The sequence below is a fragment of the Mustelus asterias genome, chromosome 19 (assembly GCF_964213995.1).
Source record: "Mustelus asterias chromosome 19, sMusAst1.hap1.1, whole genome shotgun sequence".
Lineage (NCBI taxonomy): Eukaryota > Metazoa > Chordata > Chondrichthyes > Carcharhiniformes > Triakidae > Mustelus > Mustelus asterias.
In genome coordinates, this window is record NC_135819.1 from 17,659,958 (window position 1) to 17,732,046 (window position 72,089).

The 72,089-nt window shown below is 47.0% G+C and overlaps 1 protein-coding gene across 3 annotated transcripts; it reads left to right on the forward strand.

The window, feature by feature from the left end:
- Positions 1-2,841: 2,841 nt before the first annotated feature.
- LOC144507538 (CD209 antigen-like protein C) lies at positions 2,842-33,113 on the forward strand. 3 transcript variants are annotated; one of them, XM_078234674.1, is made up of 9 exons: positions 2,842-3,001; positions 3,590-3,709; positions 5,716-5,790; positions 13,665-13,736; positions 19,926-19,994; positions 22,490-22,641; positions 25,695-25,804; positions 32,337-32,877; positions 33,028-33,113. In XM_078234674.1, the coding sequence occupies exons 1-8, from the start codon at positions 2,905-2,907 to the stop codon at positions 32,467-32,469; spliced, it is 828 nt and encodes a 275-aa protein (XP_078090800.1). In that variant the 5' UTR covers positions 2,842-2,904; the 3' UTR covers positions 32,470-32,877; positions 33,028-33,113. The 3 variants fall into 3 exon arrangements, with proteins under 3 accessions (XP_078090800.1, XP_078090801.1, XP_078090802.1); XM_078234675.1 differs by lacking the exon at positions 3,590-3,709; XM_078234676.1 differs by lacking the exons at positions 2,842-3,001; positions 3,590-3,709 and adding an exon at positions 4,618-4,702.
- The last annotated feature ends 38,976 nt before the right edge of the window (positions 33,114-72,089 follow it).

Sequence of the window (72,089 nt, forward strand, 5' to 3'; positions counted from 1 at the left end):
CCATTGTCAATCATCAGAAAAACCCATCTGGTTCACTAAATTCCTTCAGGGAAGGAAATCTGTCATCCTTACCCTGTCTGGCCTACATGTGACTCCAGAGCCACAGCAATGTGGTTGACTCTCAACTGCCCTCTGAAATGGTTTAGAAAGCCAATCAATTGTATCACCATCATCTTCCCAGGGGCAACTAGGGATGGGCAATATATGTTGGTCAGCCAGCGATGCCCATGTCCCCAAATGAATAAAGAAAACTTCACCTTGGCACTGCCTGGCCACTGTCCCCTGGCACTGATTGTGCACTGCCCGTTGGCACTGCCCCGAGAGGAGCCATTCAGTGTTATGGCAGTTCTAGTGACAGTGGGTTTAACAGGATCGGATTCAAATCCATGCTCATAGAATCCCTACAGTATAAATGGAGGCCATTCGGCCCATTGAGTCTGTACCGACCACAATCCCACCCAGGCCCTATTCCTGTAACCCCACACATTTACCTTGCCAATCTCCCTGACACTAGGGTCAAGTTAGCATGGCCAATCAGCAACATAACCCGCACATCTTTGGACTGTGGGAGGAAACCGAAGCACCCAGAGGAAACCCACGCAGACACGGGGAGAACATGCAGACTCCACACAGACAGTGACCAGAGGCCGGAATTGAACCCGGGTCCCTGACGCTGTGAGGCAGCAGTGCTAACCACTGTGCCACCGTGCCGCTCCATTAACCTCATAAATAAGGAGCCTGGGATTCCACTGAAGTTGTTGGTGTTTGTAATAGGGTGGCACGGTGGTTAGCACTGCTGCCTCACAGCGTCAGGGACCCGGGTTCAATTCCCAGCTTGGGTCACTATCTGCATGGAGGCTGTATGTTCTCCCCATGTCTATGTGGGTTTCTTCCCACAGTCCAAAGACATGCTGGTTAAGTGCATTGGCCATGCTAAATTCTCCCTCAGTGTACCCAAACAGTCACCGGACTGTGGCGGCTAGGGGATTTTCACAGCAACTTCATTGCAGTGTTAATGTAAGCCTACTTGTGACCAATAAATAAACTTTAAACTTTAACTGGAAACTGAATAGCACCTCAAATAATTCTCTTTGTTGGCACACGTATTGCACCCAACAGAAGCGAGACAATCGAAGAGCACTATTACTAATGAGCTCCGAAAGAGAGTGAAAATCTACAAATGCAAAGAGATCAGTCTTAAAGCTTCCAGTCTGAGAGCTCACCAGTTCATTGTGTGACGTGACTCAACCTTTAAGAAAGGTATTTTAAGCATATTCTCTGCAGGCTGTAAGCAAGCTGTTATTCTGTTTTTGTTTTTGTTATTGTGACACTGGCTGTTTGATTAGATGTCCTTTCCTGCTGCTTAAATGGTTTAAATGGGGTTTTGTTTGCTTTTAATCTGGGCCTAATGCACTTCCTGGGAGTTGACAACCCTTTTCAAGTTATTTGCTTTATTATTGTCACATGTATACAGTGAAAAAATGTTGTTTCTTGGGCGCTATACAGACAAAGCAAACCGTTCATAGAGAAGGAAAGGAGAGTGCAGAATGTAGTGTTACAGTCATAGCTAGGGTGTAGAGAAAAATCAACTTAATGAGAGGTAGGTCCATTCAAAAGTCTGATGGTAGCAGGGAAGAAGCTGTTCTTGAGTCGGTTGGTAACGTGACCTCAGACTTTTGTATCTTTTTCCCGATGGAAGAAGGTGGTAGAGAGAATGTCCGGGGTGCGTGGGGTCCTTAACTATGATGGCTGTTTTTCCGAGGCAGTGGGAAGTGTAGACAGAGTCAGTGGATGGGAGGCTGGTTTCTGGGAAGATTGAAATGTCAGATGGGACAATCTTTTTCCCCTCTCCCAAGAGTTCTGTACTTTCAGTTTTGGTAGCTGGCTGTTTTTTTTAGTTAGAAGCTGTGTGGAATCCAGGTTGACAACAGTGTGACTCTCTCTGGTATTGGAAATTCAGCTCTTGGTGGCTAATAACTAGCATGTCTCTGTCTCTTGAAGTGATTTGCTGGGAAAAGTTGGAGGCCAACAGTAGTTCTATCTCTACCTCGGGGTCTGCTCGAAGCTGCAGGGTTAGAGAGTCAGAGTTTTAATTCTCTGTCCAAAGGACTAGTTCACAGCTGGTATTGCTGAGCTGGAAAAGCACATGAGCATTCTTATTTTCTGTTATATAAACCTGGAACAAGTGTATGTTTGTAAGGAGGCTTGCTTGTTTGGAATAGTGCATTTAGTTACTAAGGTTTATACAGCATCAGAGTTGTTTTTTTCCCTTGTTTGTGATTGGTAAAAGTTATTGCTAATTTTCTTTCAATCTGTTAACTGTATTCTTAAATAAACTTTGGATAAAAGCAAATTATTGCGGATGCTGGAATCTGAAACCAGAAGAGAAATTGCTGGAAAATCTCAGCAGGTCTGGCAGCGTCTGTAAGGAGAGAAAAGAGCTGACGCTTCAAGCCCAGACGACCCTTTGTCAAAGGGTCATCTGGACTGGAAACGTTAGCTTTTTTCTCTCCTTACAGATGCTGCCAGACCTGCTGAGATTTTCCAGCATTTTCTCTTTTGGTCTTAAATAAACTTTGTTTGATGAAAGCTCCCGAATGGATTGCTTGAATAATACCTGGAGTGAAACATCTTCTGCTCACCCGCATCAATTTCAAATTCAAAACTTATGGTCTAGGCTGACTTCATAAAATATGTTGGAGTTTCTGACCTGCATTGTAACAACTGTCAATTAAGCACATTGACAAGAAAAAAAAACAGAAGTGTGAAAGTATCTCAATGCCGATCTGACGCAATTTATAGCTGTGATTTTTGTTTTTGGAAGCACAGAGCAAGAGGAACTGGGTGAGGGAGAAAGTCCCATCTCTTGCATTGCTTCACTTGACACAGTTTGCAACTGATAACATGGATCCAAGTGATGAATGTGTACATTTCAGTGACTTTCACCATGACCATGACCAACCGAGACGAGGCAGAGGAAAACATGAAAAGCTGAAGCCAGGTACTTAGCGGCGATCATTACTGAACAGTTTATTTAGGTTGAATTAAGGAACTAGAATTCATCATCGCCTCCAGATCAATTAACACCAGTGAAGAAGTCATTTCTATCTGGCTGAGTGAAGGCATTGTCAGAAAATTCCACTCTTTCTTGTGAAAGAAGTTTGGAAGTGAATGATGAAGCAAAGCAGTGGGGTCATAAATCCCGTTACCTTCCCTTTAACTGAAGGTCCTCCTCACTCAGAGCGAGATCTCTGAGGAAGAGTTTGAAGCGTAGATGCTGGGCGAGGATTGGTGAAATGATGAAGGAATGGGCTCACAGGTTGCGAGATGGATGATTGGCCTTTATTCCTGGTGGCATGTAGCTATCACCCGAGTAATGTTTCTGTTGTTAGTAACTGTGGATAACTCTCCTCACTCTCTCATTCTCTCACTCTCTCCTCACTTCGATTTCATGCTGAATTTCAATCTGATGATTATTCTTCAATTGAAGAAATGTGTCTTCAAAGTTTTTATTTTTAGATCCAGTGTTGACTGCAATTCTCAATTGTGAAAAGGTTTCGAGTCTTTGACTTTCTCATACACTTTGCAGAATATGATTTCCGATTAGTGAATCTCAGCCAAGGAAGATGGTCACCTCCCATCATCTACATTCTGCTGGGTCTCTCCCTCCTGCTGTCTGCAGTGATCCTCATCATTGCAAGTACACGGTGTAAGTTTTGTGGATCTTTTAAACTGGAACATGTTGCTGTGAATTCTGCAATAGCCAATGAAGCTAAATAGTAATCATCAATGAGACTGATTTGATTTGATTGGATTTACTATTGTCACATGTATTGGGATACAGTGAAAAGTATTGTTTCTTGTGTGCTTTAAACAGACAAAACATACCTTCCATAGATTACATATGAGAGAAGGGAAGGAGAGGGTGCAAAATGTAATGTTTCAGTCAGAGCAAGAGTATAGAGGAAAGTCAACTTAATATAAGGTAGGTCCATTCAAACGTCTGATGGCAGCAGGAAGAAGTTGTTCTTGAGTCGGTTGGTATGTGTCCTCAGACTTTGTATCTTTTTCCCGATGGAAGAAGGTGGAAGAGAGTACTGCCGGAATTTTACTGGCATGCCCGTCCCAGAATCAGGGTGGGCGTGGCTCGCAGAACAGCATTCTCCGTTGGCCTCGGGCGGGATCTTACAAGCCTCGGCTGGGCGAGGCAGTAAACCTCTGGCATATCTCTGGGGTACGTGGGGTCCTTGATTATGCTGGCTGCTTTCCCAAGGCAGCAGGAAGTGTAGACAGAGTCAATGGATGGGAGGCTGGTAACTGAGCTACGTTCACAACCCTTTGTAGTTTCTTGTGGTCTTGGTCAGAGCAAGAGCGGTGCATAAATTAGCATGTATTAACATTGGTAATATGAATTTCGTAATGGACTGAGGAGTGATAATGCATGAGGTGAACCTATCAGACATTACTGGATAGTTAGTAACCCTATTAACTCACTGATATTACAGGGCATTTGGAGAGGGTGGTACCTGTGCCGGTAATGTCGGTGACAGCAACGGGACTAGGGGAGTGCAATGTTGTTTCCCGTGCAGTATTTCCCAGTGTTGTGCCCAGGGCTGCTCCCGGGAACCAATAGCTACATCCTCCATGCTGCTGAGCAGGATACAATACCTCATCCATTGGAAGAGCAGACATGTTCTGCCAGGTGAACACTTCAATTTCCCTTCACTGCTTACTCCAATCCAGGGCTGTGGAGAGTCAGAGTCTATCCTGACAGAGGCTGGACACTAGGTGGGATACACCCAGAAAGGGACACCAGTCCATCACAGGCACAAACTTAAGGACAATTTATCATGGCCAATCCACCTAACCTGCACATCTTTGGACACTAAGGTGCAATTTAGCATGGCCAATGCACCTAACCCGCACATCTTTGGACTTTGGGATGAAACCAGAGCACCCAGAGGAAACCCACGCAGACACGGATAGAACGTGCAAACTCCGCACAGTGACCCAAGCCGGGAATCGAACCCGGGTCCCTGGCGCTGTAAGGCAGCAGTGCTAACCACTGTGCCACCGCGCCGCCCTTCCTCAAAACAGTTTTGTTGCACATGACCCACCCTTTGCAAAGTGATCCTGGCTCACTGAATCAGCTTCATGCCCTTCACATTACAGATTCCAAAAAGCTCCCATCTTAGATGAACAGGTCCATTTAATGTCCTGGCTTTGCTCATTCACCTTTCATCTCCACATAACTTGTATGTGCCACCTGTCTGCCCATTTCACTGACCCTATCCGTGTCTTCCTGAGGACTTTCACCTTTTTCTTCACTTTTTCCAAAATCCCAACATTTGAATCTTCAGTCGTTGTGAAATGGTGCTTCCTGACAATTACCAGTCATCAAAGCAGGAATAAAGGTTGATCCAGTTCTGGTCCCTGTCTCACTACTTCCATAACCTCTCCAATCTGAATAAAACCCATGAAATCAAACCCTTTGTACCCAACTCAGGAACAGATTAACTGTCTGTTCTGATACGGTGGAGGTTTAGGAAATGGGAGAGTTTAGGTTGGTGGTTTGTAGCTAGTGAAGAGAAGGAAAATTGATTATGAGTTTGGAATGTAAATGTTTCCTTCAACATGTGATCTTCCTCCATGAGAAACAGTGGAGGCGAATCTTGTACATGCTGGTATTTGAGATTAATCATGTTTCCATCTCAGTTTCACAGCTGTTCAGTGAAACGAAGAAATCGAATGTGGATTTTGGGATGAAACTTTCCCAGTTGAACAATAGTGGTGAGTGTGACAGCTCTCTGTGTCTCCAATTCAGGGAGTCCTCCAGTTTTTCAGAGAATTTGAACTTTTTCTTATCATTTTGAGACTGATTTTTGAGGCTGGAGGCTTTGAGCTCTTCCTGAAGATGATGCGGTAAAGGAGGGTGATCCTGTTGGATGAAAGATGCTGAAATAAGACTCCTGCTTTTGTTGTGGGTTTGTTTTATGTTTAGAGGTAAAATGACGTCACTCCTCCCACTGTGCGCCATCATCCATCCTAATTGCCCACTGCAGAAACCTAAAAAAACAGGTTTATTGCCCATCCCTAATTCATATCTCATAGAATCATAGAATCCCCACAGTGCAGAAGGAGGCCATTCGGCCCATCGAGTCTGCACCGACACAATCCCACCCAGGCCCTAGTCCCATAACCCCAAATATTTACCCTGCTTATCTCCATGACACTAGGGTCAATTTAGCATGGCCAATTAACCTAACCAGCACATCTTTGGACTGTGGGAGGAAACCGGAACACCCAGAGGAAACCCACGCAGACACGGGGAGAACGTGCAGACTCCACACAGACAGTGACCCAAACCGGGAATTGAACCCAGGTCCCTGGCGCTGTGAGGCAGCAGTGTTAACCACTGCGCCACCATGCCGCCCAATGACGGTGAGTTATTCTTCTTGAACTGTTCAAAGGAATGCGGGGTTCAATCAGGAATTCCACTTCTTACAAAATGTTGATAGCACAGAAACAGGCTATTCAGCCCAACAATTCTGTGCATGTTTATTTTCCATACAAAACTCCTCTTCATCTCAACATATCCTTCTATCCCTGTCTCCTCAAATATTTGTCCAGCTTGCCTTTGAATGTATCAATGCTATTTGTCTCAACTGTTCCCCATGGCAATGATTTCCACATTCTAATCACCCTCTTGAGTATCTAACTTGAGTATTGCTGATAAAAGAGACATGCTGTCGAAGCTTTTTGTCTTGTACTCATCAGGACAAATGCAAGAATGCCAAATTTCAAAGGGAACAATTTAAGTTGCACGAAAAAAAGGGTGCTGAATGGTGGACAACTCAAGTTGAGTTGTTGGTGTTGCCATAGAGGAAATCAAGGAAATCCCAACAACCCAAACTGTTGTCTAAATTCAGCAAAAGCAAGTTAACTCTGATTGGGAACCGTTGTCTCCCAAGCTTTTGTTAACTTAAAAAAGTGCAATGTATCTTTTGTTCAAAGAGGCTGGTCTCCTGCCTATTGATATCTGTAAGTTCTAGTGAGCCACATTATGAGCCCAACTGATCATTTTGAATCCATTATTAGTCGAAGTCCGAGCACACTTGGGAATGATCAGTAAGTGCTGTCCAATTGCAGAAGCATATTTAATGTTGGATTCTATGTTCTATGCATGGGCTGGTTGAGTGCAGTCAGTACTCTGCCTGTTGTGAACAGCTGAAGGGACATTCTATGGCCTACAACCCACCAGTTGTTGGGAGTTGTGACCGATATAGCTGGCGTCACACCAGCATTGAAATTCATATATCACATTACTCGCCTGAGTAACGAACACAGGGGGCGATTCTCCCATTCCGATCCGCTAATTTTTTGGCGGGTCAGGTCAGGAGATACACATATGTGCCGATTCACGAGAATCTCACATGCGTTCCCGACGCATGCGTGTCTCCCACTGCCGGAAGTCCGGCACGGTCGGGACCATGCAGGAAACTGGCACAAAGACCAGTTAAGTGATTTTAATCTATTTTTAATGTTATTATCGGACCCAGGACTGAATTCTCCGGGTCTGATTGCATCTCTCTCCCCACCAGTACAAATCCAATCCTGCGGGGTTTAGAGTAGCTCCCCATTTCGGGGAACTAGCAGGAGACCCCGCTGGAGTGAAGGGGGGCAATTGGGGCCTCCAGAGGTTGGGGAGAAGGGGGGTGATGCCCCCTGGGCATGGGAACCCTGGCAGTGCCAGCCTGTTCCCCCTGGCATTGCCCAAGGGGCAAAGTGCCAATGCCCAGATGGCACCTTGACACTGCCCACTGGGCATCGGGCAATGCCAATGGGGTGTGGTCTATTGGGGTGGAGCTTAAGGGTGGGACCTGATGGGAGAGGAGTCTGGGGGGTGATCGGTGGGTGTGGTGGGTCCCGCTGCCACTCCGCGTTGGGATCTGGTCGGGGCTGGAGGGAGGCCAGTGATCGGGGCGGGCTGAGGGGGTCTGCTGGGGGTCTGCTGGGGGGTTGTCTGCCAGGGTGGGGGGGGTCTGCCAGGGTGGGGGGTCTACCTTCCAGGAGGGTCTACCTCCCATGGTGGGGGATCTGCCGGGGGAGGGGGGATTATCACTGCTGAAGGGGTAGGGGGGCTGGAGATTGGGGAGCTCCGGGATGGGGGGGGGGGGGGGGGAGGGGTTGGGAATACCTGTGGGGGCCGCGATCGGGTTGTGATCAGGCCATGGGGGGGGGGATGGAGGGACAGCACTGTGGGGGTCCCGGGCTGGCCAGCGATCGATCTCCAAAATGAGGCTATCCAAAGAGGATTGTTTACTGAAGATACTTGGATTTTAAAGACAGAAGTTGACATCGCAGTGTCGGTGGGACTAGCTGTTAAAGAAGCTTCACAGTTTAGTGCAGGAATGAAGATCCACAAGTTGGGAACTACCCACAAGAGGTCAAAACAGCAACAAGTGCGTCTCAGATGTGCCCAAATAGGCCATTCAGCGAGTGAATGCTGGAGCAAGGATAGTTAATGCAAGAATTATGGCAAAATGGGCCTCACTGCTTGTTGGGTTCGACCAGCTTCCTTTGGGAAGAATATTCAGAAAAAGAATCTGGGCATCTCGAAGAAAACAAAGTTGCATTCTACAAAAAGAATTTACAACTTGGAAGAAAAGGCTATGACTGTGAAGAGAATGTCCAGAGGTTTGATGAAAGATCCAACTGAACGTCTTATCCATACAGAGTGAATCACATCGATTCTGGGTGACTCCAAAGTTAAGTGGACAACCTATTAGGATGGAGGTTGATATTGCTGCTGCTCGAACTTTAATTCCTGAGACTTTTTAAAAAATTCATTCATGGGGCATGGGCGTCGTTGGCTGGGCCAGCATTTATTGCCCATCCCTAGTTGCCCTTGAGAAGGAGGTGGTGAGCTGCCTTCTTGAATCGCTGCAGTCCATGTTCTGTGGGTTGACCCACAATGCCATTAGGGAGGGAATTGCAGGATTTTGACCCAGCAACTGTGAAGGAACAGCGATATATTTCCAAGTCAGGATGGTGAGTGGCTTGGAGGGGAACTTGCAGGTTGTGGTGTTCCCATGTATCTGCTGGCCTTGTCCTTTGTGATGGAAGTGGTCTTGGGTTTGGAAGGTGCTGTCTAAGGATCTTTGGTGAATTGCTGCAGTGCATCTTGTAGATGGTACACACTGCTGCTACTGAGCGTCGGTGGTGGAGGGAGTGGATGTTTGTGGATGGGGTGCCAATCAAGCGGGGCTGCTTTGTCCTGGATGGTGTCGAGCTTCTTGAGTGTTGTTGGAGCTGCACCCATCCAGGCAAGTGGGGAGTATTCCATCACACTCCTGACTTGTGCCTTGTAGATGATGGATAGGCTTTGGGAAGGCAGGAGGTGAGTTACTCGCCGCAGTATTCCTAGCCTCTGATCTGCTCTTGTAGCCACTGTGTTTATGTGGTGAGTCCAGTTGAGTTTCTGGTCAATGGTAATCCCAAGGATGTTGACAGTGGGGGATTCAGTGATGGTTACACCATTGAATGTTAAGGGGTGGTGGTTAGAGTGCCTCCTATTGGTGATGGTCATTGCCTGGCATTTGTGTGGCGTGAATGTTATTTGCCACTTGTCGGCCCAAACCTGCATATTGTCCAAATCTTGTTGCATTTGAATATGGACTGCTTCAGTATCTGAGGAGTTGCGAATGGTGCTGAACATTGTGCAATCATCGGCAAACATCCCCACTTCTGACCTTATGATGGAGGGAAGGTCATTGATGAAGCAGCTGAAGATGGTTGGGCCTAGGACACTACCCTGAGGGACCCCTGCAGAGATGTCCTGGAGCTGAGATGACTGACCCTCCACAACCACAACCACCTTCCTATGTACCAGGTATGTCTCCAACTAATGGAGAGTTTGCCCCCTGATACCCATTGATTCCAGTTTCACCAGGGCTCCTTGATTCTACACTCGGTCGAATGCGGCCTTGATGTCAAGGGCTGTCACTCTCACCTCACCTCTGGAATTCAGCTCTTTTGTCCATGTTTGACCCAAGGCTGTAATGAGGTCAGGAGCTGAGTGACCCTGGCAAAACCCAAACTGGGTGTCACTGAGCAGGTTATATTGCTGAGCAGGTGCTGCTTGATAGCGCTGTCAATGACCCCTTCCATCACTTTACTGATGATCGAGAGCAGACTGTTTGGGCAGTAATTGGCTGGGTTGGATTTGTCCTGCTTTTTGTGTACAGAACATACCGGGCAATTTTCCACATTGTTGGGTAGATGCCAGTGTTGTAACTGTCCTGGAAGAGCTTGGCTCGGGGAGCGGCAAGTTCTGGAGCACAAGTCTTCAGTACTATTGCCGGAATATTATCAGGGCCCATTGCCTTTGCAGTATCCAGTGCCTCCAACCGTTTCTTGATATCACGTGGAGTGAACCGAATTGGCCGGAGACTGGCATCTGAGATGCTGGGGACCACTGGAGGAGGTCGAGATGGATCATCCACTCGGCACTTCTGGCTGAAGATTGCTGCGAATACTTCAGCCTTATCTTTTGCGCTGATGTGCTGGGCTCCTCCATCATTGAGGATGGGGATATTTGTGGAGCCTCCTCCCCCAGTGAGTTGTTTAATTCTCCATCACCATTCACTGGATGTGGAAGGACTGCAGAGCTTAGATCTGATCTGTTGGGTATGGGATCACTTAGCTCTGTCTATCACTTGCTGTTTTTGCCATTTGGCATGCAAGTAGTCCTGTTTGGTAGCTTCACCAGGTTGACACCTCATTGTTAGGTAAGCCTGGTGCTGCTCCCAGCATGCCCTCCTGCACTCTCCATTGAACCAGGGTTGATCCCCTGGTTTGATGGTAATGGTTGAGTGGGGGATACACCGGGCCATGGGGTTGCAGATTGTGCCGGAGTACAATTCCACTGCTGTTGATGGCCCACAGCATCTCATGGATGCCCAGTCTTGAGTTGCTAGATCAGTTCGAAGTCTGTCCCATTTAGCACAGTGATAGTGCCTCACAACACGATGGAGGTTATTCTCAACGTGAAGGCAGGACTTAGTCTCCACAAGGACTGTGCGGTGGTCACTCTTAGCGATACTGTCATGGACAGATGCATCGGCAGCCGGCAGATTGGTAAGGATGAGGTCAAGTATGTTATTTCCTCTTGTTGGTTCCTTCACCGCCTGCTGCAGACCCAGTCTAGCAGTTATATCCTTTAGGACCCGACCAGCTCGGTCAGTAGTGCTGCTGCCCAGCCACTCTTGGTGGTGGACATTGAAATTCCCCCAACCAGAGTACATTTTGAGCCACCGTCAGTGCTTCCTCCAACCTGTTCAACATGGAGGGATACTGATTCATCAGCTGAAGGAGGACGGTACGTGATAACCAGTAAGAGGTTTCCTTGCCCATGTTTAACCTGAAACCATGAGACTTCATGGGGTCTGGAGTCGATGTTAAGGACTCCCAGGGCAACTCCCTCCCGACTGTATACCACTGTGCCGCCACCTCTGCCCTGCCGGTGGGACAGGATATATCCAGGGATGGTAATGATGGTGTCTGGGGTGTTATCTGTCAGGTATGATTCTGTGAAAATGATTATGTTAGGTTGTTGCTGACACTTCTGACACCAGCCCCCAGATGTTAGTAAGGAGGACTTTGTAGGGTTGACAGGACTTTTTGTTTTGCCGTTGACTCAGCAGATTTCCTTCCCTAAAGGGCACTAGTGAACCAGATGGGTTTTTCCGGCAATCGACAATGATTTCATGGTCAGTAGACTCTTAATTCCAGGTAGTTTTTATTGAATTTAAATTCCACCAGCTTCCATGGCGGGATTCGAACCCAGGTCCCCAGAACATTATCTGGGTATTTGGATTAATAGTCGAGCGATAACACTATGAGGCCATCACCTCCCCAATACCAACAAATGCTAAAACATCTTCCTTTAAAACCAGCTGATGTGATTTTCAGGTCAAACACGGAAGAGATTGTGCAGTTAAAAGATTACATCATGGTCAGTGTAGAGTTGATGGACAAACAGCGGAGTTGCCTCTCCGTGTGGTCCATGGTAATTTTCCAGCTCTATTTGGGAGATCATGGCTGGAGAAGATAAAGCTTATCTGGAGTGCTGTCATCAGGTTGGTCGATGCCAAAACAGACCGACAGCACCTTCTGGATAAATACAAGAGTGTATTTGAAGAGACACTTGGCTCAAGGGAGTTCAAGTTAAACTCAAGATAAAGCTTAATAATCAACCAAAATGCCTCAAAGCAAGAGTGGTGCCATATCAAATTGTCCCAAGGTTGAAGAAGAATTAATACTTGTTAACACTGGTGTGTCAGGGCTAGGTACAATGAGTGACTGGGCAACAACCATTGTATCTGTCATGAAACCAGATGGTTTTAGTTCGTATTTGTGGTGATTTTAAAGCAACCATAAATCCAGTGTTGTGTGCTGATAGAATCCACTTCCTTTAATTGAAGATTTGTTTGCTGGGTTATCAGGTTGGCAGGAATTCAGTAAGACTGATCTTCCACAAGCATATTTACAGATGAATGTAGCCACTGAATCATAACCATTGCTTACTATTGTTACTCACAACAGCCTGACATAGTCATTCTCACAGAATCATACCTGACAGATAACACCCCAGACACCATCATTACCATCCCTGGATATGTCCTGTCCCACCTGCAGGACAGACCCAGCAGAGGTGGCAGCACAGTGGTATACAGTCGGGAGGGAGTTGCCCTGGGAGTCCTTAACATCGACTCCGGACCCCATGAAGTCTCATGGTTTCAGGTTAAACATGGGCAAGGAAACCTCTTACTGGTTATCACGTACCGTCCTCCTTCGGCTGATAAATCAGTATCCCTCCATGTTGAACAGGTTGGAGGAAGCACTGAGGGTGTTACTCTTTTTCTTTATAAAAGATTGCCTCTTAGAAACACATCTGCATCAGCCCTTTTCCAAAGATCAATGGATCAGATTTGAAGTGGTCTCTCTGGTGCACAATGCACCCGGATGATATTCTAATTACAATTATTCTATTTTTTAAGTTATATTCCAGAACATCTTGTAAAATCAAAGAAGAATATACATCCTCATGACCAAGTTTCTTACTGACTGTTTATAATGAATAATGATATCTAAAGTATGATTGATCCTATGTATAACATTATAGTACTTTGTTCTTATGGGCACAGAAGTAAAGGGGGAGGGATGTTATATATTTAAAAGCATTGCATTGTTGCTTTAAGAGCTGATCACATGGTTTGATGGTGATATCATTACGATGTTTGCAGAAACTACCAGCTTACTTTCAGTTTGTACTCTGTGCAGAGAGCATCTCCTCGAATAAATCCGTCATTGTTATTTTGGATCTAGGTGTGCAAACCATGTTATTTTGTTTTTGTTAAAGCCCACAGCCCCTAACGCAGTTCGGGCGTTACACATCTTAGCTGCTGCCTTTCACATATTACAACTTCAGAAGTACTTCATTGGCTCGGAATTGTTTACGGAGATGATTTTGAAAAACATTAAATCTTTCATTTGTGTGTTAAGCAGTATTATTTAATTTTCCAAATAAATCTGGAGAGAAGGTGATAATGGTCTCTTGGTGAAACAGTGCCACACCATCTAAAGGGTTGTTCCTCTTACAGTTACAGGAATATCTGAGAAGGCCAGCAGCGCACACACTAGCCTCCAGACTGAAGTTGCACAGCTGAAAGAATGTAAGTGTCATAACCAGAGGTTAACTTTGAATTTTCAGACTGGAAGCTACCAGAATGATGACACTCTGAGTGGATTGATAATAGTGCTCAGCTGCTCATCACCAGCTCTCAGTGCTGAATATATTTGTATCCAGTGTTGACATTTCAGCAAACAATGTTCATCCTCTCTCTCCCCTCAGTCCCTCAAATGGCCCTGACTGGCTACCCGCCACTGGATGGACAGCCAGAGTAACTCTGCACCTGCCTCAGCCATGACTTCTCCCAGGTGTGAATGCATCAAGGAGATGCCCCAATGAGCGACACTCAGAATTGGTCCCTCCTTCAAATCTGCCACTGTGGGACCAGTAAGATTCTGACCATTATATATCCCCTGTCACAAAATTGTTACGGCACAAAAGGAGGCCATAAGACCATAAGACATAAAAGCAGAATTAGGCCACTCGGCCCATCGAGTCTGCTCCGCCATTCAATCATGGCTGATTTTTTTTTCATCCTCACTCTCCTGCCTTTTCCCCATAACCCCTGATCCCCTTATCAATCAAGAACCTATCTATCTCTGTCTTAAAAACAGTCAATGACCCGACCTCCACAGCCTTCTGTGGCAAAGAGTTCCACAGATTCACCCTAAAGAAATTCCTCCTCATCTCTAGTTTGAGGTTGTGCCCTCTGTTTCTAGTTTTTCCTACTAGTGGAAACATCCTCTCCACGTCCACTCTATCCAGTCCTTGCGGTATCCTGTCAGTTTCAATAAGATTGTCCCTCATCCTTCTAAACTCCAACGAATTTAGGGTCACTAGGGTGGCCATCTCTGGGCTGCTCCCAATGCCTCGTGCCAGTGAGGCTAAGAATAGGGAGTTGGTTCAAATGAATGCCTGGCTAAAGGACTGGTCCAGGAGGGAGGGCTTTATTTTCATAGACCAATGGGAGGTTTTCAGGAGAGGATGGCACCTGTACAAGAGGGAGGGGTCACAACTAAGTTGGAAGGGCACAAATATCCTGGCTGGGAGCTTTGCTAGTGCAGTTCGGGGGGGTTTAAACTAGTATGGCAGGGGGGTGGGGATCAAACTATTAGGTCTATAAGTGTGGTGGCTGGGGACGAGCTTGGGGCTGGGACAAGGCTGGCAAAGAAGAAGAGCACTCTGGGGGAGGACAACCTCACTGAGCCTGGGGGTCTGGAGTGCTTATACTTCAATGCAAGGAGCGTAGCAGGTAAAACAGACGAACTTGGGGCCTTAATGCGCACGAGGAATTTGGATGTGGTTGCGGTGACGGAGACTTGGTTGAAAGAGGGACAAGACTGGCAGCTGAATATTCCAGGGTACAAGTGTTTTAGGCGAGACAGAGGAGGGGCCAAAAGAGGTGGGGGAGTAGTGGTATTGGTTGGAGAGCATATTACAGCGGTGCAGAGGGAGGACAATTCAGAGGAGTCGTGTAGCGAGTCACTCTGGGTGGAGCTTAGAAACAGGAAAGGCGCAGTCACTATGTTGGGGGTGTACTACAGGCCCCCCAACAGCCCAAGGGAAGTGGAAGAATGGATATGTCAGGAGATACTGGATAGGTGCAGGAAATATAGGGTTGTTGTAGTGGGAGACTTCAATTTCCCTGGTATAGACTGGAAATCGCTGAGGGCAGGGACTCTGGATGGGGAGGAATTTGTAAAATATGTACAGGAGGGTTCGTTGGAACAATATGTGGACAGCCCAACTAGAGAGGGGGCTATATTGGACCTGGTACTGGGGAATGAGCCCGGTCAGGTCCTCAAAGTTTTGGTTGGGGAACATGTGGCAAATAGTGACCACAATTCTGTTAGCTTTGGGATAGTGATGGAAAAGGATGAGTGGTGTCCCAAGGGTAAGGTGTTGGATTGGGGGAAGGCTAACTTTATTGGGATCAGGCAGAAATTGGCAGCTCTTGATTGGGAGAGGCTGTTTGAGGGTAAATCCACATCTGGTATGTGGCAGTCTTTTAAGGAACGGTTGTTAGGGCTACAGGACAAGCATGTGCCTGTAAAAAAGAAGGATAGGAAGGGTAGGATTAGAGAACCGTGGATAACCAGGGAAATTGAGGGACTGGTCAAAAGGAAAAGAGAGGCGTATGTTAGGTCCAAGCAGCTAAAAACGGAGGGAGCTCTGGAGGAGTACAATGAAAGTAGGAAAATACTCAAACGGGGAATTAGAAGAGCAAAAAGGGGTCACGAAATGTTCTTGGCAGACAGGATTAAGGAGAATCCCAAGGCATTTTATTCATACGTTAGGAACAAAAGGGTTGTTAGAGAAAAAATCGGACCTCTCAGGGACAAAAGTGGGGACTTATGCTTGGAGCCCAAAGAGGTAGGGGAGATCCTAAATGAATACTTTGCGTCGGTATTCACAAAGGAGAGGGATGTGTTGACTGGGAGTGTCTCGGAGGGGAGTGTTGAACCGTTGGAGAAAATCTCCATTACAAAGGAGGAAGTGTTAGGTTTGTTAGAGAATATAAAGACTGACAAATCCCCAGGGCCTGATGGAATCTATCCAAGGCTGCTCAGGGAGACGAGAGGTGAAATCGTTGGGCCTCTGACGCAAATCTTTGTCTCGTCACTGGACACAGGTGAGGTCCCAGAGGATTGGAGGATAGCCAATGTGGTCCCGTTATTTAAGAAGGGTAGGAAGGATAACCCGGGTAATTATAGGCCGGTGAGCTTGACGTCCGTGGTGGGGAAGTTGTTGGAGAAGATTCTTAAAGATAGGATGTATGCGCATTTAGAAAGGAATAAACTCATTAACGATAGTCAACATGGTTTTGTGAGAGGGAGGTCATGCCTCACTAACCTGGTGGTGTTTTTTGAAGAAGTGACCAAAATGGTTGACGAAGGAAGGGCCGTGGATGTTGTCTATATGGACTTTAGTAAAGCGTTTGACAAAGTCCCTCATGGTAGGCTAGTGAAAAAGGTTGGATCCCATGGGATAAAGGGGGAGGTGGCTAGATGGGTGGAGAACTGGCTTGGTCATAGAAGACAGAGGGTGGTAGTGGAAGGGTCTTTTTCCGGCTGGAGGCCTGTGACTAGTGGTGTACCGCAGGGCTCTGTATTGGGACCTCTGCTGTTTGTGATTTATATAAATGATCTGGAAGAAGGAGTAACTGGGGTGATCAGTAAGTTTGCAGACGACACAAAACTGGCAGGACTTGCAGACAGTGAGGAACATAGTCAGAGGCTACAGAAGGATATAGATAGGCTGGAAATTTGGGCAAGGAAATGGCAGATGGAGTTCAATCCTCATAAATGCGAAGTGATGCATTTTGGTGGGAATAATGTAGGGAGGAGCTACACGATAAATGGAAGAACCATAAAGGGTGTAGAGACGCAGAGGGACCTGGGTGTGCAAGTCCACAGATCTTTGAAGGTGACGTCACAGGTGGAGAAGGTGGTGAAGAAGGCATATGGCATGCTTGCCTTTATAGGACGGGGCATAGAGTATAAAAGTTGGGGTCTGATGTTGCAGATGTATAGAACGTTGGTTCGGCCGCATTTGGAATACTGCGTCCAGTTCTGGTCGCCACACTACCAGAAGGACGTGGAGGCTTTGGAGAGAGTACAGAGGAGGTTTACCAGGATGTTGCCTGGTATGGAGGGGCTTGGTTATGAGGAGAGATTGGGGAAACTGGGGTTGTTCTCCTTGGAAAGACGGAGGATGAGGGGAGACTTAATAGAGGTGTATAAAATTATGAAAGGCATGGATAGGGTGAACGGTGGGAAGCTTTTCCCCGGGTCGGTGGTGACGTTCACGAGGGGTCATAGGTTCAAGGTGAAGGGGGGGAGGTTTAACACAGATATCAGAAGGACATATTTCACACAGAGGGTCGTGGGGGCCTGGAATGTGTTGCCGGGCAAGGTGGTGGAGGCGGACACACTGGGAACGTTTAAGACTTATCTAGACAGCTATATGAACGGAGTGGGAATGGAGGGATAGAAAAGAGTGGTCTAGTTTGGACCAGGGAGCGGTGCGGGCTAATTGTTCCTTGTTTCTCGTTTCAAGGCTTCATTCTATGATCATCTTGCTGGTGCCAGTACAGAGCGAGACTGCGGATAGTTGGGAACCTGTCTCGGGGGCAGGGAATTCATATGGTGTTCGTGGAAGTGGAAATGACTAGGGTTGGGAAGCATTTTCCGATCAGGGCCATTGTGATCTCCTGGACTCGTTTCGATCGCCTCAGGGGGTCGGAGAGGAATTTCCCAGATTTTTTTTTCCCCATATTGGCCCTGGGGTTTTTCACTCTGGGTTTTCGCCTCTCCCTGGAGATCACATGGTCTGGAATGGGGGGGTGGGGGTGAGTTAATAGGTTGTAATGAACAAAGCATCGTAGCTGTGAGGGACAGCTCGGTGGATAGGATATTGGTATGTAGATAGGCTGGAAAATTGGGCGGGGATCCTGGATTCAGGATTCAATCCTGGACCGGGGAGCGGCGCGGGCTTGGAGGGCCGAAGGGCCTGTTCCTGTGCTGTATTGTTCTTTGTTCTTTGTTCTTTGAGTACAGACCCAGAGTCCTCAACCGTTCCTCATACGACAAGCTCTTCGTTCCAGGGATCATTCTTGTGAACCTCCTCTGGACCCTTTCCAAGGCCAGCACATCCTTCCTTAGATACGGGGCCCAAAACTGACCACAATACTCCATTTGGCCCATCGTGTCGTCACTAGCTCTCCATGACAAGGGAACACCAGTGTATGGCCAAATCAGGTTGGTTTGATGAGGTGACTGAGGGTGGATAGGCCCAGGATGCCCTAGTGAGGAACTCTGGTGTCACTGTCCTGAGGCTGACATATCATGAACAGTGAGAGACATATTGGGAGCAAGAGCCAATGTTCCCGGGACTCCTATCCAATAGAGTCATAGAATCACGGAATGCTTACAGTATAGAAGGAAGCCCATCAGCCCATTCTGTCTGTATCAGCTCTCTGTAAGAATAATTTAACAGGTCCCACTCCCCTTCCCTGTTCCCCTAACCTGCATTTTCTTCTGCTTCAAGTGGTATGAATCCATCGGGGGAAATTTCAAACAAGGAAATGTTAAATCGATAATAAACACATGTCCTTTTACAGTATAATTAAAATAAATAAAGGCCATTCAGCCCCTCACGTGTTTATGTGCGAGAGAACTGCCCCCCTTTCATTTATCCCTGTGCCTGATTTCTTTTCGGAACAGAGACCCAAAGCTCTTTTTAAAAGCTTATCGAGATTTTGCTGCCAGCAGTAAACTGATTGCAGATTGCATGTCTCAAAACTATTTGCATTAAAGAATTCCTAACCTGTCCCTTCACTTTGTTGGTGAAATCTTCAATTGATATCTCCTGGTTAACAACTCACAAACCAATGGGACATATATTTTACTGATTCCTCCAGTGAAAATCTCTCACAAGCGTTATACAGCTTTAAACTTAAATCTCTTTCCAGGTACTTATTTTAGTATAACAAACCAAAGTTGACTCAAATTCACTTAAACAAAACCTTTACTTTAACACTTTAGGTATCAAGCTCCATAAACTTACAACAGTTGCAACACTTTAACTCTTTCACTTTGAGATTAACTCTAAATCGGATACTACCTGGTTTGAGTGAACTTTCCAGGCCCATTCCAGGTGTAAATCTCCCCTTGTAGTTCTTTTGTCTTCCCTGAAGATGTTCTCCAAGGCACACTTCACGGTGGTGGGTTGCGAGTTATCACTGGAGACAAAGGGTGAAACACCCTTCTCTATCCTCAAACTTTTCCAATCTTCCAGAAAGTTCTCTGGCACCTAGCCAGATATCACCAGAAACCAATCACAATGTTCGATCATGGCTAACTCATAAACAACTCCGTAATGTTTATTTCCAAACTGCACCTAGGCCACTTGGCTTCAAGCACATATGGACTGGTGGGAACTCTTGGTGCCAAGAAGTCTAGCGTGACACAAACAATTACCCTTATTTGGTCAATGCAGGAAGTATCAAGTTACAGCTCACAGACCAGGTCACGACTTGCAGCAGCCTTCTAACCTACATATTTGCTCAACTATAACTCAACCAAAGTTCCCAGCATGCTTGATTCTCATTGTCACAATCACTCTCACTGCTAAAATTACCTTTGTTAATGTTGTCCATTGGTGATACAACTCAAAAGCAAAATTGTTCTTCTACAGTGTCCTTTGATCTAAAATGTTGTATCTCTTTCAGTTCTGGGATTGATTGAGAAGACAAGATCACTCAATGAACTTCATGCTGCAATTTCACAGCTGAAAGAGAGTAAGTTTAAGATCCATTTAATCACTAATTATTGTTACAGAAAACTACTGGATTGGTGACACTGGAGTCAGATGAATTAATAATACTAAAGTTAAAATTAAAGTTTATTTATGAGTCACAAGTAGACTTACATTAACACTGCAATGAAGTTACTGTGAAATTCCCCTCGTCACCACACTCCGGCACCTGTTCGGGTCAATTCACCTAACCAGCACTTCTTTCGGACTGTGGGAGGAAACCGGAGCACCCGGAGGAAACCCACGAAGTCATGGGGAGAACGTGCAAACTCCACACAGACAGTGACCCAAGTTGGGAATCGAACCCGGGTCCCTGGCGCTGTGAAGCAGCAGTGCTAACCACTGTGCCACCGTGCTGCCCTGTACTGTACAGCTAATCAACACTAACTCTGGTTACTAAATGCGTTCACACCTGTTGTGATCAAGGAATGAGTCAGAACAGTAATGAGGATGTGTACATACTAATCGCTCTAAAAATTCAGACTTTTACCGATTTGCATATGGGTACAGTTGCTGTACTTTTTGTTCACAGGGTATAAGAGGGGGTGACACTGGGGCAAGGAGTTTGTTGCAATGGCTGTTATTACCAGTGTTGCGAAGCTACTGTTGGACATTGCAGCACCAGGGTTTTGAACAGAGGGAACAGGCATGGCCTAGCTGTGTAGCAGGCCAGCTGGGAGCTACGGTACCTTGTCCCAGCTTATTTCTGTGATCCTTGTGCCTAATTCACCTGTCGGCCTTGACATTGGTTATCTGGAGTAGTGAGGGCATTAGTTACCACTGCCTATTGGGTAGCATTTAAACAGCAGTGCTTTGAAGTGAGTTGTAGCTTAGGGAGGGGGAGATGGGAACCCATTGAAGTAATTAATGGTGTGTGTGTGGGGGGAGGGGAACAAAGTGAGCTGAGCTGGGGGTGCGCTCTGTGGTCTTTATGATCGAGAGACGTGGGGGTCAGATACCCAACCCAGAGTTGGATTGGACATTTCAGAAAGAGAGAGAGAGTCAATCAGGTGTATTAATATCAGTTTCAGTTCCTGCTCTGAGCAGTTTGTTCACAGTATAGTGGGAGCGACAGGCCTGGCTTGCTAAACATGTCACACCAAGTTACCTCTGTCCATAACCAATCCCTATGGTCACCATACCACAATCAGCTCCGGAATCACTGACTTAGTTTTGTTGTATGTCTTGTTTTGTATTCCATTGAGTTCATGATTGAGAGCTGATCTGAAAGGGTAGCTGCAAAATAACTCTGTTGAGTGGTGGCACAGTGGTTAGCACTGCTGCCTCACAGTGCCAGGGACACGGGTTCAATTCTGACTTTGGGTCACTGTCTGTGTGGAGTTTGTATGTTCTCCCTGTGTCTGCATGGGTTTCCTCCGGGTGCTCCGGTTTCCTCTCACAGTCTAAAGATGGTGCAGGTTAGGTGGATTGGCCATGCTAAGTTGCCCATTAGTGTCCAAAGATGTGCAAGTTACATGCATTGACAATGGCAAATGTTAATGTCAGCCTACATGTGACTAATAAATAGAGTTTACTTTATCTTAAATAGTGCCACTGGTCCTCTAACGGCCTCCTGTCTCATCCTCAAATCAGCATCGATAACTGCCTCAGTTTGGGGCTTAGATTGCAGCCGAGATTTTGTGCACAAGTCTTTGGAGTGGGACTTGAAGCAAAACCGTTCCGACTCAGAGTTGTGAGAACTCCCCTGCGAGCCAGGGCCAACGGTTGAGCAGCGTGATCCCGTTGCAGTGTGTGACACCTTTAACGGGCGAGGTGTTTTGTTTTTGGGAGGTTTTCACCCTTTAATAGGTGTGATCCCTTCAACAGGGAAGCATCCAACAGCTGGAGGATTCTTCCTGCTGTAAGTCAGGCCTGTAAGTATGTCCCAGAATGCAGAGACCCAGGAAGATGTGTGAAATGCTGCAGTCCAAACTGCTTAGAGCATTTCCGATATGAGAAGGGTCACACCCTGACTCGAAACGTTGGTTCCATTCTCTCTCCAAGACCATAAGACATAGGAGCAGAATTAGGCCACTCGGCCCATCGAGTCTGCTCCGCCATTCAATCATGGCTGATATTTTTCTCATCCCCATTCTCCTGCCTTTTCCCCATAACCCCTGATCGCCTTATTAATCAAGAACCTATCTATCTCTGTCTCACTCAATGACCCGGCCTCCACAGCCTTTTGCGGCAAAGAGTTCCACAGATTCACCACCCTCTGGCTGAAGAAATTCCTCCTCATCTCTGTTTTAAAGCTTCATCCCTTTAGCCTGAGGTTGTGCCCTCTGGTTCTAGTTTTTCCTACTAGTGGAAATATCCTCTCCACGTCCACTCTATCCAGGCCTTGCAGTATCCTGTAAGTTTCAATAAGATCCCCCCTCATCTTTCTAAACTCCAAGGATGCTGTCAGACATGCTGAGGTTTTACAGTATTTTCTGCTTTTGTTTGCTCATAACTTTAATTTGAATAACTTCACAGGTATGCCTAATTTGCAATGTCCTGTACAATGGACCCCATTCAAGCAAAATCTTTACTACTTTTCATCACGTAAATCCACTTGGAAAGAAGCCCGGAAATTCTGTCAATTAATGGATGCTGATCTTGCTGTCATTAACAGCACTGAAGAGCAGGTATGAACCGTCTGTTCATTATACTCACAGGGCCTCAGTCACAGCAGATCATGGGTCATATTACAAAGATCAAAGAACAAAGAACAAAGAAAATTACAGCACAGGAACAGGCCCTTCGGCCCTCCAAGCCTACACCGACCATGCTGCCCGACTGAACTAAACCCCCTACCCTTCTGGGGATCATATCCCTCTATTCCCATCATATTCATGTATTTGTTCAGGCGCCCCTTAAAAGTCACTATCGTATTCGCTTCCACTACCTCCCCCGGCAGCAAGTTCCAGGCACCCACCACCCTCTGTGTAAAAAATCTGCCTCGTACATCTCCTTTAAACCTTGCCCCTCGCACCTTAAACCTGTGCCCCCTAATAATTGACTCTTCCACCCTGGGAAAAAGCTTCTGACTATCCACTCTGTCCATGCCTGTTATAATCTTGTGGACTTCTATCAGGTCGCCCCTCAACCTTCATCATCCCAGTGAGGACAAACCAAGTTTCTTCAACCTCTCCTCATAGCTAATGCCCTCCATACTCGGCAAACATCCCGGTAAATCTTTTCTGTACCCTCTCCAAAGCCTCCACATCCTTCTGGTAGTGTGGCGACCAGAATTGAACACTATATTCCAAGTGCGGCCAAACCAAGGTTCTATAAAGCTGCAACATGACTTGCCAATTTTTAAACTCAATGGCCCGGCCGATGAAGGCAGGCATGCCGTATGCCTTCTTGACTACCTTCTCCACCTGCATTGCCACTTTCAGTGACCTGTGTATCTGTACACCCAGATCCCTCTGCCTATCAATACTCTTAACGATTCTGCCATTTGCTGTATATTTTCTATCTGTATTAGACCTTCCAAAATGCATTACCTCACATTTGTCCGAATTAAACTCCATTGGCCATCTCTCCGCCCAAGCCTCCAACCGATCTATGTCCTGCTGCATCCTCTGTTGGTCCTCATCGCTATTCGCAAATCCACCAACCTTTGTGTCGTCTGTGAACTTACGAATCATTCTTTGACTTTGCCCACGGAAGGGGTTTTCCAGTCCTGCTGCAGTGAGCAGAGATTTGGCTGAGTACCAAATTCTGCGTTCTTCCTTGCAGCATTGGCCGGGTGTGAGCGGCTGGAGAATTCGGCCTATGTGTTCAGTTGTTACTCCAAACAAGGGGCAGAAATTGCATCCTAATAACGATGCATTAATGCTGCGCTCACTATTTCAATGTAAAGAATTCAGTGAATGACGGATGAACTGAAATATGCATCCGGCACAAGTCTCCATTATTTGTGTCGCTCCAGTTGTCTGGTTCACCCTAACAAAGGCTGAAAGGATGTGAAGAGGGGAAACATACTAAAAATGCAGAATTAGTACAGCAGGTAAACAATGGCCACGATTTTACACCCACCATCGCTGTGAGCGCAGGTGGTGAGGCGCACACAGAGTATCGTCAGAGTAAGAAAACGGGAATCTCACCGGCCAGCAGGAAGATTGGAAACCTCTCAAGTAACAGATCATTAAATGGCTTCCTTGCTCTATTGGTCCCCAAGGAGAGTGCCAGGGTTCAGTGCCAGGGTTCAGTGCCAGGACACCAGGGGTCAGTGCCAGGGTTCAGTGCCAGGACACCAGGGGTCAGTGCCAGGGTTCAATGCTAGGACACCAGGGGTCAGTGCCAGGGTTCAGTGCTAAGACACCAGGGGTCAGTGCCAGGGTTCAGTGCCAGGACACCAGGGGTCAGTGCCAGGGGTCAGTGCCAGGACACCAGGGGTCAGTGCCAGAACACCAGGGGTCAGTGCCAGGGTTCAGTGCAAGGACACCAGGGGTCAGTGCCAGGGTTCAGTGCCAGGACCCCAGGGGTCAGTGCCAGGGGTCAGTGCTAGGACACCAGAGGTCAGTGCCAGGACACCAGGGGTCAATGCCAGGCCAAGAGGTCAGTGACAGGAGTCAGTGCCAGGACACCATGGGTCAATGCCAGAGGTCAGTGCCAGGACACCAGGAGTCAGTGCCAGGACGCCAGGGGCAGTGCAGGGATCAGCACCAGGACACCTGGAGCAGAGCCAGGGGTCAGCACCAGGACACCAGGAGTCAGTGTCAGGGGACAGTGCCAGGGGTCAGCACCAGGACACCAGGAGTCAGTGTCAGGGGACAGTGCCAGGGGTCAGCACCAGGACACCAGGAGTCAGTGTCAGGGGACAGTGCCAGGGGTCAGCACCAGGACACCAGGAGTCAGTGCCAGGGGTCAGTGCCAGGACACCAGGGGCAGTGCCAGGGGTCAGCACCAGGACACCAGGAGCAGTGCCAGGGGGGTCAAGCCAAAGGGGTCTTCTCTGGTGAGCTCCACTGGAGGAGGGGGGATTCCCTTTATCCGGGCCCAGGTGGGGGGGTCGCGGGTGGTCCCTATGTCTGTGGTGTGGGGGTGCAGTCCACATGTACATGGTGCTGTGGGGGAGAAGGGGCGGGGGAGAGTTCCTTGTTCCTTATCAGAAATCAGGTTGCCCTTTAAAACGAGTGCCTTGACCTGGGGTTACCGGCTACCAGCTTTTTCTGACCCTGTCTCGCCAGCGTGGGCCACACCTTCTGATTTTTTCTGCACCAGATGCCACACAATGTGTTGAGAAGAGCCAGCTGTGCAGCATCGAGCTGCTCGCCGCTATCCTCATCGCAGCCAGCGCTCTGTGCAATGAAGGGTAAGCGCTACCATATGAATTATGTAAGCACAGGTCAAGGTTGTATCACCGCAGGAAAATAGAACCGGGTCTCCTTTAATTTCAGAACATCCTCAAGAGTCAGGCGCAAGTCAGGGGGCCTGGAGAGTGGGAGCCAATCCTTCCAGGATTTGTGCTATTTGGGGGGCCGGGGTTGGAATTCACTCTCAAGGTAGCCAAGGTCTGGACTCAATGTCGCATTATTTCCATTCAATTTCATATAAATGGTAGACCAAAACAGTGACTACTTTGAATTGTAAAAATAACAAGGAGAGTCACTGGACAACAATCCTTTACTGTGATGGTAACCCTTCAGAAACAAATGATCACAGATATACACTGTTATTTACCTGTTAGATGTACATCAGGTGGAATAGTTTCCATGATCACTGGATTGGACTGAATGACATTGATGAAGAACGGAAATGGCAGTGGGTGGATGGCACAGATTATGATTCAAATCTCAAGTGAGTATTATTATTCATATTATTCATCACAATCATGTAATTTTCACTTTCACTGTCCGGGTATCCATTTAACAGAGTGCTTCAGCCGTTATATTAAACCCCAGCCAAAACTTACCCTGTTGTTTTCTGACCTTCAGCACTCTGTCTACTGTTGTGCCACATAGAAGCTAGCAGGGAACATAAAAACTGACTGTAAAAGTTTCTATAAGTATCTAAAGAGAAAAAGATTGACAAAAACGAATGTAGGCCCCTTACAGTCAGAAACGGGGTTATTCATTACAGAGAAGCAGCACGGTGGCACAGTGGTTAGCACTGCTGCCTCACAGCCCCATGGACCCAGGTTCAATTCCTGGCTTGGGTGACTGTCCGTGTGGAGTCTGCACCTTCTCCCCGTGTCTGCGTGGGTTTCCTCCGGGTGCTCCGGTTTCCTCCCACAGTCCAAAGATGTGCGGGTTAGGTGGATTGGCCATGCTCAGTCAATGGTAGGGCGTTGGGGAAAGTTACAGAACAAAGAGATCTGGGGGTACAGGTTCATAGCTCCTTGAAAGTGGAGTCACAGGATAACAGAATGGTGAAGAGGGCATTCAGCATGCTTGGTTTCATTGGTCAGAACATTGAATACAGGAGTTGGGATGTTTTATTGAAGTTGTACAAGACATTGGTGAGGCCACACTTGGAATACTGTGTATAGTTCTGGTCACCCTATTATAGAAAGGATATTATTAAACTAGAAAGAGTGCAGAAAAGATTTACTAGGATGCTACCGGGACTTGATGGTTTGAATTATAAGGAGAGGCTGGATAGACTGGGACTTTTTCCTCTGGAGCATAGAAGGCTGAGGGGTGACCTTATAGAAGTCTATAAAATAATGAGGGGCATAGATCAGCTAGATTGTCAATATCTTTTCCCAAAGGTAGGGGAGTCTAAAACTAGAGGGCATAGGTTTAAGGTGAGAGGGGAGAGATACAAAAGTGCCCAGAGCAACAATTCTTTTCACACAGAGGGTGGTGAGTGTCTGGAATAAGTTGCCAGAGGTAGTAGTAGAGGCGGGTACAATTTTGTCTTTTAAAAAAGCGTTTAGACAGTTACATGGGTAAGATGGGTACAGAGGGATATGGGCCAAATGCGGGCAATTGAGACTAGCTTAGAGGTTTAGAAAAAAAGGGCAGCATGGACAAGTTGGGCCGAAGGACCTGTTTCCATGAAGTAAACCCCCATGACTCTATGACTCTATGCTAAATTGCCCCTTGGTGTCAGGAGGGGCTAGCTAGGGTAAATGCATGGGATTATGGGGATAGGGCCTGGGTGGGATTGTGGTCGGTGCAGACCCGATGGGCTGAATGGCCTCCTTCTGCACTGTAGGGATTCTGGGATTCTAGAACAAAGAAATGGCTGAGGAACTAAATTGGTACTTTGCTTCTGCCCTCACAGAGAGAAACATGAATAATGTACCAGAAGTTCTGAGAGAAACAAGTTTTAGTGAGGAGCTGTATTAGTGGAGAAATGGTTTTGGGGAAATTAATGGGATTTATGGCAGATAAATCTCCAGAGCCAGATAATCTTCATCCCAGAGTACTTAAGGAAGTGGGAATAGTGATCATTTTCCAAAATTCCTTGGACTCTAGACTCCTAAAAATTGGAGGGTAGCTAATGTAATCCCACTATTCAAAAAGGGAGGTAAAGAGAAAACAGGGAACTATAGACCAGTGAGCCTAATGTCAGTATAGGGGAAGGTGCTAGGGTCCATTATCAAGGATTTCATAGCACAGACAAAGACAGAATGGATTTATGAAAGGGAAATCATGATTGACTAATCTACTGGAATTCTTTGAAGATGTAACTAGTTGTGTTGACCAGGAGAACAGGTGGATGTGGTACTGCAGGGATCTGTGCTAGGACCCCAGTTGTTCATATTATATACTAATGATTTGAACAAGGGAACTAAATGTATTATCACCAATGTTGCAGCTGATACAAAGCTGGGTGGGAGAGTGAGCTGTGAGGACTATGCAGAGGTGATTCAGAGTCATTTGGACAGGCGGAGTGAGTGGGTATATGCATGGTAGATGCAGTATAATGTGGATAAATGTGAGGTTATCCACTTCGGTAGCACAAATAAGGAGGCAGATTATTATTTGAATGGGTGTAAGTTCAGAGAGGTGGATACTCAGCGAAACCTTGGTGTCCTCATGCATCAGTCGCTGAAAGTAAGCGCGCCGGTACAACAGGCAGTGAAGAAGGCAAATAGTGTGTTGGCCTTCATAGCGAGAGGATTTGAGTATAGGGTTAGGGATGTTTTACTGTAATTGTATAGGGCGTTGCTGCGGCCACATCTGGAGTATTGTCTGTAGTCTTTATGTCTTTATCTGAGGTGTCCTTGCTATAGAGGGAGTACAGCGAAGGTTTACCAGGCTGATTCCTGGGATGGAAGGTCTATCATATAGGAAGAGATGAAGTCGGTTAGGATTGTATTCATTGGCTCTTAGAAGAGTGAGAGAAGGTCTCATAGAAACAAAGAACAAAGAAAATTACAGCACAGGAACAGGCCTTTCAGCCCTCCAAGTCTACACCGACCATGCTGCCTGATTGAACTAAAACACCCTACCCTTCCGGGGACCATATCCCTCTACTCCCATCCTATTCATGTATTTGTCAAGACGTCCCTTAAAAGTCACTATCGTATCTGCTTCCGCTACCTCCCCCTGCAGCGAGATCCAGACACCCACCACCCTCTGTGTAAAAAACTTGCCTCGTACATCTTTTAGATTTATATATCCATTTATACTCTAACAGGATTAGACAGGGTAGATTCAGAAAGAATGCTCCCAATGGTGGGGGAGTCCTGAACTAGGGGTCATAGTCGAAGGATACAGGGTGAACCTTTTAGGCCTGAGGTGAGGAGAAATTTCTTCACCCAGTGTTTAATCTGTTGAATTCACTACCACTGAAAGTAGTTTAGGCCAAAACCTTTGATTAATTTCAAGAAGGAATTAGATATAGCTCTTGGGGGCTAAATGGATCAAAGTATATGGGGGAAGGCAGGATCAGGGCATTGAATGTAATGATCAGCCATTGTCATAATGAATGGCGGAGCAGGTTCAAAGGGCCGAATGGCCTACTCCTGCTCCTATGTGTATAGAGTCATAGAGGTTTACGGCATGGAAACAGGCCCTTCGGCTCAACTTGTCCATGCCACCCTTTTTTTAAAATCCCGAAGCTAGTCCCAATTGCCCGCATTTGGCCCATATCCCTCTATACCCATCTTACCCATGTAACTGCCTTTAGAGTCATCGAGGTTTACAGCATGGAATCTTGTATGATTCTGTTTTCACTGTGAATCCTTTATCCTTAAATTTCTTGTGTACTCTTCCCAAATTCTTTCAGAAATCATTAAAAAAAACCATCCTTTCCCTTCCTCTTGTATTCTTTAGGGAATTTGAGAAGGTTGCCTAATTGTAATTTTCCTTTTACAGCTCCATTTAATTGGCCCTAATTGACCCAGGTTTCCCCCAGTATTTACTATTTCAGAATATAATTTAGGTGAAAATAACCGGACTATAATTCCCTGGCTTGTCCTCATCCATACTGTTTTTAAAGAGGGACTCTCATTTTCCCCTCTCACCTCCTCTGCTAAAATTCCCCTGTTCTCAGAACTTTGAAACATTATCGACAGGGATGAATGTCCCAGCATCTCCAGGGTCATTAATGGTCAATTAGATCCTGAGCTTTCAGTATATTCACCATTACCATCACTTATTGAATACTATCCCCCTTTCTTTCCCTATGGCGATACAATCCCAAAGCGCACACTTGCTGCAAGCTTCAATGAGTTGTGAATGGTGCTGAACATTGTGAAATCAACATCCCACCTCTGACCTTCTGATGGAAGGGAGGTCATTGATGAAGCGGCTGAAGATGGTCGGGCCTCGGACACAACCTTGAGGAACCAGTAACTGGCCGGGTTGGATTTCTCCTACTTTTTGTGTACAGAACATACCTGGGCTATTTTCCATATTGCCTGGTAGGTGCTAGTGTTGTAGCTGCACTGGAACAGCTTGGCTAAGAATGGGACTAGTTCTGGCGCACAGGTCCTCAGTACTACAGCCAGGATGTTGTCAGGACCAGTGACTTTGCAGTATCCAGTGACTTTAGCAATTGCTTAATATCACATGGAGTGACTTGAATAAGCTGAAGACTGGCATCCCCGATGCTGATCGACTCAGGGGAGAGCTGAGATTGTGTTTTTTTGATGAGTTCATAGGATGTGGGCTTTGCTGGCTAGGTCAGCATTTATTGCCCATCCTTAATTGCCCATAAGGAGGTGGTGCTGAGCTGCCATCTTGAACTACTGCTGTCCATGTGGTGCAGGTACACCCACAGTACTGTTAGGGAGGGAGTTGCAGGATTTTGACCCAGTGGCTGAAGGACTGGTGATATATTTCCATGATGTGGAGATGCCGGCGTTGGACTGGGGTAAGCACAGTAAGAAGTCTCACAACACCAGGGTAAAGTCCAACAGGTTAATTTGGTAGCAGGAACTTTCAGAGCGCTGCTCCTTCATCACTCGCCTGATGAACTCCAAAAGCTCATGCTACCCAAATAAGCCTGTTGAACTTTAACCTGATGTTGTGATACATTTCCAGATCAGGATGGTGAGTGACCTGGAGGGGAACTTCCACTTAGTTGTGTTCCCATTTGTCTGCTGCCTTTTTCCTTCTAGATGATAGAAGTTGAGAGTTTGGAAGGCAGTGTGAAAGGAACGTTGGTAAGGTGTTGCAATGTATCTTGTATGTGGTCGCTAATCAAGTGAGCTGCTTTGTGATGATGTTGAGCTTCGAGTGTTTGTTGGAGCTGCACTCATCCAGGCAAGTGGAGAGTATTAATACAATCCCAACTGATGTTACTATTAGACAAGTCAGATCCTAGGATGGAATCCTGCTCGATAGATCCTAACATTTATTTTTGTTTAGAGACATAGAGTCATAGGACTGCCGACTAACTTTTAACAAAAGAATAAAACATTTATGAAAGAAATGAATATATACTGAAATAAATATATACTGATTTGTGAGGATAACACGAGTTAACAATCTATTTTATCCTCTAATATTCTCAGTAATTACACAGTCCATGTAAACCAACAGGTGAAATGTGGTCAGACACACCACCCTGAAACCAAGTGACAGATGCTATCAAAAACAACTTCTATGGATTTCTCATCAAATCCCCCCAGATCTTGTCACACTGTAGACTCTTTGCCAAAACTAGAACTCATCACTCACCTGATGAAGGAGCAGTGCTCCGAAAGCTCGTAATTTCAAATAAACCTGTTGGATTTTAACCTGGTGTTGTGAGACTTCTTACTGTGTCCATCCCAGTCCAATGCTGGCATCTCCACATCAAACCTAAAAGGCATAGAATGTGGGAGATACTTATACTGTGTGGTGAGGGAATGAAAGATGAGTCATGGCCACAAAAACCAGGGGAAAGGCTGCTAATGGCAGCCCATAGAGAGAATAGAAGGTGTGAATGGCCAAACGGCAGAGAAGCTGAAATCAGAGGGTAAGCTGTGACAGATGAAGATGTGGGGGGGAAAGGGGGGGGGGGCAGAGAGGTCAAATTGAGAAAAAGGAAGCAAAGGGGAATAATCATAGAAATCATAGAAACCCGACAGTACAGAAAGAGGCCATTCGGCCCATCGAGTCTGCACCAACCACAATCCCACCCAGGCCCTACCCCCATATCCACTCACTAATCTCTCTAACCTACACATCTCAAGACACTAAGGGCAATTTTTTTAGCATAGTCAATCAACCTAACCCGCACATCTTTGGACTGTGGGAGGAAACCAGAGCACCCGGAGGAAACCCACACAGACACGAGGAGAATGTGCAAACTCCACACAGACAGTGACCCAAGCCGGGAATCGAACCCAGATCCCTGGAGCTGTGAAGCAGCAGTGCTAACCACTGTGCTACCGTGCCGCCCACGGTAAAAAAGGGAAAGAGTGTTGGGGGAAAGAAAAATAAAGAAAGACAACAAAGAAATAAAATCAGTTAAAAAAGAAATAAAGTGAAAACAAAGGGGTGGAGGTGGGATAGTGCTGATCGTCTGAAGTTGTTGAATTCGATGTTGAGGCCGGAAGGCTTTAACGTGTCTCGCCCGGAAGATTTCCTCATCTCACAGAGCGACACTCAGCCATGCACTCACACACTCATTCACTGAGAATCTTGTGCACATTTAAACATTGACCAGAATACACCAGCTGTTGCTGTGAAAATCAGAGCTGATTCTCTTTGCTTCACTCTGTGGATTCTCGTGCTGAGACAATGCTTCAGAATTGTCCACACGCAGGAAGAGTCCTTGCACGGTATGTAAGTCAGAGGGTCTGATCGCAGTCGGGCAAGTTGGGTTCCCCTGCGATTTTGGACCATTTGCAGTGGAAACTCTTGTAGCCGTGTGTACATCAGAGCAGGTCCTTACATTAAATTTAGCAGCAATTCATTCTATTCTACTCCCTTTCCTCATTCAGGTTTTGGCGGAAAGGCCAGCCCGATTTAGAGGCAACTGAAGATGAAGACTGTGTGGTGAATTCTGGAGAAGGAGGATGGGATGACTGGCCATGTAGCTCCATTCACTTCACAATCTGTGAGAAATCAGCGTAATGCTGCTTTCCTGAGTGTCAGAGTCAGGGGAAAGCGAACCTATAGTCAAATGTTTCATCTGTGTACATTGGCAAAGCAGCTACAGCTGGTGTGGGTTTGTGTGTGTGTGTGTGTGTGAGTGTGTGTGTGTGTGTGTGAGTGTGTGTGTGTGTCTGTGTGAGTGTGTGTGTGTGTGTGTGTGTTTGTGTGTGTGAGTGAGTGTGTGTGTGTGTCTGTGTGTGTGTGTGTGTGTTTGTGTGTGTGAGTGAGTGTGTGTGTGTGTCTGTGTGAGTGTGTGTGTGTGTGTGTTTGTGTGTGTGAGTGAGTGTGTGTGTCTGTGTGAGTGTGAGTGTGTGTTTGTGTGTGTGAGTGAGTGTGTGTGTGTGTGTGTGTGAGTGGGTGTGTGTGTGTTTGTGTATGTGAGTGTGGGTTTGTGTGTGTGTGTGTTTGTGTGAGTGCGTGTGTGTGTGTCTGTGTGGTGTGTGTGTATGGTGGGTGTGGGTGTGTGTAGGTGTGTGTGTGGTGGGTGTGTGTGTGTGTGGTGTGGGTGTAGGTGTGTGTGTGTAAGTATGTGTGTAGGTGTGTGGGTGTGTGTGTGTATGGTGGGTGTGGGTGCGTGTAGATATGTGTGTAGGTGTGTGTGTGTGTGTGTAGGTGTGTGTGTGGGTGTGTGTGTGTAGGTGGGTGTGTGTGTGGTGGGGGTGGGGGGGGGAGGGTGGGTCTAGTTGCTTGTTCAATTTTGAGAAGTATTGACTGAGAGTTCATAATGTGATATCTTTGCACCTGACCTGACACCGTACACTGCCAGCAAATGTTTGCAAAGCCCAGAGCAAAATGTCTGCTGTTTGATGTGATTCCATGATTGGGCAGCACATGTTGAGCAATCCTGAGTGTGTTAATAGCTACATTAACAACAATGAAGGTAAACAAGTTGCATTTACACTTGTGGAAGTGACATCCACGCAAGGACACATTCACAGTGGAAAGCTTCAGCAACATGTCTCTCTCTTCAGCAATATTTGTTCTGTGCTACCAGGAAACTGTTACTATCATGTAATGATACTGCTGTTTGCATAAACCATTAAAATCGTAAAAGAACAGATTTGGCTGGTTATATGTGAGGATGATGGAGGGGTATTGTCACTGGACTGGTAATCCAGAGGCCAAGATTTGGTATGGTAAAAGGGGGGGGGGGGGGGAGATCTTTGGGAGGGGGGTTACAATTGACCAGAAACTGAAGTAGACCAATCTCAAGAGCAGGTCAGATCCTGGGAATCCAGTGGAGAGTTAATCACCTTTGCACTCCCGAAAGCCTGTCCACCATCTACAAGGACACAAGTCAGGAATGTAATAGAATGCTCTCCACTTGCCTGGATGACTCCAGCACCAGATCAACACCATCCAGGACAAAGCAGCCCTCTTGATTGGCACCCCATCCACAAACATCCACTCCCTCCACCACCGACGCTCAGTGACAGCCGTGTGTACCATCGACAAGATGCACTGCAGCAACTCACCAAGGCTTCCGAGACAGCACCTTCCAAACTCACGACCACTACCGTCTAGAAGGACAAGGGCAGCAGGTACATGGGAACACCACCACCTGCAGGTTCCCCTCTGAGTCACTCACCATCCTGACTTAGAAATATATCGCCGTTTCTTCACTGTCGCTGGGTCAAAATCCTGGCACTCCCTCCCTAACAGCACTGTGTTTGTACCTACACCACATGGACCGCAGCGGTTCAAGAAAGTGGCTCACCACCACTTTCTCATAGGCAGAATGCTAGCCTAGCCAGTGATGCCCACACCCTGTGAAAGAATAAATAAGCAATGCAGATCTCAGTGCCCTCCTGGAACTCGGACTCGAGCCCTATGAGTCTAACCTCAGGCCTACCCAAACTCATTGTGAACCAAAGCATGAAAACGTGGTTCAGGTTGTTAAGACCATTGAACAACACAAGTTCAGCTTTGAACTCAGGAATAGAAGCAGGAGTTGGCCACCAGACCCTTCAAGCCTGCCCCTCCATTCAATACAATCAGGGCTGATGCATGCTGGCCTCAGCTCCTTCTCTGTGCCATTTCCCCATACCCTTCTATTTCTTGATCTATCAAATATTTATCCACTTCCACTTTAAACACTTTGAATGATCCAGCCTCCACTACCCTGTGGGGCAGAGAATTCCAGAGATTCACCACCCTCTGTGAGAAGAAATGTCTACGCATCTCAGTTGTAAATGACTGGCCCTTTATCTTGTAGCTATATCTGCTTGTTCGAGACTCTCCCACTTGTGAAAACATCTCACCACTTACCCTATCAAGCCCCCTCAGCATCTTATATGTTTGAATAAGGTCACCCCTCACTCTGCTAAACCCCAAGGAATACAGACCCAGACTATAGTCTCTCTTGACAGGGCAATGCTCTCAACACAGGAATTAGCCTGGTGAATCTCATTTGGACTGCCTCCAATTATATCCATTTTAAGGTAAGGGAACTAAAACTGTGCAATATTCCAGGTGAGGCCTCACCAACACCCTGTACAATTGCAACAACACCTCCTTATTTTTAAACTCCAACCCCTTTGCAATAAAGGCCAAAATGCTGTTTGCCTCCTTAACTGCTTGTCGGATCTGCTTGCTCGCTTGTTAGGCTTCTTTCCTGGGGCACAGGATTAAAAAAACAAACAAGTTCTGTAGAATCTGTGGTTAGACCACACTTGGAGCACCATGTTCGGTTCTGATCTACATTTTATATTAAAAATACAGAGGCATCAGAAAAATTACAAAAAAGGAGAGAGTGTAATTGTGATGGTGGACAGAACAGGCCAGAGATCTTTTATCCAGATAAGAGAAAGGTTGAGGGGTGATTGGATAGAGGTCTTTAAGAGATTGAAGAGGTTTGATAGGGTAGATGGAGAGAACAAAGTTCCACTTGTGAAGGATACCAAATCCAAGGGTCGTAGATATCAGATAATCACTCTTAAATCCAACGTGGAATTCAAGAGGAACTCCCATTACCTGGAGAGTGGTGAGAATGTGGGAAGTTCCCTACCACAGGGTGTAGTTGAGACAATTAGGGGTTCTCAATCCTGAATTCCAAGGAGGATTCAAGGGGGTCAAAGGGGACTAACCAAAAATACACTGTACTCTATACCTGCCCATTGCCTTGTTCCACATCCAAACTATAATTGTTCCCATTTCTGACACTAGTGCTAATTAAATCCAACTCTAAACGTCCATTTTGCGGCAACTGGCTTGATTCTAGATGATACTAGAAAACAGAATAGGCTCAGATGAAGGGAAATGGTAGGATGCTGGTGTGGGGCATAAAGGCCAGCACAGACTAGTCAGGCCGAATGGCCTGCTACTTACTGTAGGTTCTATGTAATTCAATGTAAATAAGCAGGGACTGAAATTGCGAGTATTGGTCTACGTTGCTGGATTTCCATTCATTCTTGCTTTCGAACGCATTGACAGGTCGGGAGAGGTCATGGGTCAACTTTAACAGTGGAGGTTTTATTTTATTTATTTTTTCACAGGATGTGGGCATTGCTGCCAAGGTCAGCATTTCCCTAAAACTGAATAGTAGTAAAGAGTCAACCACATTGCTGCGGCTCTGGAACCACATCTAGGACAGGTCGGACAAAGACAGCAGATTTAGTGAACCAGATGGGTTTTTCCTGACAATCAACAATGGTTTCATGGTCATCAATAGACTTAATTCCAGATTTTTATTGAATTCAAATTTCATTACCTGGGATTCGAACCCAGGTTCATTAGCCCTAGGTCTCTGGATTACTAGCCCAGTGACAATCACACTACACTACTGCCTCCCCTATGAATACCGGCTCAACTCAACCCGATATCCACACGCACTCTTCCAGCCAAGACTGGTACATACATACCAACATACAAAGTAGGAAGTAGGCCATTCAGCCCCTCAAGCCTGCTGAACCATTCAATAAGATCATGGCTGATCTGTTTGTGTTGAGTTCCAACATTCCCATCTACCCCCTGATGACCTTTGATCCCCTTGCCTAATCAGAATCCAGGTATTTCTGCCTTATTCAATGACTGCGCTCCCATGGCTATCTGAGGCAGAGAGTTCCAGAATGGCATAACCCTCTGAGAGAAAAAAAAATTCATTTCTGTTGGGGTTGGATTTAGCTCAGTTGGCTGGATGGCTGGTTCATGATGCAGAACAACAACAGTGGTATGGATTCAATTCTCATGCCGGCTGTGTTTAGTCATGAAAACTCTACTTTGCCCCTTGTCTGAGGTGAGGTGACCCTCAGGTTAAATCACCACCAGTCTGCTCTCACCTCTCAAAGGGGAGAACAGCCTATGGTCATCTGGGACTATGGCCACTTTCCTATAAGGATGACCCCAAATTTTAAAAGTACCCCCACTAGTTCTGGACTCACCCACGTCCACCGAGTCAAGATTGTTCAGAATCTTATATATTTCAGGCAGGTCGGTTCTCACTCTTCTAAACAAGCCCAAAATCACAATTGGTAAATGGCAACAGGGTGGGACGTTTCCCCCTCTTATCCATGAGTGAAGAAGCCAAATGTCCAATTCTTACTCCCACCTCATCAAAGCTCAATGAGCACAGCTTAAACTGGAGATAATGGGTAGGGTTTTATGATCTCGGTCAGGCAAGATCGTAAAATCCTGCCCGAGGCCAATGGAAATTTCCATTCTGCGAGCCTCGCCCAACCCGACCCGATTCCGAACATTGATTTTGGGATCAGACAGGGGCCTTGTCGGTAGTGAAAGTGCCTCAGTAATCTTCCGGGGAGGGGGATTCCTAAATGGCCACTCTGAGTGTTCAGGAGGTTGGAAAGGGTTTTTGATGCTACAGGCCCGATGAGGGGGCCAGAGAGCTCCAGAGGCTCAGCCTCAATGGGAAGGCGTCGGGGGAGGTGGGGGGGGATGGTGGGGGTGGTGTGGGGAAGTGGTGGTGGTATCCTAGCTGGGTTGTGCAGCAGACACCAAACAACCGGGATCCAGGTTGGTGGTGAATTGGCGTGGAGGGGAAATCCCTCTCCTGGTCTCAAAAATGACAATGGCTGTTGATAAACACCAGCCCTTCCCCTCACTGGGACGGAGTCCCTGATTATGATGGCGGGCCATACTAACACAGTGAGCTCGGCCGCCTCCAAGGAATTGGCAACCTCTGTACCTCTTGGAGAAGCCACTCTGCTGCTGACAGAATGCCAGTTTTGCATCAAAATTGCCCCGAATTGGGGCTTTAATGACTAATTGGCTGCCCCTCTCCTGATGATCCTGGGAAAGTTGCCCAGAAGTAGGAATGCCTCAAGGAGTCATCCCAACACAGCTCCCTGTGTTATTTTCCTAGCCCACTCTTCTCAACTTTCCAGCCCCCTCCCCCCACCACAGACCTGGAAAAATCCAGTCCGGATTTCAGCGGGAGACTCTGGACACTGGCGTATCAAGTGGTCTTGTCTCTTTAATGATCTGCTCTGTCGGTCTGCGTACGGCTTCCCGCCAGTTAATGAGCAGCAGTCCCTTTCAAAGGACTTGGGTTAAAATGATCCTTCCTTTGATCAGGGATATCTTTTCCGCTCTGGAACCCGAGCCAGAGTTTATTATAAACACAGCTTCAGTTTCACTCTCAGTTTCCGCTGCGAGGCCTCACTTACAGGTTGGCAAAGGTTTACTGTTTCCATTCAAACTCCTCTAGCTGATGTTCGACCAAGCTTAACATTGCTTACATAATATCCAGCCCGCTGCATTTACAATCACTTGTTTATACTTGATTACCAATTGATGGGCAACGAACTGATTGAATTTCCAATAAATCCCAATCTTTATACTTTAAGGGTTGAAAGCTTCAAGTTTTTAGGTGTCCAGATCACCAACAACCTGTCCTGGTCCCCCCATGCCGACACTATAGTTAAGAAAGCCCTCCAACCCCTCTACTTTCTCAGAAGATTAAGGAAATTTGGCATGTCAGCTACAACACTCACCAATCTTTACAGATGCACCATAGAAAGCATTTTTTCTGGTTGTATCACAGCTTGGTATGGCTCCTGCTCTGCCAAGGGCGGCACGGTAGCACAGTGGTTAGCACTGCTGCTTCACAGCTCCAGGGACCTGGGTTCGAATCCCGGCTTGGGCCACTGTCTGTGCGGAGTTTGCACATTCTCCTCGTGTCTGCGTGGGTTTCCTCCGGGTACTCCGGTTTCCTCCCACAGTCCAAAGATGTGCGGGTTACGTTGATTGGCCATGCTAAAAAAATTGCCCCTTCGTGTCCTGGGATGCGTAGATTAGAGGGATTAGAGGGTAAAATATGTAGGGATATGGGGGTAGGGCCTGGGTGGGATTGTGGTCGGTGCAGACTCGATGGGCCGAATGGCCTCTTTCTGTACTGTAGGGTTTCTATGATTTCTAAGACCACAAGAAACTACAAACGGTCGTGAATGTAGCCCAGTCCATCACGCAAACCGTCCATTGACTCTGAGTACGATTCCCGCTGCCTCGGAAAAGCAGCCAACATAATTAAGGACCCCACGCACCCGGGACATTCTCTCTTCCACTTTCTTCCGTCGGGAAAAAGATACAAAAGTCTGAGGTCACGTACCAACCGACTCAAGAACAGCTTCTTCCCTGCTGCTGTCAGACTTTTGAATGGACCTACCTTGCATTAAGTTGATCTTTCTCTACACCCTAGCTATGACTGTAACACTACATTCTGCACTCTCTCGTTTCCTTCTCTATGAACGGTATGCTTTGTCTGTATAGCGCGCAAGAAACAATACTTTTCACTGTATGTTAATACATGTGACAATAAGACATCAAATCAAATGGACATATTTATAATGGGTCCCAGATCTCTATTTGTTAAATTTCCCGTGATGTTTAAACACTGTTTAAGTTTAAACATCTTCTTTATTAGTGTCACAAGTAGGCTTATGTTAACACTGCAATGAAGTTATTGTGAAAATACCCTAGTTGCCACACTCCGGTGCCTGCTCGGGTACACTGAGAGAGAATCTAGTCATAGCCAATGCACATCTTTCAGACTGTGGGAGGAAACCGGAGCACCCGGAGGAAACCCACACAGACACAGGGAGAACGTGCAAACTCCGCACAGACAGTGGCCCAAGCTGGGAATCGAACCTGGGTCCCTGGCACTGTGAAGCAGCAGAGTTAACCACTGTGCCGCCCCAATAATTCTAGCCCTCAACTTAAAGCAAGATGCTGTGGACGCTGGAAATCTGAAATTAAAACAGGAAACGGTGGAAAACCTCAGCAGACCTGGCAGCATCTGTGGCGAGAAGAACAGAGTTAATGTTTCGAGTCCATGTGATTCTTTAAGAGAACATTAATCTCACTGTCTATCGAGTCAATGTGAAGGGTCATTAATTTAAAATTACTGCTAAGACAGGAAGGATTGGAGAAGTTTATTTGTGTAGCATTTTTGTAGAAAGAATGTTTTGTCACAAGGAGAGGGGCAGGGACCCCTGCACCTTGCGGCCAAGGTAGACTGACATGGATTGTGGCTGTCCCACAATCCTTCAATCAATATAACTATCACAGCAAAATCGTGAACATTCACTGGGGCACGGAATAATCAGATAGCCACTATCAAAAATTGTACAAAGTGTTCAAAGCAAATCTCATCGACAATTCAAAGTCAATGAAAGCTTTTGAGAGAGATTAGAAAAAGCCAATTCGATCATAAGAACATAAGAACTAGGAGCAGGAGTAGGCCATCTGGCCCCTCGAGCCTGCTCCGCCATTCAATAAGATCACGGCTGATCTTTTCGTGGACTCAGCTCCACTTACCCGCCCGCTCACTGCAACCCTTAATTCCTTTACTATTCAAAAATCTATCTATCTTTGCCTTAAAAACATTCAACGAGGTAGCCTCAACTGCTTCACTGGGCAGGGAATTCCACAGATTCACAACCCTTTGTGTGAAGGAGTTCCTCCTCAACTCAGTCCTAAATCTGCTTCCCCTTATTTTGAGGCTAAGCCCCCTAGTTCTAGTTTCACCCACCAGTGGAAACAACCTCCCTGCTTCTATCTTATCTATTCCCTTCATAATCTTATATGTTTCTATAAGACCGCACCCTCCCCCCCCCCCTTTCATTCTTCTGAATTCCAATGAGTATAGCCCCAGTCTACTCAGTCTCTCCTCATAAGGCAACCTTCTCAACTCCAGAATCAATCTAGTGAATCTCCTCGTTTCTCAGTCAATGTGGTGCTGATAGATTCTGAGAGGGTCATGGGTGTCATGAACTGTGACAAATTTCACTCAGTTAAAAGGCAAAAGGAAATTGTAGCAACAGGATTAGAATGTAGCTCGTCAAATCAGATTGTGAATAATGCGGAATAAATAAAGTCTTTCAAACAGTTGAACCTTAATAGCAACAGCCACAGGTTTGGCAGGTTTGGGATGGCACGGTGTCACAGTGGTTAGCACTGCTGCCTCACAGTGCCAGGGACCCAGGTTCGATTCCGGCCTCGGGTCACTGTCTGTGCGGAGCCTGCACTTTCTCCCCGTGTCTGCGTGGGTTTCCTCTGGGTGCTCCGGGTTCCTCCCACAGTCTGAAAGACATGCTGGTTAGGGTGCATTGGCCGTGCTAAATTCTCCCTCAGTGTATCCGAACAGGAGTGTGACGACTCAGGCATTTTCACAGTAACTTCATTGCAGTGTTAATGTAAGCCTACTTGTGACTAATAAATAAAATTTTAAAACTTTGAAGTGGGGCTGAGGTGCTGAATCAATCAATCCTGTCTCTCTCTCTCTGTCCCTCAACACAAAAAGGATGTTTGCCGCAGAGTACAGCTGGAGGCAAGAGATTGCAAGTGGAGTCTGTTAACATGACAAGGATATTAGACTATTTTATTCACTCATGGGACATGGGCGTCGCTGGCTGGGCCAACATTTATTGCCCATCCCTAGTTGCACTTGGAGGGCAGTTGAGAGTCAACCACATTGCTGTGGCTCTGGAGTCACATGTAGGCCAGACCAGGTAAGGACAGCAGATTTCCTTCCCTAAAGGACATTAGTGAACCAGATGGGTTTTTCTGACAATCGGTCATCAGTGGGTTCTTAATTCCAGATTTTTTTTATTGAATTCAAATTCCACCATCTGCTGTGGCGGGATTCAAACCCAGGTCCCCAGAACATTAGCTGAGTTTTTGGATTAATAGCCCAGCGATAATAGCACTAGGCCTCCCCTTGGCATAGGTGCCTAGGAAAGAATATACAGGTTGATACTCAACCAGCTTGGCCACGCTGTGAACACAAGTTCCGTGGCCAATCCCTGAGCTGGGACTTGAACCTGGAGCTTCTGGCTCTGAGGGAAACTTTCTTTTCTGAGTTCAGAGGGTGGGATACTGCCAACTGCACCACAAGACCTACCCCATCACTCAATCCACCAACACGGCACTCTGTCTTTTATTGGGAAAAAGCTGTTTGAGAATCAAAGCAAACTGGAAACCACTGGCTAGGGTTTTCCAGCCCTTCCCACCAGCAGAATATTCCGGTTCCACCAAAGACAACCCACACCCTGTGCCCAGCAGCAGGTTCCACGGTAGGGGGATGGGTGAGCCACGCAAAACTCCATAGGCATCGGTGGGACTGGAAGATCCCACTAGCGGCCAATAGTGAGCTATCTACAGCGGGGGAGGGGGGGGGTTAATCCCTTCCACCGAGTCTGTCACTCATGCCAAGAGGAGGGTTTCCAGCACCTGACCTTATTTTCAGCAGAGTAGTGACATTTACAGTCGAGCTAAGGTCTAGCATATTATTTATCACCCACCCTTGCTGCCAATTGACAAGACTGTGTTGAACAAGACGGGAAAGACTAAGGAAATAAAGGAGGTGAACATGATTTAAATGGAGAGAGACAGCAGAAAGCTGCAGCACGGAGGGATGTGGGGGCCCTCATGCATAAATCACAAAAAGCTAGGTATGCAAGTTCAGCAAGCAATAGGGAAGACAGATGGAATGTTGGTCTTTATTTCAAAGGGAATGGAGTATAGGTACAAGGAAGTCTTGCTAAAACTGTACAAAGCACCAGTTAGACCACACCTGGAATACTGTGAACCGTTTTGCTCCCCTTATCAAAGGAAACATATAGTGGCATTGGAGGCAGTCCAGAGAAGGTTCACTCGGAGTTGGTCCCGGGTATGGAGGGATTTTCTTATGAGGAGAGGTTGAGTAGGTTGGGCCTGTACTCATCTCAGAGTAAGGGGGTTGCACATTGAAGACAGAGATGAGGAGGAATTCTCTCCGAGCGGAGTAAATCTGTGGAATTCTTTACTGCAGAGGGTTGTAGAAGTTGGGTCGTTAAGTATGTTTAAGGTTAAAATAGATGTTTTTAATCAGTAAGAGAATTGAGGGTTATGGGGATAAGGCGGGAAAGTGGAGTTGAGGATTATCACATCAGATCTTGGTGGAGCAGACCCAATGGGCCGAATGGCCTATTTCATTTTATGGTGAATTATATCACAGTACCACTGAACTCTGTCCTTCTGGCTTTGAAGTCATTTATACTTCACCTCCACCCTTCTAAAAAGTATAAAATGGACATTTTGGAACCATTTCATTAAGCCCCCACCCCCAACTTTCAGACCCAGCAAAACCTCAAGCTGTTAGCCCGTCCATTGTGTCCTGGGAATGTGCTCGAGATCCTTCAACCCCAAACCCAGGCTCTTGCTTATCTGCTTTTCAAGCTTCAATGACCTGCCTTTACTCTACACCCTCACACTGGGATCTCACCCCAATCTATGGAAACAGCGATATCCGATTCACCGCCCTGATTCCTGTTCCATTAAAGCCAATCGATGGGAATGTCATATGTGATCTCCAATGAGCCACCCCTTTTTGTTCCAAGTTGTCCCAAGTTAAACTTTCTCCGATTGTTCTTTCAGATTGGGGAAAGATTATTTGGGAGGGGATCATTGGGGTCGTTCCCCCTACCAGGACAAACTCACTGGATCACTGACCCGTTCAAACCACAATCTCCTGAGGAAAGTCTTTGCAGAGTTCCCCCTTTCCCCGGGATTGAACCAGAGTTTCTGGTCTCAGATCGCTGGAGATCAGACATACTCACCAAGGTTGCAGTTTGTGACCCTGCGGCTGTACTGACACCATGGGAAATTCCCGGGAAGCTTGAGCTTGAGATGGTCAATCCCCCGGCTCCCTGGAACCCTCCAAAAAAAGCCCTTCACTCCGACTTAGAGTTGGGGATTTTGGATGGTTCCAACCTTCTTGCCTGGATACTTGCCCAGGAAACATTAGACAGAAACATCCTAGTCTAACTCCTGGTTAACTGTATAACTGAACCCCTCACCAACCACTCAATCCCCTCTCCAACCCTCTAACTAACTCTCTGACCCCCAACTGCCTCCCCACTCCCTGATTCCTAAAGCCCTCTTCAATCCACTCAACTTTGAGAATCAAAGCAAACTGGAAACCACTGGCTGCGCCAGCATTTATTGCCCATCCCTCGTTGCCCTTGGAGGGCAGTTGAGAGTCAACCACATTGCTGTGGCTCTGGAGTCACATGTAGATCAGACCAGGTAAGGACGGCAGATTTCCTTCCCTAAAGGGCATTAGTGACCCAGATGGGTTTTTAACGACAATCGACAACGGTTTCATGGTCATCAGTAGATTCTTAATTTCAGATATTTTTTATTGAATTCAAATTCCACCATCTGCCATGGCGGGATTCGAACCCGGGTCCCCAGAACATTAGCTGGGTTTCTGGATTAATAGTTTAGCGATAATACCACTAGGCCATCACCTCCCACAGGATATGGCAACCAGTGTTTTTAAAAGGGGGCACAGCTCATTTTCCTCCTGGAGATTGGGCGCTACAGGGAAGTGGCCCGATGGGAGAGCGTTCCGCATTTCCGGAACGACACAGGCAGAAACGTGGAACAGAGTCTGATCTGGAAAACAAGGAGGAGTGGAAATCCCACGGTGAGTGCTTCTCGAAAGATTTGGGCCACTGTGAATATCGATTTAACTTTGCATCCTACATTATTCAACCTGATTCTTGCCCAAGGGAATCACATTTCCACAGTGTCAGCAGCTGAAGGAATGTTCCACTCTTCACCAGTTCCATTGATAGCTTTCCCCATTCAGGTCTTCATCGAGGCTCTAAACTCTTCAAATCTCCGAACTGACTGATACATTGTACAAACTCTCCATTAAACTATCACCAGCTTGAAGCCTCTCATCAGACCAGCTGTACTGGAGGAGGAACATCTGGAAACACTGCAGGTAAATGACAGCTTGAATCGCCCGGTCTACAAATCGAAAATCAGTGTGAGTGAGTGGCGGAGTGCTGGGAGAGAAAGGGAGGGTGAGAAGAATAGAGTGTGCAAAGTGAGTGAGGAGAGGTTATGGTACTTGGCAAGTGAGGGGTATGTGTGTAAGGATCAGAGAGAGGGAGTGTGTGAGGACACTGTGGAAAATGAGAGAAAGTGCGAAGAGGAGACAGGATGAGTGGGAGGGGGAGAAGGAGAGAGGTAGCAAGTGCGAGAGGTAGAGAGTGAGAGGGAGGCAGAGAGTAAGAGGGAGAGAATGAGAGAGGGAGAGAATGGGAGAGAGGGAGTGTGTAAGAGGGAGAATGAGAGAGGGAGAGAATGAGAGAGTGAGGAAGAGAGAGGGAGAGAATGAGAGAGGGAGAGAATGAGAGAGAAAGAGAGAGAGAGTAAGAGGGAGATTAAGAGAGGGAGAGAATGAGAGAGTGAGGAAGGGAGAGAGGGAGAGAATGAGAGAGGGAGAGAATGAAAGAGAGGGAGAGAGTAAGAAGGAGAGAGAGTAAGAGAAGGAGAGAATGGGAGAGTGAGGAAGAGAGACAGGGAGAGAACGAAAGAGGGAGAGAATGAGAGAATGAGAGAGGGAGATAAGTAAGAAGAGTGGAGTGTTGAAAGTGAAGGGAGGAGGGTGGATGAGGGACAGAGTGAGAAAAGAAAGAGTGGGTGCACAGGTAAGAGAGAGAGGGAGTATGTAAAGAGAGAGGAGAGAGAGAGTGTGTAAAGAGAGAGGAGAGAGGGAGTGTGTAAAGAGAGAGGAGAGAGGGAGTGTGTAAAGAGAGGGAGAGGTGATGGTGTGTGGAGAGAGAGAGGGATGAGAGAGGGAGTGCGTAAAGAGAGAGAGATGAGAGGGAGTGTGCAAAGAGAGAGGAGAGAGGGAGTGTGCAAAGAGAGAGGAGAGAGAGAGTGTGTAAAGAGAGAGGAGAGAGGGAGTGTGTAGAGAGGAGAGAGGGAGTGTGTAAAGAGAGGAGAGAGGGAGTGTGTAAAGAGAGAGGAGAGAGGGAGTGTGTAAAGGGAGGGGTTGAGGTAACAGCAGACCCAGTGGGGTGTCCAGGCCCCTGTGTCTTCATTTTAAATGGACAATATCGAAATGGACAATGTCAGTCTAAACAGCACGCCCAACATTTCAAAATGTGCTGCAGGGAATCCCTGAACCAAACTCACTGACCCATCGATACAATGCATTCGCTTGTCGGTAAGTGACAAGCTTTATTTCTGTGCTTTCGCAAAACAACTGTTTTCTCAATGGCTGAAACAGCTTCAGATATTAACATGGTGTTGGGGTCAAACATGGATCTCGAAAGAACTGAAGCTTCATTCCCTGATGCAGTGAAGTGAAAGCTATTGTCCAGAAATCCTGCTCCTGCCAGGAGCTGTGAGTGTGTTCGCTGTGAGGTTCTCACACCTCCCAGTTCCTTCACTGTGTGATCACCGCTTGTCTATAATTGCTTCATAGAACTGTCCTGTAGGCTCTCAGTGCTGCTCGGAGTTTGTGTTAGGGCAATCCAGCCTCTGGGACCCTCTGTATGTGAAATACTGGAGTCAGTCCACACAGGAGACAAGCTGTTCCAGTGAGCTAATATTTAAAATAGGACAATGCAGGAGAGGGGAGGGGGAAAGAATTGATAAAATAAACAGCAGACTTTGCAGAAAGGAGACAGCTACAAACGGTTAACTTGTTGGAGGGCACCCACTCACAAACATCTCCAGATTTCAGATGTTACGCTCAGCAGTTTGTCATGAGTTGTGTCAATGTGAAAGGATATGTAAGTTTAAGTTTATTTATTAGTGTCACAAGTAGGATTACATTAACACTGCAATGTAGTTACTGTGAAAATCCCCCAGCCACCCCCACTCCGGCGCCTGTTCGGGTACACTGAGGGAGAATTTAGCATGGCCAACGCACCTAACCCGCACATCTTTCGGACTGTGGGAGGAAACCCGAGAACCCGGCGGCACGGTGGCACAGTGGTTAGCGCTGCTGCCTCACAGCGCCAGGGACCTGGGTTCAATTCCTGGCTTGGGTCACTGTCTGTGTGGAGTTTGCACATTCTCCCCGTGTCTGTGTGGGTTTCCTCTGGGTGCTCCAGTTTCCTCCCACAGTCTGAAAGATGTGCTGGTTAGGGTGCATTGACCTGAACAGGCGCCGGGGTGTGGCAACTAGGGGAACTTCACAGTAACTTCATTGCAGTGTTAATTTAAGCCTTACTTGTGACTAATAAATAAACTTCACTTTTAAAAAAACCCGGAGGAAACCCACGCAGACACGGGAGAATGTGCAAACTCCACACAGGCAGTTATGCAAGCCAGGATTTGAACCCAGGTCCCTGGTGCACTGAGGCAACAGTGCTAACCACTGTGCAGCTGGAATACTGTGTGCAGTATTGGTCCCCTTATATGAGGAAGGATATATTGGCATTGGAGGGAGTGCAGAGAAGGTTCACCAGGTTGATACCGGAGATGAGGGGTTTGGATTATGAGGAGAGGCTGAGGAGATTGGGTTTGTACTCGTTGGAGTTTAGAAGGATGAGGGGGGATCTTATGGAGACTTATAAGATAATGCGGGGGCTGGATAGGGTGGAGGCGGAGAGATTCTTTCCACTTAGTAAGGAAGTTAAAACTAGAGGACACAGCCTCAAAATAAAGGGGGGTCGGTTTAAGACAGAGTTGAGGAGGAACTTCTTCTCCCAGAGGGTGGTGAATCTCTGGAATTCTCTGCCCACTGAGGTGGTGGAGGCTACCTCGCTGAATATGTTTAAAGCGCGGATGGATGGATTCCTGATCGGTAAGGGAATTAAGGGTTATGGGGATCAGGCGGGTAAGTGGTACTGATCCACGTCAGATCAGCCATGATCTTATTGAATGGCGGGGCAGGCTCGAGGGGCTAGATGGCCTACTCCTGCTCCTATTTCTTATGTTCTTATGTTCTTATGTTTCACCCTCTTCCTTCTGTCCTGATAAAGCCTCAATGCAGGTCACCCTGGTTCATGCTATGAGGTTCAATTCAGGGCCAGTTCCATATCCTGATATAGTTTATCTCAGTCCGCACTTTCTGTATGGCTGTGCACAACTGTGGAGCATGACCTGTGGAGCTGTCTGTCTGTCTCACATGGGCCATGATCAGTGTCATCGTGGAGGGGAGGTGGTGGCCTTGCAGTATTATCGCTCAACTATCAATCCAAAAACTCAGTTAATGTTCTGGGGACCTGGGTTCGAATCCCACCACGGCAGATGGTGGAATTTGAATTCAGTAAAAAAAATACCTGGAATTAAGAATCTACTGATGACCATGAAACCATTGTTGATTGTCAGAAAAACCCATCTGGGTCACTAATGTCCTTTCGGGAAGGAAATCTGCCGTCCTTACCCGGTCTGGCCTGCATGTGACTCCCAATTCACAGCTAACACCATATTCTGCACACTCGCCTTTCCTTCTTTATGAACGGTATGCTTTGTCTGTGCAGCGTGCAAGAAACAATACTTTTCACTTTATCCCAATACATGTGACAATAGTAAATCAAATCAACTCAATGTACATAGAACAGTACAGCACAGTACAGGCCCTTCGGCCCTCGATGTTGTGCTGAGCTTTGTCTGAAACCAAGATCAAGCTATCCCACTCCCTATCATCCTGGTGTGCTCCATGTGCCTATCCAATAACCGCTTAAATGTTCCTAAAGTGTCCGACTCCACTATCACTGCAGGCAGTCCATTCCACACCCCAACCACTCTCTGAGTAAAGAACCTACCTCGGACATCCCTCCTATATCTCCCACCATGAACCTTATAGTTATGCCCCATGGTAACAGCGACATCCACCCGAGGAAATAGTCTCTGAACGTCCACTCTATCCCCCTCATCATCTTATAAACCTCTATTAAGTCTCCCCTCATCCTCCTCCACTCTAAAGAGAAAAGCCCTAGCTCCCTCAACCTTTCCTCATAAGACCTACCCTCCAAACCAGGCAGCATCCTGGTAAATCTCCTTTGCACTCTTTCCAGCGCTTCCACATCCTTCTTATAGTGAGGTGACCAGAACTGCACACAATATTCCAAATATGGTCTCAGCAAGGTCCTGTACAGTTGCAGCATAACCCCACGGCTCTTAAACTCCAACCCCCTGTTAATAAAAGCTAACACACTATAGGCCTTCTTCACAGCTCTATCCACTTGAGTGGCAACCTTCAGAGATCTATGTAGTTGACTCTAAGCTCCCCTTGGGCAAAAAATGCTGGCCAGCCAGTGACACCCATGTCCCATGAATGAGCAAAACAAGTAGTCAATTAGACCAAAAGAGAAAATGCTGGAAAATCCCAGCAGGTCTGGCAGCATCTGGAAGGAGGGAAAAGAGCTGACGTTTTGAGTCCAGACGACCCTCTGAACATCTGGACTCGAAACGTCAGCTCTTTTCTCTCCTTACAGATGCTGCCGGACCTGCTGAGATTTTCCAGCATTTTCTCTTTTGCTGGGTTTCAGATTCCAGCGTCCGCAGCAACTTGCTTTTATTAAGCAGTCAATTAAAAGTACTTTCTGCAGCGAGGGACAAAACATTCTGAGGAAAGGATGGACTCTGTTTCTCTCTACACAGATGCTGCCAGACCTGCTGGCCATTTCTTGCATTTTCTAGTTTTATTTTCCACATCCTATTTTGTTTCAGTTGGATGCAGAGATGGTGTCAATGGTTCAGTGGGATCAGTGTGAGCCTCTGTACATTCTCCTCAGGCTGCCTGTCTGTTTACATTGGCGTCATACTATCAAACACCCTGGGTGCTGAGCCACAGCTCAGTTGAGCTTTGGCCGAATGGCAGGAGTAGCCCCCGGCACTGAGGACAGAACCTTTGCACAGACGGAGAAGCTCTCTCCATTGGAGCTGCCAGAGGCTCGAGTCCAGAAGGCCCAGCCCCGAAACTGACCTCCACCTGGGGGCAGGTCATAAATTGTGCATCCCAGAGGCAGCTGTCCATAGTGTGCAGGTTAGACTGGTAGGCGCAGGTCTAAAACTTGTGGATTTGATTGGATAGCCAGGGTACCCCCTTGGGAAGGCATGGTACCCCTTGGATATGGCTGCAGGACACCTTTGGGAGAGGTAAGGCACCCCTTGAGAGTGGCAACGTACCTTTTGGGTGTAATAAAGTACCCTTTGGGAGAGGTCATATACCCTTTAAAAGCAATGGCTCTGAATTAAAAAGTATATAAACTTATTGGAATTGTCAAAGCTGTCAAAGAATTGTCAGAGCTCTCAAAACTCATTGGAACCATCAAAGCTGTCAAGGGGTTTAATTCTGCTGGGTTTTAAATTTTAAGAAAAGTGGTGTTTTAAACAAATTCAGTGCTTGATATTTCAATCTGTTGACATAAGCCTGAGGGTTATCATTATAGGATTTGTGCTACATAACTGATTTTACAACCTACATTATCACAGTGGGTGCCTTTTAAGGGATTATCCAGATGGTGTAGAAAAGAGATGTTTGTTTTCATAAGATGTTAGTTGAATGAATTCAAATGTATTGAATGGTATTTTATCAATGGGAGTAGATTTTTAAAATTGTGATATCATTAATGGGTACATAACTTTATTTTCTGTCACATGAGGCTTGACCAGGTTGGAGAGTAAATGGGTTGGCATGGAGAGGGTAAGGGCATGGGGTGGTGGTGGGGGCATTGTTTGGTTTGAGTTGGCACTAAGTTGACATAGGGGCATTGAAGGGCCACCCAGTGGAGGCATGGGTAGGCATTGGGAGCATGAGGGGATGGGGGGGGGGGGGTGGTACAAGGGGAAAGAGTGGCATTAGGGTCTGAAGTTTCATAACGTTTTGGGTAGAGCGGCTTAGGGTGACAGAGGGGATATGAGGGGCCATAGAGGATCGTTGGGAGCCATGGGCTGGCACGGGGGTCCTGGGGAGTGAGTGGATGTGAAGTTTTGATTTGATTTGATTGATTTATTATTGTCACATGTATTAGTATACAGTGAAAAGTATTGTTTCTTGCGCGCTATACAGACAAAGCATACCGTTCATAGAGAAGGAAATGAGAGAGTGCAGAATGTAGTGTTACAGTCATAGCTAGGGTGTAGAGAAAGATCAACTTAATGCAAGGAAGGTCCATTCAAAAGTCTGATGGCAGCAGGGAAGAAGCTGTTCTCGAGTCGGTTGGTACGTGACCTCAGACTTTTGTATCTTTTTCCAGATGGAAGAAGGTGGAAGAGAGAATGTCTGGGGTGTGTGGGGTCCTTAATTATGTTGGCTGCTTTGCCGAGACAGCGGGAAGTGTAGACAGAGTCAATGGATGGGAGGCTGATTTGCGTGATGGATTGGGCTACATTCACGACCTTTTGTAGTTTCTTGCGGTCTTGGGCAGAGCAGGAGCCCATACCAAGCTGTGATACAACTAGAAAGAATACTTTCTATGGTGCATCTGTAAAAGTTGGTGAGAGTCTTAGCTGACTTGCCAAATTTCCTTAATCTTCTGAGAAAGTGGAGGCGTTGGTGGGCTTTCTTAACTATAGTGTCAGCATGGGGCGACCAGGGCAGGTTGTTGGTGATCTGGACACCTAAAAACTTGAAGCTCTCGACCTTTTTTTTTGACAAAACACCAGAGTATACCAGGCTTTCCCCCCAGCTCTCCTCCACGCCCAGCAGCCTCCACCCCGGGATCGGGCCCGGCTTTTAGTCCAGAGTCCCCAGAACGACAATCCTCCCAACTTTCGGGTCTCTTTTTCCCGGGTCAGGTTTGTGGAGCCAGGAGGCGTCCGGTCTCTGTGCGACCGACTCGGGAGTGGAACTCCGGGACTGATAACAAGAAATATCTGAACCTTACTGTGAGGATGTGACAGACCCTGTTGCAGCAGAGAAATGCCGGAGGGTCTTGTTACTCAATCATCTGCTTGAGACAAGAACGGTCTCCCCAAACTCTTCACGTCCAGTCAATATTGTTTATTTATCTCCATCAAAATCAAACCCAATTGTCTAAACCACACGGCTCTCCGACCCAATCAGTGGGGCTGGATTGAATGGTTCCTGATGGAGTGAGGGAAGCTGGACAGAGAGTGGGTGGTCCGCCCACTCCCACTCACTCCCCACTACCTCAGCCCAGCGAATCAGGCTTCAGGTAGCCATTTAGCACCCCCTCCCCAGCGGGAAGACAGCCAATGAGGGGTCTCTATGCCCCGATAAGAAGTCTCGGCTGGGACATCGTGTGATCGAAGGGTTGGTGCTGTGAACAGGAAGTGGGTCATGGCAGGAAATCTAAAAGCCCCTTGCCCTCCCAATCTGTCTATTTTCCTCATTGTAACTTCATAAACGACGTCAGTGAGGCTGTCACCTCCCCTCCCCCACCCCAGCAGAATCCACAGCTGCATTCAGCCAGGGCCTCAGGGGGAGGCCTTGCCTTCCGCCCCTGTCGCCATAGCTGCCCTAAAGCCCTCCAAAACTGTCTGATGCCCGAAAAGTGCAGCAGGGCCAACGATAAGGTGTCACTGGCTCTTTCACAAGTAGTTTGTTGCTTGCCCATTTCAAGATGGCGGACTGGCGAGCTCTGGGGCCTGATGTGGCAGAGGGGCCTGTCAGCTGCTTTAACTGACTCTCACACACTCTCTTTCCAAAGGCAGCGGACATGGAGCTGGATGTTATCGGTGACCGTGTTCAGAAAAGCCGTTCTGAAGACCAAGCAGAGGAAGAGAAGGACAGGAGGGACAGCAAGCCAGGTACACAGTCACACACAGGCCCCTGGGAACCGGATCCCAGTCACTTCAAAACCCCATCATTAAATCATTAACGCCGGGACATTAACCATCAGCTCAATTAACAACAGGTCATGTTCCAGTTGTTTAGAAAACATTGCTGTTAAATATTGCCTCATGCTGTACCTAAAACTAGAACCAGAGGGCACAACCTAGGCTAAAGGGATGCTCCTTTAAAACAGAGATGAGGAGGAATTTCTTCAGCCAGAGAGTGGTGAATCTGTGGAACTCTTTGCCGCAGAAGGCTGTGGAGGCCGGGTCATTGAGTGTCTTGAAGACAGAGATAGATAGGTTCTTGATTAATAAGGGGATCAGGGGTTATGGGAAAAAGGCAGGAGAATGGGGATGAGAAAAATGCCATGATTGAATGGCGGAACAGATTTGATGGGCCGAGTGGCCTAATTCTGCTCCTATGTCTTATGGTCTTAAGGTGCTGTTTGTCTTCAGAGACCACCCTGTGCAGCTAAACAGTGAAGCAAAAAATTGAGAGGGTGGCATGGTGGCACAGTGGTTAACACTGCTGCCTCACAGCGCCGGGGACCCGAGTTCGATTCCTGGCTTGGGTCACTGTCTGTGCGAAGTTTGCACCTTCTCCTTGTCTCTGTGTGCGTTTCCTCTGGGTGCTCCGGTTTCCTCCCACAGTCCAAAGGTGTGTGGGTTAGCTGGATTGGCCGCTCTAAATTGCCCCTTAGTGTCAGGGGACACTAAATAAATGCATGGGTTTATGGGGATAGGGCCTGGGTGGGATTGTGGTCGGTGCAGACTCAATGGGCTGAATGGCCTCCTTCTTCACTGTAGGGTTCTATGACTATCTATGAGATTGGAAAATACATCACCCCACAACCCCATCCTTAGCCCACACCACACCCCAAGCTGGGGCCATAGCTTTAAGAACACAGAGAAATAAGGTACGGTGGTGGGAGGGTAATAACTAGACCCCCAATCCGATCCCCACTCACTCTCAAACCCTCCCATTAACAGATGGTGTTAATGACACACGGGGAAATAGAGTTTTGGAGTCAGAACCGGCTGTGTACGCATTGTGGTGGAGATCTTGCAAAAGACCATTGTTTTATTTTTGTCTCCATTTTTGATCCATCATATTGATGGCTTTTTGAACTCAATGGGCAATGGGTGGAGCCTTGGCTGGAGGTCAAAGGTCAGTGTGTCAAGGCCAGAGGGCAAAGGTCAGTGAGCAGGGGATGAAGGACACATTAAAATCATCTCCGTATCCCTCGAGATTTCACAAAAGTGTGTGACGTGGAATCACAGAATGGGTGCATCACAGGAGGAGACCATTTGGCCCATTGTGTCTGTGCTAGCTTAGTGCCACTTCCCTGACTGTGCCCTGTGCCCTGAAAGATTTTCCTCTTCAGATAACAATCCAAGTCTCTTTTGAAGGATATAAGGGACATATAGGCCCTGCTTTCAATGGCATGCCTGCCCCGAGGCTCACAGAACGACACTCTCCGTTGGCCTTGGGTGCAATCTTTCAATCGGGGACGGGGGTGCCGGTAAAATTCCAGCAATGGAGTCATAGAGAGTCATTGAGTAACAGAGGTTTACAACATGGAAACAGGCCCTTCGGCCCAACTTAGCCATGCTGTCCAGTTTTTATCGCTAAGTGGTGTGTGTTGGTTTGGGGTCCCAGAGGAAGCCCCCTTGATACCTGATCCAGGTGCCAGTACAAGCACCGTGATGTTCGACTGGTTCTGTTATCACAGAAAAGCCTAATCCCACCCACTACCTTTCAGAAGTCACTAGACCACGATCAGGAGACAGATCTTTGTTATTCCTGTTCTCTCGGAGAAAGTCTGAGGCAATTTGAACAACTTGACAAATCTGCAAACCATGCATCCCTGGTCTGTGTGGCTCTGCACCGGGTAAAGAGGATAACCCTATGCAGCAGGAGAACTGGCAATATAGGTTTCAAAGAATGAGCGGCAATCTCATTGAAACACACAAGTACTTAAAGGAACAGGCAGGGCCGGTGCGGGTTCGATGTTTCCTTTGGTTGGGGAGTCCAGAACCGAGGACACAATTTCAGAATAAGAAGGAAGACGATTAGGACCGAGATGAAGAGACGTTTCTTTACACAGAGGATTGTGAATCTTTACGTAGGTTTAAGATGCGAGGGGCAAGGTTTAAAGGAGATGTACGAGGCAAGCTTTTTACACAGAGGGTGGAGGGTGCCTGGAATTCGCTGCCGAGGGAGGTAGTGGAAGCAGATACGACAGTGACTTTTAAGGGGCATCTTGACAAATACATGAATAGGATGGGAATAGAGGGATATGGTCCCCGGAAGGGTTGGGGGTTTTAGTTCAGTCGGGCAGCATGATCGGTGCAGGCTTGGAGGGCCGAAGGGAACCAGGGAAATTGAGGGACTGGTCAAAAGGAAAAGAGAGGCGTATGTTAGGTCCAAGCAGCTAAAAACAGAGGGAGCTCTGGAGGAGTATAATGAAAGTAGGAAAATACTCAAACGGGGAATTAGAAGAGCAAAAAGGGGTCACGAAATGTTCTTGGCAGACAGGATTAAGGAGAATCCCAAGGCATTTTATTCATACGTTAGGAACAAAAGGGTTGTAAGGGAAAAAATCGGACCTCTCAGGGACAAAAGTGGGGACTTATGCTTGGAGCCCAAAGAGGTAGGGGAGATCCTAAATGAATACTTTGCGTCGGTATTCACTAAGGAGAGGGATGTGTTGACTGGGAGTGTCTCGGAGGGGAATGTTGAACCGTTGGAGAAAATCTCCATTACAAAGGAGGAAGTGTTAGGTTTGTTAGAGAATATAAAGACTGACAAATCCCCAGGGCCTGATGGAATCTATCCAAGGCTGCTCAGGGAGACGAGAGGTGAAATCGTTGGGCCTCTGACGCAAATCTTTGACTCGTCACTGGACACAGGTGAGGTCCCAGAGGATTGGAGGATAGCCAATGTGGTCCCGTTATTTAAGAAGGGTAGGAAGGATAACCCGGGTAATTATAGGCCGGTGAGCTTGACGTCCGTGGTGGGGAAGTTGTTGGAGAAGATTCTTAAAGATAGGATGTATGCGCATTTAGAAAGGAATAAACTCATTAACGATAGTCAACATGGTTTTGTGAGAGGGAGGTCATGCCTCACGAACCTGGTGGTGTTTTTTGAAGAAGTGACCAAAATGGTTGACGAAGGAAGGGCCGTGGATGTTGTCTATATGGACTTTAGTAAAGCGTTTGACAAAGTCCCTCATGGTAGGCTAGTGAAAAAGGTTGGATCCCATGGGATAAAGGGGGAGGTGGCTAGATGGGTGGAGAACTGGCTTGGTCATAGAAGACAGAGGGTGGTAGTGGAAGGGTCTTTTTCCGGCTGGAGGCCTGTGACTAGTGGTGTACCGCAGGGCTCTGTATTGGGACCTCTGCTGTTTGTGATTTATATAAATGATCTGGAAGAAGGAGTAACTGGGGTGATCAGTAAGTTTGCGGACGACACAAAACTGGCAGGACTTGCAGATAGTGAGGAACATTGTCAGAGGCTACAGAAGGATATAGATAGGCTGGAAATTTGGGCAAGGAAATGGCAGATGGAGTTCAATCCTGATAAATGCGAAGTGATGCATTTTGGTGGGAATAATGTAGGGAGGAGCTACACGATAAATGGAAGAACCATAAAGGGTGTAGAGACGCAGAGGGACCTGGGTGTGCAAGTCCACAGATCTTTGAAGGTGACGTCACAGGTGGAGAAGGTGGTGAAGAAGGCATATGGCATGCTTGCCTTTATAGGACGGGGCATAGAGTATAAAAGTTGGGGTCTGATGTTGCAGATGTATAGAACGTTGGTTCGGCCGCATTTGGAATACTGCGTCCAGTTCTGGTCGCCACACTACCAGAAGGACGTGGAGGCTTTGGAGAGAGTACAGAGGAGGTTTACCAGGATGTTGCCTGGTATGGAGGGGCTTGGTTATGAGGAGAGATTGGGGAAACTGGGGTTGTTCTCCTTGGAAAGACGGAGGATGAGGGGAGACTTAATAGAGGTGTATAAAATTATGAAAGGCATAGATAGGGTGAACGGTGGGAAGCTTTTCCCCGGGTCGGTGGTGACGTTCACGAGGGGTCATAGGTTCAAGGTGAAGGGGGGGAGGTTTAACACAGATATCAGAAGGACATATTTCACACAGAGGGTCGTGGGGGCCTGGAATGTGTTGCCGGGCAAGGTGGTGGAGGCGGACACACTGGGAACGTTTAAGACTTATCTAGACAGCTATATGAACGGAGTGGGAATGGAGGGATACAAAAGAGTGATCTAGTTTGGACCAGGGAGCGGCGCGGGCTAATTGTTCCTGGTTTCTCGTTTCAAGGCTTCATTCTACGATCATCTTGCTGGTGCCAGTACAGAGTGAGACTGCGGATAGTTGGGAACCTGTCTCGGGGGCAGGGGATTCATATGGTGTTCGTGGAAGTGGAAATGACTCGGGTTGGGAAGCATTTTCCGATCGGGGCCATTGTGATCTCCTGGACTCGTTTTGATCGCCTCAGGGGGTCGGAGAGGAATTTCCCAGATTTATTTTTCCCCATATTGGCCCTGGGGTTTTTCACTCTGGGTTTTCGCCTCTCCCTGGAGATCACATGGTCTGGAATGGGGGGGTGGGGGTAAGTTAATAGGTTGTAATGAACAAAGCATCGTAGCTGTGAGGGACAGCTCGGTGGATAGGATATTGGTATGTAGATAGGCTGGAAAATTGGGCGGGGATCCTGGATTCAGGATTCAATCCTGGACCGGGGAGCGGCGCGGGCTTGGAGGGCCGAAGGGCCTGTTCCTGTGCTGTATTGTTCTTTGTTCTTGTTCTTTGTTCTTTGTTCCTGTGCTGTAATTTTCTTTGTTCTTTGTTTGGAATTCTCTACCCCAGAGGGATGTGGAGGCTCAGTTATTGAGCATATTGAAGGTAAGGATTGATAAATTTCTGATTCACAATAAGGTGAACAATTACATGGATAGTGTGGGGAAAAGTGACCGATCAGCCATGATTGTACTGAATGGAGGAGCAGGCTCGATGGGCTGAATGGCCTACTCCCGCTCCTATGCTCCTGTGCTCATTTAACACACGCCATCCTTACCTTGGACCTCATTGCTGTTCCTTCACTGTCGCTGGGTCAAAACCCTCGAACTCCCTTCCTAACAGCACTGGTGTGGTGTACACCATGTGGGTGTACCTTCACCACATGAACTGCAGCGAATCAAGAAGGCGGCTCCCCACCACCGTCTCAAGTAGGGACGGGCAATAAATGCGGGGCCAAGCCAGTGACATCCCATGAAAGAATAAATAAAACATTGTTAACATCATTGGAATGAAATCGACAGATGGTTCAAGCTCCGCAGAGGCCCAAGAGATTTCGAAAAGATCTCGGCAATCTCAGCATTGCTAATTTTCCCTCACACTTTGCAGGATCTGCCGACCAAACTTCAGCCCATGCCCGAGGAAAGCGCCATCCTCTGATTGTCCACCTTCTCCTGGCTCTCTCCATTCTGCTGTCATCCGGAATTCTCATCGCTGGAGTCATACTCTGTAAGTTTTGCGGCAGTTAATATTGGAAACTCTTCAAGAGCTAGATTTTCTGGAGTGGTGTGTGACCCGTCAGTAAGAACCTTCTCCTCAACCCTCCAACTCAAACACTAATTTCCCTGCATGACTCACTGGGAGGTGTGTGCTGAGGACGGGACAGCAAGGGTCTGGGAAATTCATGGACTTGACTGAACACTGGGGCCAACCATCTATCTCTCTAACCAATGAGCTTTCACCAATAAGTGGCATGGTGGCACAGTGGTTAGCACTGCTGCCTCACAGCGTCAGGGACCCAGGTTCGATTCCTGGCTCGGGTCACTGTCTGTGTGGAGTTTGCACATTCTCCCCATGTCTGTGTGGGTTTCCTCCTGGTGCTCCGGTTTCCTCCCACACTCCAAAGATGTGCGGGTTAAGTGGGATTGGCCATGCTGAATTGCCCCTTAGTGTCAGGGGGCAATTTATCATGCCCAATCCACCTAATTAGTTTGAAGCGGGGTCACAGATATTTCCAAAGATTTTTTTGGAATGGGTTCAGAAACCTTTCTTTTTTTCCATGGGGGCTATACTTACAGGCGCATCTCCAGCGGATTCTCTTTGCCAGGTACCCATTTGTCGTGACCTATTCTAAACCCCATCAATGTGACATCACATTGTTGGGGGGCGGGGGGGGGGAGTCCTAATGTTGGGGGTGGGGAGGGCAGGGAGGGGGAATGATTCATTGGGGGAACCTGCTAATGAATATGTTCATGTATGATAATGTGGTTCCGAATCTTCCATCGTGGAACCCCATTTTTTACTGGTGAGTTGCGGGGACAGTCGGAGTGGGAAATCCAAAAACTGTTTGGGGGCTACTGTTGAATTCTTTTTGCCCCATTAGCTTCCTTGCCTGCCAAAAAAAGGGGCAGAGAATTCCAGACTATTGGCAGGAATTACCCATCTTGCCCACCACAGGAATCATGTTCTCCCTGGAAAGATGGAGGAAGAGGGGAGACTTAATAGAGGTGTATAAAATTATGAAAGGCATAGATAGGGTGAACGGTGGGAAGCTTTTCCCCAGGTCGGTGGTGACGTTCACGAGGGGCCATAGGTTCAAGGTGAGGCGGGGGAGGCTTAACACAGATATCAGAAGGACATATTTTACACAGAGGGTGGTGGGGGTCTGGAATGCGCTGCCGGGCGAGGTGGTGGAGGCGGACACACTGGGAACGTTTAAGACTTATCTAGATAGCCATATGAATGGAGTGGGAATGGAAGGATACAAAAGAATGGTCTAGTTTGGACCAGGGAGCGGCACGGGCTTGGAGGGCCGAAGGGCCTGTTCCTGTGCTGTATTGTTCTTTGTTCTTTGTTCATAGTGGGGCGGGACACAGACCATGCAAGGTCCGTTGACCTAGGGCAGACTTTTCAGGTCTTGGGGTGAACTCAGCCAGAAAAATCACACCATATATGTTTCTTTACTTCTACGATTTCATCTGTGAGATGCAAGTATTGACTCACCCTCAGATTGGTTGCTTCAATATAATTAATTCCAATCGCAAACTTTTATGAATTTAAATATAAAGTTTTTTTATTATTCCTCCCTTGCGATGGAAGTTTATTAATGCAACATCTCACTTCCGTGATCCACACACACTGTCACTTACACAAAATTCAGCTACAGATGTGAAAAATTACAATGAGAACTTGGGGTTATTTCAATCTCTTTAATAGCAGGTTTGTTGTTTCTCAGATGAGTTGATGTTTTGGCTGGAGTAAAGCTCTTGAAATGCAGGGGGAATTCTTGGGGAGTTTTGAGATTTCTTGCGGTTGAATTTCCAGGATGTTGGTTCTCAGTTGAAGTTGGAACATGTTGGAGAGAGTCTTCTTTCTACTTTCAAGGTATGGCTGTCTATTACCCTGGCTGTGTACCAACTTGCGACAGTGATTCCCCTTGTCTGCGCAAAACATTTGAGTTAACATTGAGACCGGCTGGGAAGGCAGTGGGACTGGAATGGACAAGTGTCTGTCCTTGTAAACCCTGCCCACCTACATGGTGGGAGGAGTTTAAACTGGGGTCAAAGGCGTCTACTGAGGTTTCTCTAAGATGGGTTTTGAAATCGTTCTCTTCTTTCTCATTTCAGTTACACAGATGTTCCATGAAATGAAAAACTCACAGCTGGAGCTTTCTCAGCTGAAGGGGAGCAGTAAGTGTGGAGTACCAATCAGAAGAATCTCTGTTTCTCTATTTGAATGTATGTCCATTATTTGGAAGGTCTGGCAGTCAAACGTGAGATAATCAGCTCCCTGGGTTTCCCAGGTGTAGCCTTGAATCATACAACATATTGACAGAAGGAGGCCATTCAGCCCATCCTGTCTCTGTCAGCCGACAAGGAGCTCTTGGTCCATAATCTTCTTGGTTGCGGCACTTCCAATGCGCCTCCTTATTTTTAAATGTTATTAAGATTTTTGCCTCTCTGAGTGACCACTCTCTTTCCCTTGAATCCCCTCTGAGCCTCTTACCATTGACTCTATAATGATGCCCATTGTTTATGGTCCCTCAGTCAAGAGGGACAGAACAGATGACCATCAGACCATAAGGTATAGCAGCAGAATTAGGCCATTCGGCCCATCGAATCTGCTCCGCCATTCAATCATGGCTGATACGTTTCTCAACCCCACTCTCCCGCTTTTCCCCCATAACCTTTGATCCCCTTACCAATCAAGAACCTATCTATCTCTGTCTTAAATACACTCAATGACCTGGTCTCCACAGCCTTCTGTGGCAATGAATTCTACACATCCACCACCCTCTGGCTGAAGAAAATCTTCCTTATCTCAGTTCTAAAGGGTCATCCCTTTGCTCTGAGACTGTCCTCCCATCCGAGTCTCTCATATTAATGGAAACACACCCACGTCCACTCTATCCAGGCCTTTCAGTATTCTGTAAGTTTCAATGAGATCCCCTCTCATCCTTCTAAACTCCAGAGTACAGACGCAGAGTCCTCAAATGCTCCTCGTATGTCAAGCTTTTTATTCCCGGGATCATTCTCATGAACCTCCCTCCAGGGCCAACACATCCTTCCTTAGGTACGGGGCCCAAAATCGCTCACAATATTCCAAATGTGGTCCCTCACCATTCTTGTTTCCACAATGTAAAGATATTTGTCAAAGGCTTTTAATATTTGATCAAATCTGGTTGAGGATTCATCAATGCACTGCTTTAGGATGACTTCATCATCAAATTCAGCAAATATATATAAAAATTATTTAATTCGGGCTTCCTCTGATTTCCTACTTAGACTTGGGACACAATGTAACATTCTCCTGCTGGCGGGTTTGTAGGTGATTGGGAGGATGGGGGTGGGTGGGTCGAGCAGGTGAATATAAAATTTCTCGCTAGGCTTTCTGCCTTCTGGTGTCCTCAGAATCATCCAATACCCTCTGGGAGAAACTTGTCATTTCTCCACACCTCCCGTTTCCCTATTCGGGCCAGGGATTGGGTCTCCTGAGGACAAGTTACTACTCTTCATGCTCCAAGGAGTGATGGTGGAGATTGGGAGATGGAATGAGTGGAGGCTGTTGAGGATCCAGGCTGGGCGAACAGCCCAATATGGCAAGGTTAGTTTTTAGATGTTTGACCATAGAATCAACGACTCATAGAACCCTACAGTGCAGAAGGAGGCCATTCAGCCCATTGAGTCTGCACTGACCACAATCCCACCCAGAACCTATTCCCATAACCCCAATGCATTTACCCTAGCTAGTCCCCCTGATGCTAAGGGGAAATTTACCATGGCCAATCCACCAAAACTGCATATCTTTGGACTGTGGGATGAAGCCGGAGCACCCGGAGGAAACTCACGCAGACACGGGGAGAACGTGCAAACTCCACACAGACTGTGACCCTAGCCGGGAATCGGTTGCATCTAATCATCTGACAAGGTCACCGAGGTGGGGATGGGATCCAGGAAATTTCCCACCTCTTCCCGAATGGGATAGTAGGACAGCGGTGATGGGGGCGGGGGAGATAGGTTCCAAGGAAGTCTCTCTACAATGCCAAACAAGAGTTGGAGAGTGCTGGCTTCCACTAACTCTAACACAGCCAGGGCTGGGGGATGCCAGAGATGGTTAGATCATCCAAGATAACTCCCCTATTGCACCAACAATGAGGCTGTAACGAGGTGTGATCCAATAAAGTTTACTCACTCATTTTTTTCTTCCCATTCTAGTGGCCCAGATGTTTACTGAGATAAGAAATTCCAAATCCGATTTCAAAATGGATCGTTCACAGATGAGAAACAAAAGTAAGTTTCAGGTCGCAAAAAATTCCAAAACTCCTAAACTTAAGCCTGAAAATAAATGTCTAATTTTCCTTCAACTTTTTATTTTGCTTATAAAAGCCATTTCCTTTCACATCATCTGGTGACATCTTTTCATATCCCCTTTAACCCTTCAATTCCTCAGTATTCTTTCTGAATTTCCCATAATCTTCCACAATCCCAATGTTTATTTCTCCTGTTTGAGTGTCCGCCCAGTTTTGACCTGTGTTCTAATCATTGACATTTCGCTCTGTCCAACACACATGAGTTTTCTCTTTTGCAACTATTATATATTTAAAAGGGCTGCCCCTTAGTGTGCTAGGATGCGTAGGTTAGAGGGATTCGTGGGGTAAATATGTGGGGTTATGGGGATAGAGTTGCAGGTTGTTCACAAAATTATAGAATCCCTACAGTGCAGAAGCAGGCCATTCAGCCCATCAGGTCTGCACTGACAACAAGGCCCAGGCCCTATCCCCATCACCCCACATATTTACCCCACTAATCCCTCTAACCGACACACCTTGGGACATTAACGGGCAATTTAGCACGGCCAATCACCCTAACCCGCACATCTTTGGACTGTGGGAGGAAACCGGAGCACCCGGAGGAAACCCACGCAGACACGGGGAGAATGTGCAAACACAGACAGTGACCCAAGGCAGGAATCGAACCCGGGTCCCTGGCGTTGTGAGGCAGCGGTGCTGACCACTGTGCCACCGTGCCACCAGCTGATGGCATGGTTTGATGGCGATGCCATTAGGGTGTTGCTACAGGCTGTTGTTTCACTTTCAGTTTGTATTCTGTTCAGTGCAGGGGAACATCTCTTTCAATAAAGCCAGTTATGTACTATTGTGAATCTATGTGTTCAAACAAAGTTTATTTATTGGTGTCACAAGTAGGCTTACATTAACACCGCAATGAAGTTTTCTTTCTGTGTAAAATCCACAGCTTCTCACATAGTTAGGACAACCCATCGACCTGTTAGCTAATATTTCTGTTTGTTCTGTCACTTCCTTCAGCTTCTTTCTGTATCTCTCACTCTCTTTAACTCTACACTATTCTGATCCACCGATTTACCAGCTGATGTGGTGGTTCTCAATTCTTAATTATTCTCCCGCCAATTGCCTGCTCCGTCTATTAGTACAAAAACATGTTAACCATCAGTTCCCTCCGAAAACGTTACATTTACCTACGCTTTCTGTTGTATATTTGCCTCATTTCACCTCCCCGATAAAGCAGGGTGCCTATCACGATGATACAATCCCTGTAGAGATTGATAATTTTTAAAAAGAGATTTGAATTCCCCGTAACCAACTCACCGGGTCACATGACGAAATGTTCAGATTTTAAGATTTTTACTGTAACAAAGGGGTGGCCCAGTGGTTAGCTCTGCTGCCTCACAACTCCAGGGGACCTGGGTTCGATACCCGGCTTGGGTCACTGTCTGTGCGGAGTTTGCACGTTCTCCCCGTGTCTGTGTGGGTTTCCTCCGGGTGCTCCGGTTTCCTCCCACTCTCCAAAGATGTGCGGGTTAGGTTGATTGGCCATGCTAAATTGCCCCTTAGTGTCCCGGGATGCGTAGGTTCAAGGGATTAGCAGGGTGGCGGGGATAGGGCCTGGGTGGGATTGTTTCCAGTGCAGACTCGATGGGCAGAATCAAAACCACCACCGACTAAACTGTGTTTGGCAACTAAAAAACTGAACACAGAAAAGGTATTTTTCCTTAACTTCTCAGCACAAGAGTAAAACCCTACCCTTTATTAGCCAGGAAATTGTATTGGGGAAATTGCTAGGATGAAAACCTGGTAAGTCCCCAGGACCTGATGCCCTGCATCCCAGAGTTCTCAAGGAAGTGGCCCTAGAAACAGTGGATCCATTGGTGATCATTTTCCAGCATTCTATAGACTCTGGAAGAATTCCAGTGGATTGGAGGGTAGCTAATGTTTTCCCACTTTTTAAAAAAAGAGGGAGAGAGAAAACCAGGAATTATAAACCAGTTACCCTGACATCGGTGGTAGGGAAAATGCTGGAGTCAATTATCAAGGATGCAATAACTGAGCATTTGGAAAGCATTGACGGGATTGGTCCGAGTCAGCATGGATTCACTGAAGGGAAATCGTGCTTGATAAATCTTCAGGAATCTTTTGAGGATGTGATCAGTAGAGTGGACAAGGGTGAACCAGTGGATGTTGTGTATCTGGATTTTCAAAAGATTTTTGACAAGGTCTCACACAAGAGACTAGTGAGCAAACTTAGAGCTCATGGTATTGGGGGTAATGTATTGATGTGGATAGAGAACTGGGTGGCAGACAGGAAGCAGAGAGTGGGAATAAACGGGTCCTTTTCAGAGTGGCAGGCAGTGACTAGTGGGGACCGCAGGGTTCAGTGCTGGGACCCCAGCTATTCACAATGTACATTAATGATTTGGATGAAGGAATTGAATGCAATATCTCCAAATTTGTAGACAACACCAAGCTGGGTGGCAGTGTGTGCTGTGGGGAGGATGCTGAGAGGCTGCAGGGTGACTTGGACAGGCTGGCTGAGTGGGCAAAGACTTGGTAAATGTGGATTAATGTTATCCACTTTGGTATCAAAAACAGGAAGGAAGACAATTATCTGAATGGTGGCAGTTTAGGAAAAAGGGAAGTGCAACGTGACCTGGGTGTCATGGTGGAACAGTCGCTGAAGGTTGGCATGCAGGGGCAGCAGGCGGTGAGGAAAGCTAATGACATGCTGGCCTTCATAGCAAGAGGATTTGAGTATAGGAGTAAGGGTGCCTTGCTGCAGTTATACAGGGCCTTGGTGAGGCCACACCTTGAGTATTGTGTGTAGTTTTAGTCTCCTTGTCTGAGGAAGGACATCCTTGCTATTGAGGGAGTCTAGCAAAGATTCACCAGACTGATTCCTAGAATGGCAGGTCTGACATATGAAGAGAGACTGGATAGACTGGGCTTGTACTCACTGGAATTTAGAAACATATAAAACCCTGATGGGACTGGACAGGCTCGATGCGGGAAGAAAGTTCCCGATGTTGGGGAAGTGCAGAACTAGGAGTCACAGTCTTAGAATAAGGGGTAAGCCATTCAGGGTTGAGATGAGGAGGAACTTCTTCACTCAGAGAGTTGTGAACCTGTGGAATTCTCTACTACAGAAAGCTGTTGGGGCCACTTTGTTAGATATGTTTAAGAGGGAGCTGTGGCCCTTCTGGCTGAAGGGGTCAAGGGGTATGGAGAGAAAGTGAGAGTGGGATACTGAAAGTGCATGACCAGCCATGATCGTATTGAATGGTGGAGCAGGCTTGAAGGGCCGAATGGCCTCCTCCTGCTATGTTTCTATGCTTTCTATGTTTCTAAATGGCAGCGGGGGCAGAGACTTTGAATATTTTTAAGGCAGAGCGAGATAGATTCTTGATGAACGGGGGGGGGGGGGGGGGGGGGGGCGGGGGGGGGGGTGAAAGGTTATCAGGGGGTGAGCGGGAATGTGGGGCTGAGGTTCCAGTCAGATCAGCAATGAGCTTATTGAATGGGAGAGCATGCTGGAGGGGCCGAGTGGCCTTCTGCTCTTTGTGTATATGTTCTTTTGTAAATCTTTTTGTTTCCATTTCAGTTACGCAGATGTTCAGTGAAATAAGCAGCGCTCAGGCTGATTTCAAGACTGATCTGTCAAAGATGAAGATTAACAGTAAGTGTGGGCACACAGTGTGTAACTGGCAAAGTCTCTGCACCTTCTCTCCTGCCCAGGGAGACTCTAATGTCCTTTCCAAACTGAAGATGATCAGGGGACCATCTCCTCCAAACAGCGAGGTGCCTGAAGGGTTAATAATGATGTTGGAAAATATAAACCTCAGCGTGACCTCCAGCTGTCACATTGCGCCATACACAGAGACAAAACTCTGTCCTCATCCGCAATGAAGCACCACAGGAGACACACCCTACTGCTCTCACTCATCAATTTAAAATTGACCACGGATGTGAAACTGGGCAGGATTTTCAACTAAGTGGAATTAAGGTCATTTTCTCTCATAGAGACATCAAAACACGGAAACATAGAAGATAGGAGCAGGAGGAGGCCATTCGGCCCTTCGATCCTGTTCCACCATTCATTATGGTCATGACTGATCGTCCAACTCAAGAGCCTCATCCCACTTTACCCAATGTCCTTAGATCCCATTCACCCCAAGCTACATCTAACTCCTTCTCAAAAACGTACAGGACTTGGAATTTTATGAGACTTTTTTCGAAGTGTCCAGCTAGCGTGAAAACAGGAAAGTTCCTAATCTGGTTTTTTAGCAAGTTTTCACTCCCAATCTCACAAATTTATAGGCAAGACTGTTTCTCGCCACTAGAGGCAGTGGGCGGGGCTTAACATACCAGGCAGCCTGCGCCTCAGGTCTGAGCCACAAACTGTGCATACGCAAACAAAAGCTAAACAACAGAAGCTTTCCAGATAGAACACCTCCCCCTCCCCACCCAGGCTAGGTACAGCCTCCTCCTCCCCTCCCACGGACATCAGGGCCCCCCTAACATTACCAACCCCTTTACCCCCCCCACTCCTTCAGCAACACACACTCCCCACATTTCCCCCAGCCCCCCAGAATGGCAACACAGGCCCCCCCATACATACACACACACACACACACACACACACAAAAACACACACACACACACACACACAGACACATACATACATATACACGCACACACACAAACACACGCACACACATACACGCACACACAAACACACGCACACACACATATACACACACACACACACGCATACATACAGTACATACACACACACGCGCACACAACACACATACACACACACGCGCACATGCACAGACACATACACACACACACACACACACAAACCCCATGCAGTAATGACCACAGTCAGTGCTGCTAGGCAGCTCCTGAGGCTGTAGCACTGCCATTTCAGAGAGTTTCCAGCCCATCCCCCACCACCAACCGTGCTTGCTGCTGCCAGCACGAGGACCTAGAGTCAGCGCTAAGGTCTGAAGACAGTGCTAAGAGGCTGAAATCGGGCCCGTGAGCAATAACAGCCCCCCCCCCCCCCCCCCACACCCCCACACACTTGGAGGCCCCCCCGACCCGAAATGCAACATGGCTGCCACAAAACAACCCCCTCTGAGCAGCACGGAGCGGTTTGAAAGCTGAAACTTACTTCCTCGCTCACGCTCTCTGCTCAAGAGCCTGAATGTGATTTTTATAGACGAGGTGTTTTCCTGATGGATCCGGCTGCAGTGAATGAGGTGGTTAAGGCGGGTGAGCTGGGATGATTGGGAGTGAAGTTCACTCATTACATTGTGATGAATGCAAAAAAATGCAAATTGAGATTTTGTCCGTTTTGGATCCCAATCGTGCCTATTTCTTTTTGGCAATATGGGAACGGGCACAAAAACGGGCACCATTCTCGCTCGTCAGATCACTCCCAATTTTCTGACATTTTCCCATGTAAACACGGCCACAATGAAGTCGTAAAATTCTGCCCACAATGTTTTGGCCTCAACTACTTCCTGTGGTAGTGAATTCCACAGGCTCACCACTCTCTGGATGGAGAAATGTCTCCTCATCTCCGTCCTAAATGGTCTCCCCCGAATCCTCAGACTGTGACTCCTGGTTCTGGATTCCCCCCATCATCAGGACTATCCTCCCTGTATCTACCCTGTCTAGTCCTGTTTATGCGGATTCAGGACAATCAACAATAAAAGATGTCCTACACCCTATCCAATGAAAGTAGAGAAAGTTTGTGTCATATTGACTCTCACCCTATCACCCACAAGCCATGGTAACTCTTGTAGAAACCTCTTAAATACATTGATGGAGGAAAGATACATTTAGCCCTGCATCCTTAGCTCAGTCAGAAGATTGGCTTAATGTCCCACTCCAGGACGTGAGTGCAGAACCCTGGCAGAAATGCCCAGAGCTGTCCCCAGGGAGCTGGAGGCACCACTCTTCACACATAACAGGCAAACAGGAACTATCCTTTGGTATAATTTGAAGAGGAACAGAAGAATGGGTGGCACGGTGGTTAACACTGCTGCCTCACAGCGTCAGGGACCCAGATTCAATTCCCGGCTTGGGTCACTGTCTGTGTGGAGTTTACACGTTCTCCCCGTGTCTGCGTGGGGTTCCTCCGGGTGCTCCGGTTTCCTCCCACACTCCAAAGGTGTGCGGGTTAGGTGGATTGGCCGTGCTAAATTGACACTGGTGTCAGTGGGACTAGCTAGGGTAAATATGTGTGGTTACGGGGATAGGTGCTGGGTGGGATTGTGGTTGGTGCAGACTCAATGGGCCGAATGGCCTCCTTCTGCACTGTAGGGATTCTATGAAGAGTTCGACCTGGCCAAAGTTTATCCGTTCAAATAGCATTACCAAAAACAGATGAACTGTTCGCTCATCTGGCGATGGGATCTTGCTGTGCACATGTTGGCAGCCATGTTTGTCGACATGACAACAATGACTGCACTCCATTGTGGGTGATGTGCTTGTTGTTGACCCTGATGGTGTGAAGGATGCTACGTCAGTGTAGATTCTTCCTTTCTAAAGCTTTATTCCCATTTCAGTTGCCCTGAGCTTCAACGATTTAAAGAACGCGCAGGCTGATTGCAAGACGGAGCTTTCGCAGACGAGGCGAGACGGTACGTGTCCAGCAGCAACTTTGCGTTCAGATAGCCAGGGCTCTGCGCACTGCGGGGAGGAGGAGCTCAGGGACTAGACTGACGAGCTCCAGGGAAAATCACACAACGGGCCTCAACTCTCACCTCTGAACCTGAAACGTATTGGTTCGCCCCCTACTCCAGACACTTCATCAAAATTGAAGTCCAATGCAGTACCACGGGAGTGCTGTTCTGCCAAAGGTGCCGTCTTTCACCTGAGATTTTAAACCAAGGTCTAGACTGCCCTGTCCGGTAGATATAAAAGATGGTCCACTTTGAAGAAGGATGGGGAGTTATCCCGAGTGTCATGGCCAATACTTATCCCCCACTCACAAAGATTATCTGGGCATTGTCACATTGCTGTTTGTGGGAGCTTGCTGTGCATAAATTGGCTGCTTTCTTTTCTACATGCTTCTCAAGTGTCTGATTGGCTGTAGAGTGTTTTGTGGTAAGGAAAAGTGTTATATAAACACTGGTCTTGTTATCCACAGAGCAATGGAGAGGAAAATTAACCCAAAAGAAAAATCAAAGAAGGTCAGGCAGCATTTGTGAGGAAGAATTTTTGCTGTTGACCTTCCAGACCTATGACCTTTCTGACTTATGACTTTCTGACTTATGACCTTTCTGACCTATGACCTTTCTGACCTATGACCTTTCATCAGTATGTCACAGAAGACAGCGTATCAGGAAGAAGGGAATCAGGGATAGAGGGAAATAAGGAATGATCTATTACTGAGTGAAAGGCCAGGAGGTGATTAAATGGCAAAAGTGGTTTTTAGGACCAGATCAGAAACTCCGAGGAATATTATAAAGTTAGACTAGACCTCAACTATTTTTTTTAAATTTTGGCATCAGTGTGAGGATAAGATGTTTCACTCCAGGTGTGATTCTACTGACACACTAGGAAGTTTTTATCAGAACAAACATCATTTCAACATTACGGTTTAAATATAACAAATGAACTAGCTCAATTTTACCAATTGAAATACTTAAACAAGACAGGGTACAATTCATAACTGCTAACCTTCTTTACCCACTGCCCCTGCTCTACCCTTATCCACACAGGTGGGTCTTTGAAAAGATCCGGCTCTGCCTTATCATCCAGCCCGTGCCTACACTGTGCACTCTCCTTAAGCTCCTCGACTTCTCTCGGGATTATTTTCACTGCCTCAACTAATCCTACTGGTTGAGCCTCTTTTACCACTTCCTTTTTCCCAGTGCCTCTCTTAAGCCGCCAGCACTGCGCCTGTATGTGATTCTATGATTCTATCCACACAGCAGCATTCAAAAGACTTGTAACCCACAAGCACCACAAACAACAATCCCAATACAAATCCGAATATCTGGAACTGACAATGTTCCATTGGCACCTGACTCCTAATTTCACTTCCGAATTTAAAGATGGCAAAATCACCCAGTAGATTAGCACCAACCTATTCACCCGCCATAATGTGCTATAAACCACTGCTGCCTCACAGTGCCAGGGACCCGGGTTCGATTCCCTTGGGTCACTGTCTGTGTGGAGTCTGCACATTCTCCCCATGTCTGCGTGGGTTTCCTCCGGGTGCTCCGGTTTCCTCCCACAATCTGAAAGATGTGCTGGTTAGGGTGCATTGGCCGTGCTAAATTCTCCCTCAGTGTATCCGAACATGCGCCGGAGTGTGGCGACTAGGGGATTTTCACAGTAACTCCATTGCAGTGTTAATGAAAGCCTACTTGTGACACTAATAAATAAACAAACTAAACTATATCTATCGCAAACAGAAAAAAATTGAGGGATCACTATTTTCTCATTATAAATTGAATCTAACCACACTTACAAATTCCCAGCATGGAGCAGATAATAAGAGAGGAACATACCACAAGGGCTGGGAATTTGAAATATAAACAGTAAACGCTGGAAATACTCATGAAGCCAGGCACCATCTACGGGGAGAGAAAGGGAACCAATTCTTCCGGTCCATGACCTGCTCTCATTCTGATGAAGAGTCAATGACCTCTGTTTCTCTCCGCACAGTTGCTGCCAGACCGATTGAGCATTTCCAACACTTCCTGATTTTATTGGGACAAAAACAACCCCCTTCCCAACCTCCTCACCCTCCTCACTGCCTCTCGTGAACCGAAACTCAACATCAGCTGCCTGAGATCCGGGTTGGCCAGGATCCATGAATTTCCAAAAACAACTTAGACACGAAGGAAATACAAAGTACCGGCTCAGCAAAAGAAATCAGTGTCAAAGATTTGATTTGATTTGATTTATTATTGTCACATGTATTAACATACAGTGAAAAGTATTGTTTCTTGCGCGCTATACAGACAAAGCATATCGTTCATAGAGAAGGAAAGGAGAGAGTGCAGAATGTGGTGTTACAGTCATAGCTAGGGTGTAGAGAAAGATCAACTTAATGCAAGGTAGGTCCATTCAGAAGTCTAATGACAGCAGGGAAGAAGCTGTTCTTGAGTCGGTTGGTACGTGACCTCAGACTTTTGTATCTTTTTCCCGACAGAAGAAGGTGGAAGAGAGAATGTCCGGGGTGCGTGGGGTCCTTAATTATGCTGGCTGCCTTTTCGAGGCAGCAGGAAGTCTAGACAGTGTCAATGGATGGGAGGCTGGTTTGCGTGATGGATTGGGCTACATTCACAACCTCTTGTAGTTCCTTGCGGTCTTGGGCAGAGCAGGAGCCATACCAAGCTGTGATACAATCAGAAAGAATGCTTTCTATGGTGCAGCTATAGACGTTGGTGAGAGTCGTAGCTGACATGCCAAATTTCCAAATTAATGCCAAAGCAATAAATTGATCATTTTAAAAAAGGAGTAATTAATAAAAGTGACCGTATAGTTGTCTGCCAGTACAGAACTTGAGTATTGCCGAATATTTAGACATGAACAAAGAAAATTACAGCACAGGAACAGGCCCTCCAGCCCTCCAGGCCTGCACCAACCATGCTGCCCGACTGAACTAAAACCCCCTATCCTTCCAGGGACCATATCCCTCTATTCCCATCCTATTCATGTATTTGTCAAGATGCCCCTTAAAAGTCACTATCTTATCTGCTTCCACTACCTCCCCCGGCAACGAGTTCCAG

Coding starts and splice junctions, on each gene's coding strand:
- LOC144507538 (XM_078234674.1), top strand. CDS start 2,905: ATGGATCCAAGTGATGAATGTGTACATTTCAGTGACTTTCACCATGAC. Junction 13,737..19,925: donor AGTTGCACAGCTGAAAGAAT/GTAAGTGTCATA, acceptor TATCTCTTTCAG/TTCTGGGATTGATTGAGAAG. Junction 25,805..32,336: donor GATTATGATTCAAATCTCAA/GTGAGTATTATT, acceptor TTCCTCATTCAG/GTTTTGGCGGAAAGGCCAGC.